The sequence below is a fragment of the Cervus canadensis genome, chromosome 11, assembly GCF_019320065.1.
Source record: "Cervus canadensis isolate Bull #8, Minnesota chromosome 11, ASM1932006v1, whole genome shotgun sequence".
NCBI classification, from domain to species: domain Eukaryota; kingdom Metazoa; phylum Chordata; class Mammalia; order Artiodactyla; family Cervidae; genus Cervus; species Cervus canadensis.
The window spans coordinates 25,716,383-25,787,518 of NC_057396.1; the positions used below are offsets into that span (position 1 = coordinate 25,716,383).

At 45.4% G+C, this 71,136-nt stretch overlaps 1 protein-coding gene and 1 non-coding gene across 2 annotated transcripts; one reads left to right on the forward strand and one right to left on the reverse strand.

Annotated features, from left to right (window-relative positions):
* Window positions 1-13,870: 13,870 nt before the first annotated feature.
* SMIM35 (small integral membrane protein 35) lies at window positions 13,871-40,412 on the reverse strand. The gene is made up of 4 exons (XM_043480786.1): window positions 40,397-40,412; window positions 16,216-16,332; window positions 14,916-14,949; window positions 13,871-14,215 (listed from the first exon to the last, which is right to left on the reverse strand). Exons 1-4 carry the CDS (start codon window positions 40,410-40,412, stop codon window positions 14,116-14,118), a joined length of 267 nt encoding a protein of 88 aa, XP_043336721.1. The 3' UTR covers window positions 13,871-14,115.
* On the forward strand, window positions 32,017-32,141 carry LOC122450686. The gene has a single exon (XR_006272185.1). It is a non-coding gene; the product is annotated as a small nucleolar RNA SNORA40 (small nucleolar RNA).
* Window positions 40,413-71,136: the final 30,724 nt, after the last annotated feature.

Consider the following 71,136-nt stretch of genomic DNA (forward strand, 5'->3'; position numbering starts at 1 on the left):
ACAACTTGAAAGGAGACCCCGATGGCCCCTCCCTTCCAAGAAGAGAGCAAACCCGGTGTCCCTGGAACCCTCCAAGTGCTCCCCCCAGCCTGGAAGTGTGTCCCAGAGGTACTTCTCATAAGTGCGGAAGACATCTGCATTCAATTCTAAAAGCAGCCTCCTCCTTCCCCGAAAAGCCACATGTGGGTTTGAGGCTCTCCCCAAGCTCAGCCCAGCAGGTGGAGCAGACCCAGGGCTCGAGGCCTGAGTCTGGGTATGCTTTGCCCTTTGTCACATCCTGGATCCTCCAGGAGGTGGCCAGGGATACCGCGTCTCTGCTCCACTGTGTCTTCTCCAACCACACCTCTCCCCCTTTAATCTGAGAAACTAACCAGTTCTGGGGAAGCACTGATCCTATCGCCTTCACAGAACTTGACTTATCTCACACTGTTTGGGACCTGCTCAGACTTTTGCCCCAGAGGTCTTCTTGTCAGATTGGTAAGAAGTGTGAGATTGGTCACTTTCTCCTGGAACTGAGTGTTGGAAATGGAAAGGCCCCTGGGGCAGGTTGGATGAGGGCTGGCCGAGATGTTGAATATGAAGATTCAAGAGAGAGGGGGTCCGAGGATGTGGAATGAGTGGGAATTTGGGCTGGATCTCCTCCCCTTTTCAGCTCAGACCACCCAGCACAGCCAGGGCCATGGGAGAATCTGAGAGAGTGCCTCCAAACAGTGGTGAGATGCTGCCAGACTTCTCAGGAATTTGGAATAAAGTCCCCAAGAGACAGCCTGGTCTGTTCTGACACTGAGAAACCTCCTGTGAGGGCTTTTCCAAGCTGAGGAATGGGAGATTCTGCGTGTCTATGAGCTAATGGAACTTCCTCTTAGTAAGGAGAGGGGAAATGGGTCAACTCTACTGAAGAGGAAATTCTATTGAACTGTGCTTTCCTGAGTTTGTAAATAGCTATGGTCAAAGGGTCTCCCTTGTCTTCCCCAAAGATTTCCATTTCTCTCCACCCCATTCCCAATGCACACAGGGTCACAGAGCACACACGACTCCTGAGATAGTCCCACCCATTTCACCGAACGGAGCCCCCAGGGCAGCATGGGTTGCGGGGGAGGGGGGTGTGTCTCTGAGCCCCACCTGCGAACAGCAGAGAAGGGGGCGCTAACATGGTGCCCACCTGGGACAGTACGCTGGTAACCAAGCGAGGTAGTTCTAGCAGTTAGGGCTGATTTTATCAAGCCCCAATCTAGAGGACACTAGATACTTGGAACGCATGACTCATCATTTCCTGTGGTGCTTATGGGCTTGGGGTTTCTTTTAAAGCAAATCCACAATTTAAACATTTGTATTAATCACTTATGATCATTTTTATTACTGATCCACCACACCTTTCCTCACTATCAGCTTGATCTTAACTTTGTTATCACTCCTATAAACATTCAGAAAGGGTGCTGGTAAACACTGACAGGGTCCAGTAAACACTGACAAAAAGAAGGGTTTGGTGCAGTGAAATTTCTGTTTCAGAAAGATAACCCTGTTCAGCCCCCAAGGCGTGAGTCAGAAGGGATGAGGAAGAAAGCTGAGAGAACTGGTTGGAGGCATTCTTTACCAGCATTTCATTTCTTCAAGAAGTATATTAGTAACCTCTTACTATGTGCCCAACGTGGTACTCAGCCCTGGGTCAAAAGCGGTGAACAAAAGATGCACAGCTTCATGGAGGGCACCTTCTGGTTATGAAGGTAATCACCAAGCTACTCAACAACAAGTATATATTACTATAATCACTGAGAAGCGTCATGAAAAACACTACTATCCACACAACAGATGAAGGCAAGAAGCAGAGAAACGGAACGGGAGATGTATTGGCTCAAGCTGCTACAACAAAATACTGTAGGCTGGGTGGCTTCAACAACACAAAATTATTTTCCATTGTGCTGGAGGCTGGGACATCCAAGACCAAGCTGTTGGCAGATTCAGTTCTTAGTGAAGGCTCTCTTCCTGACTTGCAGATGAAGCTAAAGATTCATGATGGGTGCTTCTCCTTCTCCTTACTGAGTGGGATGGGATGGAGGAGGGGTGGCAGAGAGCTCTGGTTTCTCTTCCTCTTCTTACAAGGACCCTTTTTTCCATTGTGAGGGCTCCATTCTCACAACCTCATCTAACCCTAAGCACATCCCAAAGGTTCTGCCTCCTAATACTAGCACTTCAGGGGTTAGGGCATCAACAGATGAATGGCAGGACCACAAACATTCATTCCACACCAGAGGCTTAAATGATAATCCAATCGAATGAGCAGGGACCGTGGGAATGGAAAGGAAGTGACAGATTTTAAAGACATTTTTGAAGGGAGAATTGGCAAGACTTGATGATTGGCTGGAGTGAGAGAAACAGGAACCAGAGGTATTGATACTAATCATACTTCAGCGTGGGCTTCCCTGGTGCCTCAGATGGTAAAGAATCCGCCTGCAATGCCGGAGACCTGGGTTTGATCCCTGGGTTGGGAAGATCCCCTGGAGGAGGGCATGGCAACCCACTCCAGTATTCTTGCCTGGAGGCTCCCCATGGACAGAGGAGCCTGGAGGGCTACAGTCCTTGAGGTCGCAAAGAGTCGGACACGACTGAGTGACTAAGCACAGATACTTCAATGTGGATGGTAAGAAAAGTGAAATGTGGCCATGGACGGGAGATATGTGGGCAGGCAATAGAGGGGAGATGGTGAGTTCTGGAGTCGATATGACAAGTCAGCCAAGGGAAAGTTCCTCCAGCCGTTGGCAAGGCAGACCTGACACTGGATGAGGGCTCGGAGCTCAGGATTCGGATGTGAAAACTTTAGTGCTATGATACGCTTCGCTTGCGTCCACATCCAAAGGTGTGGAGAAGCCCATCAAGCCCCCCTGCAGTTAGAATACTCATCTGATGATCACTCACCTTGAGAAAACTGGGCTGCCATCCCTCCACTCTTAGTGACACCTGCACTGGGCACCTGACTTGCAGATCCCAGTGTCAGTGGTGCCATGTTGTTCCTTGGACCGTGACAGCCCATCACAAGGGTGAAGTCAAGGGCCTTTAGTAAGTCAGCTGCTCTGTAGGGCTGGTTAGTTCTGGGGTAGACAGGAGGAGGGGCCTCGTAAAGACTGGCACATGACTACCAGAGGTCCGGGTGTGAGTGCCGCACTTTATACCTCTACCTGTACAAAGAAGGAGGGGCTGGTGGAGGGTAAGGCTTCATGATGGCCCTGGAGAGAACAGAAACGTTCTTTAGAATCCTGCTACCTAGTCACCCCAATGCTGCTGCTGCTGCTAAGTCGCTTCAGTTGTGTCTGACTCTGTGCGACCCCATAGATGGCAGCCCACCAGGCTCCCCCGTCCCTGGGATTCTCCAGGCAAGAACACTGGAGTGGGTTGCCATTTCCTTCTCCAATGCATGAAAGTGAAAAGTGAAAGTAAAGTCGCTCAGTTGTGTCCGACTCTTAGCGACCTCATGGACTGCAGCCTACCAGGCTCCTCCATCCATGGGATTTTCCAGGCAAGAGTACTGGAGTGGGGTGCCATTGCCTTCTCCACACCCCAATGCTAGCACTATTCTTTGTCCTCCCCTTCCCATCCTCTACCTATCCCTCGGAACAGTTTCTCAAAGTATAACCTACATTTGAACCATCTGGGGCTACTTGTCTTCCTAAGCTTCTCTCCAAGGCTCCAATTTTCTAAGGCTAGTTCCCAGGGACCTGCTTAGTCAGTAAGTTACAATAATCAAGTTTCAGGTGATTCACATACACACCAAAGTCTGAGAGTCACTCCTTTGGAGAACAGCTTGATGACTTGCTGCTTGTTCTATTAAACTCAACCCTTCTCTCCTCACTACTCCTAGAGGATATCTCCCAGTCCATAAATTTAAATGCTATCTGGATGCTGATGACTTCCAAATGTCTGAGCAGGACTTCTTAATTCTACTGCCCCCTGAGCAGCTCCATTTAGATATCTAGCACGCATCTCAAAACTATGCCTAAAACAGGATTCACACACTCATTTCTCCCCAAGTCTTCCCCTCCAAATGGCACCATCATTTACCTAGTTGTTCATAACCAAAAATCAAGAGTCATTCCTTCACAACCTTCATCTGATCCACCAGGTAGGTCCTAATCAGTTCTACCTTCCAAATAGGTGAATCCAACCGCTTATCACCACCCCACAGGATTATCCTGGTCAAATCCATTGTCTTGTCTCACCTGGACCACTGTTCATCCCCTTCCTGCCCCTCTGTTTCCACTCCTGCTCTCTTAGTCTAATCCAGTGTAATTTGTACAGTATACTTAATCTAGTACAGTAACCTACATGATCTTCATAACATATGACTCAGGTCATGTTATTCCTCTGCTGGAAGCCCTCTCCTTTGATCTTGCCCCAAATGAGAGGTAAAGTCCAGATGAGCTGGTTTCTACCCACTCTCCCGACATACCTCCTGCAGTCTCCCCCTGCCCACTCTGCTTCAATCTAATGTCTGTCTCAGGTCATTTGCCTTTGTTCCTCCCAGGTCTTCTCCTGAATGCCCTCCTCATTTTATTCAAGTGTCTCCTCAGGTGGAGCCTCCTTGGAGAAGTCTTCACTGACCACCCTATCCAAGTGTCCTCCCCAACTCTGTTCTATCCCTCCATCTCCAGCTTTTTGCCTTCAGAGCACTTATCATTATCTAAAATGATATGATCTATTTATATGTTTATTTGCTCATAGCCTGTCACTCCCAAGAATATATAAGATATGTGAAAGCAGGGACTTAATCTCTTTCATTTACTCCTACATTCCCAAACCTAGGATGCAGACACTCAGTTTGTATTTGGGGATGGAATGAATGAGCGAGCAAGTACATAAATGAATACAGACAGGTTTACAATATAAGGAGGTCATTGCTGGCAGCCTAGACTTCTCCATCCAGAAGTAGAGCCTGATTCAAGGACTTGTGGGCAGGTAGTTTATTTAGAAGTTGAGCACAGGGAACAAGAGCAAGGGACCAGGAGAAGAAAAAGCCCAAACAAGAATATTTTATCAAGCTGGTCATGCTGGGAGCAATTGGACCTTGATCCATACCAGAATGTTAATTGGAGCATATAGAGAGTCCTCTTCCAACCACCCCCTGAGAAATGACAGAAGTCCTGATCCATCAGCTCCTGAATTCCCCTGCTTGAGGTTCCCGCGGAGATGCTGACTCCTCTGCATTCTCAGGCTCCTGTGCAAGGTGCTGTGTGGGTTTCGCCGGAACAGAAGGAGCCAGTGCAGGAAGCAAGTGATGTGCAGTGGGCGCTGGAGAAGAGACTTACCAGCACAAAGTCAGTTGGAGCCCATTCAGAACTGGCCAGAATTAGGGGTGGAGCCAAGAAGATGTACGGGGTCACAAGAGGCATCAGCTGAACCTGCTGTGATGGAGATACGCATGGGGGTCATGGCAGGGGCATTCGGTCCAGCTAGAGTGTTCAATGCACATTTGTTGGACTGAATTGAAAGGAGTAAAATACACAGTTCATTAGATGATGCTAAGTGAGGTTGGGAGACTCTCCCAAAACTTGAAATATTGTAAGATCTGAGCCGACAATTCAAACGGGGGACAAAGAGACCACACATGTAGCAGAACATGTGCTGCAGCATGATGTAACAGAGTGAAGAAAGCAAGACACTCATATGGCAGAAGTGTCCATCTGTCCCCTCAGGCTGCATGGACAGGCTTCCAAGGCAAGGTGGTTGGTCTAGAGATGCCCCAAGGGTAAAAGGGAAGAGGCAATAACCCAGGGAGTGTAAAGAGTGCTTAGGAGTGGAATGGATTCAGGAGACCTGGGTTCTACCCTCACCTGAACCTGAAAGTGAAGTCATTCAGTCACATTCGACTCTGCGACCACATGAACTGCAGCCTTCCAGGCTTCTCCATCCATGGGATTTTCCAGGCAAGAATACTGGAGTGGGTTTCCTTCTCCAGGGGATCTTCCTGACCCAGGAATCGAAGCTGGGTCTCCCACACTGCAGGCAGACTCTTTACCGTCTGAGCCACCAGGGAAGCCCTAGCTTAATCTTATCTTGTTAACTCTGGGCCCCAGTCTTCTCGTCTGCCAAATGGAGAGAATATTCTTCAATCTGACTCCTCTCATGTATGCACTGGGCACAGTGCTCTCATTGTGCATACAACATTCAGGACTCATTTCAGCATGAGCTCTTGGAGACAGAGACTCCTCTTGGTTTATCTCTGTATCCTTCATGCTAAACCAGTGGCTAATATATAGCCTAGGTGTTCAACACATTTTTGATGAATAACTGAACACCTGAACAAATGATTTCTTCCCAGAGAAATGCATGTGAAAGATGTCAAAGAAATATTATATCCAAACATGAGATAGTAATGGTGGTAAGAGTAGCCTGGGGCTGAATGGATACTTGGCAGATGCTAGACAGCACCAAAAAGAAAGCAGGCAGTACATAAATTTGATTTTATTTTCAGGCTTATCATCTTCTTGTTTTAGTCACATTATACCATGATTATTCCCTTCCCTGCTATTTTCACCCTATAGCTCTTAGGTATTGAAGGTACTCAGGTCTACAGACTAAACAGGAAGCCTAGAGCAAGGGGATGTGGTCAGGAAGCAAGGTAGGGGACTGTGAAAACATTGAGCAGGCAGCCATTCACCCCTTCAGCAAACATTCATTGAGCACTAGTCATGGGTAGGCTTTCTGGGAATACAGCAGGCAACAAGACATGATCCCTCTCTTCCTTGGCTCACCTCTGCAGCACACACACGCAAGCACACATATACAACACATTCAGGTGTCTCTGCCTACCTCCTCCCCTGCCCCCCTCCCCCAGCCCCGTGGAACTAAAGTCACCCACACTCTGAAACAGCCTTGCAGCTGGAGGGGACCTCAGAATCCTCAAGTCCAGCGGCAACCTTATTACAAACAAGGCACCTGGGGCCTACCAGCTACTGGGGCCAGACCCGAAGATGAGGCTTCTTACATTTTCCACTCCTCTCCCTCCCCATGGCCCCCTGCCTGTGTATGAGAAACCTCCTCCTAGGCTTTGGAGAAGGGGAGGCAGCCCCCAAGGCTCTGCAGGGACAACCCAGGAGACAGGGAGTCTGGCGGGGCCTCCAGCCCCACCACACCTGTTGTTTTGTTGACCTGCTGTTGCTCTGGGCAGGCAGAATATTTTCACTTCTGGTCCCTAAGTGTGAGAATTCACCAGGCCACTGGCTTCCTGTTTTGTACTAGAACTGCTTAAATATCACTGCTTCTAGATGGTTTTTTGCTCACTAAGCACTTTTAAAAATACAGTAATGAGAGACCCATCTGCTCCTACTTCGAGGTTCTCAGAACCCTGGGCCAGAGAGAGGAGCACCAGAGACACTGGCATGGAGCAAGTCTTTATAACTGAAAAGGAAGCTACAGGAGTTCACAGCCCCCTCCTCACCTGCCCAGCTTCTTCATGGGTTTGGCCATCCCTTAGTTTAACCCTCAAATAGAAAAACTTAAATAGAAGATCTACGCTTTCTCCAGATCTGTGTCGGTAGATGATCAAAGGGTTGAGGTTGGGAAGACAAAAGCAAAAGTTCTGGTTTTTCAGAGCATCCAGGATTGGACCAGGGATGAAGCAACAACCAAGATTCCCTGAGGAGACTGAAGAGTCCTTCAACATAATTTCCTGAGGAGTCACTGGCTATGGCCAGAGCTGTATAAGACACCATAAAGAACTCAGAAAAGGTATAAGATCTGAATTTTGCTGGCAAGAAATACCCATCAAATAGGGGACAGTGAGGTTAATCTCAAGAGGGAATGTATTCCCTCATGGTGCCTAGCACAGTTCTTGACCTGTTATAGAAGTTGCAAGAATAAATGAATACAAAGGAATGATCAATAATTAGGTTACAGGAGAGTATCTGGAATTAAGAACTAAAAGACAAGGAGATCCATAGGTCTTGAGGGAGTTTCTCTGGAGAAGTAAAAATTGAGCTGACATAAAGAATGGGCAGAATTGGGCTTCGCTGGTGGCTCAGTGGTAAAGATTCCGCCTGCCAATGCAGGAGACATGGGTTCCATTCCTGGTCCAGGAAGATCCCACATGGCATGGAGCAGCTAAGCCCATGAGCCACAACTATTAAGCCTGTGCTCTAGAATTCATGAGCTGCAATTACTGTAGCCCGCACGCCCCAGAGCTTGTGCTCCACAAAAAGAGCAGCCACCACTGAGAAGCCCACAAACCACAACTACGGAGTAGCCTCCTCTCCCTGAAACTAGAGAAAAGCCCACACAGCAGCAAACAGCGAAGAATAAATAAATAAAATAAAATTATATTTTAAAAAAATCTTGCTTTAAGTTAAAAAAAAAAGTGAGCAGAATTTGATGATTTGGAGGTGACAGGGGGTATAAAAAATGAAAGAAAGATTGAGGAATGGGCCGATGAGAAGCTCAGAGCTGAGGACAGGGTCTGGAGAGCCCCGGGTTCTGAGAAGCCCTTCTCAGCACACCAGGGGGCTGGAAAAGAAATGAGAGACCAGAAGGAGGGGCCTGCTTCCTTGGGGGTCAGGGATCTCAGAGAGCTGCTAGCTTGGGCAGAGGCTAAAAGTGAGGAAGAGTTACAGAGAAAATACAGTCTTGCCTGGTCTTAAGCAAATCATTTCACCAGACCCGGAGCCTCTGTTCCCTCACGTGAGCAACGGGGAGGATGAAATGAGACAGTGCATTGAAGTCCCTGTCTTGCCCTGTTCAAGGCACATGTTAGTGTTTCACATTCCTGCTCAAGAAGGGACAGGTTGGAAATGGTCCAGTCTTCAGCGCTCTTCGGTCTTAGCCAGGGTCAAAGGAAAGACAGAGTAATATTTAGGATCCTAAACTACCAGGGTCAAAGGGAACTGCAGCCATCACCTTTCAGCTGCCACCTCCTGAGTTAGAGAGTCATCACTACACTTTGTACGTGCCTCTTTGTGTATGAAATGCACTAAACTGTGATGGTTTAGTTGTTAGGTCGTATTCAACTCTTTATGACCCCATGGACTGTAGCTCGCCAGGCTCCTCTGTCCTTGGGATTCTCCAGGCAAGAATACTGGAGTGTGTGGCCATTTCCTACTCCAGGGGATCTTCCTGACTCACATCTCCTGCATTGCAGGTGGGTTCTTCTACCATTGAGCCACCAGAGAAGGAGGAACATAATTTTCCTTGACTCTGCACATGCTATAAAAGGACACATTCATTTAGTTGGAAGCACAGTTTATGGTAATGCCAATGATTTTCCATCTTTTTCCTTTTTCAAAGTTCACAATGGATCCGGATGCCTGAACACCTGAGTAAGCTCTTGTTGGCGAGAAGCTGCATGTGAAATGAGCCTGCAGGGCATTTTCGGTCAGTGGTCATGAGATATAGTACTGCCCAGGCTCTTCAGATACAGGAAGTCAGAACCTGCTAAGGAGAGTGTAAAAGCTCACCTCTGGAGAATCCAGCCTGGATGGGAGTGGCCAGCCACCAGGGCCACACGCAACTGGCTCTTCCTGGCAGAAGGCTCCAAAAGATAAGCAACGCTCACTGCAGCCCTCAGCCAATCACAGAGGAGCTGGGATTAAACTGGGAAAGCAGTGCTGTCACTCCCAGAGAAGACAATGGAGAGCCCCAGGGAGTTTTCTCTTCTCTTTTCTGCTACAGGCAGCTGCTCAGATTATGGTGTGCCCACTAAGTACCAGCTCCTGTGGCACTAAACACAGAGTCGTCATTCAGTTGCCCAGTCACGTCTGACTCTTCATGACCCTGTTGACTGCAGCACGCCAGGCTTTCCTGTCCCTCACCATCTCCCAGAGCTTGCCCAAGTTCATGTCCATTGCATCAGTGATGCCATCCAGCCCTCTCATCCTCTGTTGCTCCCTTCTCCTCCTGCCCTCAGTCTTTCCAAGCCTCAGGGTCTTTTCCAATGAGTCGCTCTTCGCATCAGGTGGCCAAAGTATTGGAGCTTCACCTTCAGCATCAGTCCTTCCAATGAATATTCAGGGTTTCCTTTAAAGATTGACTGGTATGATCTCCTTGCTGTCCAAGGAACTCTCAAGAGTCTTCTTCAGCACCACAGTTTAAAGGCATCAATTCTTCGGCATTCTGCCTTCTTTATGGCCCAGTTCTCAGAGAGCCCAGAGATTTGAAAAAAAAAAAAAAAGAAAGGACTCTTTTTCTGCTTCAAGTAAAAGAGAGGAGTCTTGAAGTAGTCCCTCAAATGCCAGATGCTGAAATTTAATCCCAGGATGGTGAAGTGACAGCCCATGACCACACAACGTGGCAGGACAGGTTCTACACCAGACTCTGTTCTACAGCGTCCCTCCCCCCAAGCCCTGAGGTTGGACTTTATCCGTGATGCCTTGACTCTGTCAGTTGCTGGCTGTGCAGCCTTAGGCAAAGAATACCAACTCTCTGAGCATCAATCTCTCTGTTTGTAAAATGGGACCAATAATCATCTCCATGTCACAAGATTGCCACCAGGCTCAAGACACAGCAGCGTGTGTGGAAGTGCACTGGACTCTGCAGACTCTGCACTGTATAAGCAGTTTCCTCTCTTCCTCATGTCGCCTGGGCATCTTTATCTAGCACCAGACAGGCTTCTGTGGCCACAGTGGGTGTTTCCTTCCACTCAGCTGGCATTTATAAGCACCTCCTATTGACTCTACTTTTAACGGTTACTAAAAACCTGTGGAACATAACCTTGCCTGCTTGGGTGGCATCAAGTCTAGAGTCCAAGGGAAGCTATAGGAAAGATGAGACTTGAGCCAACCATGGAGACTGGATGTGGCCAGGGGTGGGGGTCTGGGGGAGAAGGCATTCTAGGCAGGAGAACAGCCTTGGCAAAGACTCCAAAGAGGAACAGGGTGGCAGTCAGTGGCCTGGGAATGGCCAGTCCACGGAACTGCAGGCTCTCCATGACTGCCTCCTGGCTCCTGGGGCCAGGGAGGTGAAGAATAGTTACGAGGAAGGGGAGGGCCTGGGTGGCGGGGGTGGTGCTGGCATCGCCATGGGTCAGGTGCCCAGCAAATAACCAGACTTGGAGCCAGATTTCTAGACATCAGCTCCCTCGCCATTTCTGAATGGGCCAGAATCTGCCCCCAATAGAAACATGTAGAGTCCAGGGTAAAGAAAGCTGCACTAGCCAGTCAGACAGCGGAAGTCAGGAAAACGAGGGGGAGGCAGAGAGGACAGGGAACACGTCAGAGGGCCCAAAAAGAGGAAGTGGCCCAATCTCAGTTCCGCTCCCCAGGATAGGAAATACCCTCCATTCTCCCAGCCTTTGGCAGCTGTCGCTGTCTCCCTACCTGAAGCCTTCAAACCTGGAGCCAAGACCACCTGGGCCCTGGACCCTAGCCTTTGAGGTTTCCCCAGGTTGCTGAGTTCTGGGCACTTTCAGGGGTTAGGGAGGCCCTGCTGGGGCTGCAGACCCAGGATCCACACTGAGCAGGGCACAGCTGAGCGTTTGTTGAGACTGGACACCCCCTTGGGTTAAGCAATGCGGCTCAGCCCTCAGAACTGAAATGCAAGGAGGAAGGACACCATGTCAGCCCATAGCCCCTCCCCCACCTCTCCCAATGGGCCTTCAAGGAAGGGAGGGATCCAGAGTCTAGGGGGCCCCTCCCCACCTCCACCTACCCAGGAATAGAGGAGTTGGGGCCCAGCCGAAGACCTCCAGAGGCAGAGACTTGGCTTATTAAGTCACAGTCTGGCTCTGTCGGGAGAATGGCCCCCAGGCCCTGGCAAGTCAATCTGTTAGAATCCAAAGCAAGAAAGAAACCAGGCTTCAGAAAAGAGAGAACAGGAGGACAAATGTGACTTTTCTCCTCACCTATTACGGTCCTGGGCCTCTGTATATTGTTAGCCTTGTTCTGGGACATCGTCAGGGAGACCAGTGGCTGGTAGCTCTAACTGCTGTTTTCAGCAGTGGCAGGGCCCCCATTAGACCCTGCTCCATCCACAGTTGCCCCAGGAATTCAGTCCCTCTGGACTGAACAATGCTGCATAAAGTACCTACTAAATTGACATCCCGGGGCTTCCCAGGTGGTGCCAGTGGTAAAGAACCCATCTGCCAATGCAGAAGACGCAGGTTTGATCCCTGGGTTGGGAAGATCCCCTGGAGAAGGAAACAGCAACCCACTCCAGTATTCTTGCCTGGAAAATCCCATGGACAGGAGCCTGGCAGGCTACAGTCCATGGATCACACAGAGTCAGACACAACTGAAGCAGCTTAGCATGCAAGCTGACATGCTAGTTTGGGCCCCACCTCAGGTCCAGTAGGGTATAGACTGGAGGAAGGAGTAATGATTCATGTACAAACTGTTCTCCTGTCCACTAAGCTATACTTGGTTGTTGATTTCCCATGTGCATTATCTGGTTTATTTCAGGCTAATCTAGGTTCCTCTTCCCCCATTCTCACCATTTCTAGTCCACTTTCCACATTACCAGGCAGGCCTTGCACAGGAAATGGAGTACATGGGAGAGACAGCTATCTACACCAGGCCCTCCCCATCACAGGAACCTAAAAATAAGAACGTGTTTCTAGACTATTCTCAGCACTGCCCTCAAAATTGTCTGGGAGGCACAGAGGCTGGTCAGTAGCAAGGGAAACAGACACAGGTGGTGGACAGATGAGTGGGAGGGCATGAGGGGTTGTGGAGTGAGGTGGGGGGGACTTGCGGAAAGTGCCAGAACAAAGGGCAGAGGGGGGCAGGTCAGAGTCAAGGCCTAAGCTCAGTATACAGCTCTCAGGGGAAGTTGGCTTCTGGTAGGAAGGTTTAAAAGCATCTGGAATGACCCTTCCTCCCACATGACTTCCATGGAGGATATGACAGGTTTTCTGACCCTGGTGTCAGTCCCCCAGGGGAAGTGACCGGGGATGCCCAATGGAGAGCTCCCCTCTGGAATCTCCAAGCCCCACCCACGCTGCCCAGCTGCGAGGGCTCTGCTCTCCAGGGCACCTGGAACCTGTGGGCACAGACTCAGGGGGACCCCAGGAACCAGCCCCTCCTCCTCAGGAAATGGCCATCTCTTGGTTTCTGTGAGAAAGCCGCTGTGACTTCACAGACTCTGTTCCCAGAGGTCTGACTCTCCCGGGGACTCTCATGCTGCAGGCTGGGGTGTCCCAAGAGAAGACTCCTCAGCGTTCACAAGAGGGGCCAGGCCAGGCCTTGAAGATCCAGGGGTTGAAGGCAGGGGAGCCCAAGAGGGGCAGATTCTGAGCCAGGAACCTCCTCCTGCAGAAAAAGATAAGGGAACATGACAAAGAAATGAGTCTTGGAAAGGATTCCTCTAAACCAGGGCTCCCTAACTTCCAGGATCTAAAGGCTGATGATCTGAGGTGGAACTGATGTTCTAATAATAGAGATAAATTACACAATAAATGTAATATGCTTGAATCATCTCGAAACCGTCCCCGATGCCCATCTGTGGAAAAATCGTCTTCCACTAAACTGGTCCCTGATGTCAAATAGATTGGGGACTGCTGTTCTGAACCATCACATCTGGGCAGAGGGAGAAACATATAGAGAAGCTGAGTGTGGGGTCGTATGTGGAGATGAGAGAGAAACCAAACTGAGGGTCCATGAGGGACTGCTGGAAGGAGAAAGTGTTTAGACGGGAGAAAGCAACTGTGATGCAAAGAGGGATGGGCTTGAAGGCAGGCGAGGAAAGGTGTGCTCATGGGGTTCACCAGCCAGGAAGCCGGGACAGCTCCTGGGCTTAGAAAGTTCAGCAAGTTCAGAAGTTCTACAGTGATGCTTCTTGGAGAGGGTGGCCATCTGAAGCCTTCATCTCAGAGCAAAGGGTTGAGATAGAAAGCTCCATTCTAAAAACTTCCATCTGATTAGAAAGGAAAGAAAGGCATGGATCAGGTGGACAAGAGTAAAAGGAGCAAGAGGCAGGGACAGCATGATCCTGCGTCTTTGCTCCCAAGATCATCCCCTACAGCACTCACTCCCCAGAGGATGAACCAAATCATCCGTGGGTTCCAAGCCATCTTTGGTGCTAGGCTTGGGTGCCTGGACCACTGGAGGAACACACTGGGACATCAGACTCACTGGGACATCAGGAGCTCACCAATGTTCCACTCACCTCTCTGGGGGCTCCAGAAAGTTGACACTCCCCTCATCAGACCAGCCTGTCTGAGAACTTCATGTAGCCTCCATCTGAACTGCTAATGTGGCCACTGATGGTGAAGGGAGGACCCATCTCCAGATCCTTCAGGTTCCTAAGAAAGACCATCCAATCAAGTTACTGGGACTGAGAACCTGACCTCTCTCTGGGACCAGAGCATGGGAAGAACTCTGGCAGTGACTCACTGACTCGCTGACTTATTTTCCAGAATGAGAGTTACCCAACCCTCGGGCCAGATGAGAAGCGGGCCTGCTGTGTGGCAGAGACCAGATGAGATGACTTATCACAGGAAGACTTTCTGAAACTTCTTGCAATAACTCAGGACACTCCCTTAATCCCCGATTGTCTTCATTTGCCCCTCTCTTTGGACAGCATGTTATGTCTGAGATTATATCTGTAACCAGACAGGTGTCCACCACGGGCAGCTTAAAGACAAGATACTATGCCCAGTTATCTTTGTACCCTTAGAAACTAATGCCACAATACCTACTGCAATAGAATCTTTACTGAATAAATGGTGGGTGAGTGAATAAATGAATGGATGATGCCCGCCCAGGGGTGAATGCTAAGTAGATCACTGTCATTAGTATCTTCCATGTCCTGTCTGTGTTCAAGTTTTCCATCATGGAAATTTCTACACTGACCCTGCTCCATCATTTTCTCTTGCTTGCTCAGAGACATGGGGAGGAGACAGGGAAGGGAAGTAATAAGTTTGAGCTCCATCTTTGATTCTTTCTCAAGCATACATAGCCCCCAACCCCCATCCCACCCTGATCTGTCCTGAATCTACTCACCGGATTTGGTACAAGTTGAAGACAAAATTAGGCCCTAGAAAGACAATCAGAAAAGAAAGGGTTGGTACCTCCAGGGAGAGTGACCCACCACTCTCCTGGGAGCATGTGTTCCTCCCTCACACCTGTCTGGGAGGTGTGGGGTGGCTAGGCTGGGCCTCAAGATGTCATGGAAGGTTCCCAGGCTCCTTCAGTGTCTTCTTCCTGCTCCAAACTCATGGGTACATTCCCTTATTTCTAGACAGAAACACCAGCTCTTTGAGGATAGATCCTGGCACTGGGGATCTCTCCATCAAGGGCACTAATGACTCTGGGAAGGAGGCTGGAATCCAGACTCCACCACTTCCCAACTCTGTGGCTCTAACCTCATATCTTCTGTTAAAAAAAAAACAAAAAAACAAAAAACACAGAGACTAAGAATTTCGTCTTCACATAGAATTTTTTTTAAAAATCATATTAGGCACAAGTACGTTGGCACATAGTAAGTGCTCAACAAACATGCATGGAAGCTGTTGAATTTAATTGCAGATCCAGGAAATGTTCTCTGCTTCTTGGGACTCTAGTGCATGCTAAGTCACTTCAACCGTGTCCGACTCTTTGCAACCCTATGGACTGTAACCCACCAGACTCCTCTGTCCACAGGATTCTCCAGGCAAGAATACTGGAAATGGTCACTATGCCATCCTCCAGGGATCTTCCTGACCCAGGGATAGAACCCATGTTTCTTATGTCTCCTGCATTGACAGGCAGGTTCTTTATCACCAGCACCACCTGGTAAGCCCCCAGGACTCTAGTATGCCCTCCCAGCTCTCCTGGGTCCTATGGGAAGTGCAGATGTGAATCAGAGTTGGGGGCACCCCCAGCAAATTCCAGATGTCCAGTGGGCTGAAGCATCTGCAAGCTTAGGAGAAGGCCCTGAGACACACAGGCAGGGGAAGAGAGGACAGGGAGCCAGGGGTAGAAAAGACACCTGGAGCTTGGCCGGTCTAGCCCATCGCCCTTGGCCTTGGGGCCCACACAAGGCCTGGGAGATAGACTCCTGTGAGTTCTGAGGGAGGAGGAAGCTGACTGCTTGCTGGGTGTGGGAAGAGCCCCCCATTCAATAAAGGCCCCAGTACCCTACCCCCGCCGTCTCAAGGGCTCAGCCACCCCACCCAAGTCTTCAACCACTGCCACCACCACAGGAAATATTTTTTGCATGACACCATTCTAAAGAGTTTGCTGCCCCATCTGGCCTGGCCAAATGCCACAGAAGAGGAGGGGCTGGGCTGAGCTGGGGCAGCAAGGTCCGGCACTCACTCACCCTCCCAGCAGTACCCGCGCTGGTACCACTTGGCCAGGCTGTAGCCCAGGATGGACACGAGCAGCAGCGACAGCCCCACGCAGAGGATCAGGCCCAAGGTGCTGATGGAGTCGTCACCTGCAGAGACACACAGCCTCACCCAGCTGCCCAGAGCCCTCTCGCAGCCCTGGACTCAACTAATTGCACCCTGTTCCAAGTTTCCTCTTCTCCCACCTCACTGCCATCAAAATGACTATCCCCTAAGAATCTGGATCTTGGGGACTTCCCTGGCAGTCCAGTGGCTAGAACATTGTCTTCCAATGCAGGGGTGCGGGTTCGATTCCTGGTCAGGGAGCTAAGATTCCCACATGCCTCATGGCCAGAAAATAAGAACATAAACAAATGAAGTAATACTCTAACAATTTCAATAAAGATGGTAAAAATGGTCTACATCCAAAAAATCTTCAAAAAAGGGGAAAAAACAGTGCTGCTTTGCACATTGAGGTGCTTGTGTCTTAAAAAAAAAAAAAAAAAAAGACTGGATCTGGGCTAGCTGGTTCAGCTCAGCTATACCAAGATGTCAATGGCTGATATTTCTTTTTGTTTTGTTTTGTTTTGTTTTGTTTTTTTTAGAGTTAGCTTGTGGTTCCAAAGTAGCAGTCCTCTGACAGTAGAGATAATTTGGAGCTGGGACACCTTCCCGAAGCTGCAGCTTTCTACCTGTTGATAAAGACACTGCTCTTTGGGGAGGAGCCCAGGACATCTCTGCAGGAAGCAGGAAAGGCAGCCTGAATGCCCCTGAGAGCAGAGACACACAGATCCTCGGTCCTCTCCCCACAAGACCTTCATGTGTGGTAGCAGGGTGTTAACCTCCTGGGTTCTGTTTGCTGCTTATACTTATCACTTCTTCCCTTTTTGTGGTATGAGCTCTCAGCTAAATTTATATTTTATTTGTAAAGCCACACAGAGAAAAAGACACAAAGAGAAGGAAGAAGAGAGAGAGATTGGAAACCTACTGAAGCAGAAGCAGAGTAGGAAGCCAGATTTGCAGGGAGAGGCTGACCATGGGGGCAAACGGGGATGATTCAGCCCTTCCCAGGGCACGGCAGGAAGAGGAACGACAGCCCACTCTTGCTGGGCAGGGGCCAGGAGTGTGGAAAAATGGACGAATTCCCCATCTACAGGGCCTGGTGTCCTCAGGCTCTATGAAGCCAGGAGGTACAGTCTTTGGTGTACACCAAGCTTGTGTCCGAAGCCCACGCCCGTCATTTGTAAAATGTGGGACCTGAGTCAATCCCTCGCCCTCACTAGACTGCAATGTGCTCTGATGAAAAACTACCATAATCATAAGTCCACATGGAGTTGTGGTGGTGACTAATGGAGATGCTGCATGCAGAGCACTTGGGAGAGGCCCTGACATGCAGGAATTGCTCAGTAAATGTTGCATGTGTGCTCAGTCGTGTCTGACTCCTTGTGACCCCCTGAACTGTAGCCCACCAGACTCCTCTGTCCAAGGAATTTTCCAGGCAAGAATACTGGAGTGGGTTGCCAAATCCTTCTCCAGGGGATCTTCCTGACACAGGGATCGAACTTGTGTCTCTTATGTCTTCTGCATTGACAGGTGGATTCTTTACCACTAGCGCCACCATCATTATTGTTGTTGTCATTACTATCAAGTGATGAGGCTGTTTTTGTTTTTTCTTCTTTTTTAAAATTTTACTTATTTATTTTTTTTAACGCCAAAACATTTTGTATTGGGGTACAGCCGATTAACAATGTCGTGATAGTTTCAGGTGAAGAGTGAAGGGACTCAGTCGTGCATATAATGTGTTCATTCTCCCCCAAACACCCTTCCCATCGAGGCTGGCACACAACATTGAGCAGAGTGCTATACAATAGGTGTCTGTTGGTTATCCATTTTAAATACAGCCGTGTGTACATGATCTTCCCAAAGTCCTTAACTATATCCCTTCCCCCTTGCCTGGCAACCATGAATTCATTTTCTAAGTCTGTGAGTCTCTTTCTGTTTTGTAAGTAAGCTCATTTCTTTTTAGATTCCACATATAAGGGATGTCATATAATATTTCTCCTTCTCTGACTTACTTCACTCAGTATGACATTCTCCATGTCCATCCATGTGGCTGCAAATAGCCTTATTTCATTCTTTTAATGGCTGAGTAATATTCCACTGTGTATATATACCACATCTTCTATAAGTATTTCACAATTTCCCCCACCCAAGCCTTTCCCTCTCTCTTTCCCTCTCCCATGCCCCTGACCCTTCTTCCGTTACAGCATTCAAGTTATCCTCTGAGACAGTTTGGCAGCCAAATGCAGTTAGATAGTGTCTCTCCTCCTATTTTTAGATTCCAAAAGCCCAGGCCCTTAGAAAAATGGGAAGGATTCACCACACAGATGAGAGATGAACAGAAGCAAGATTAGCATTCTTGTTATACTAAGGAAAAATTTCCAGCCTGGGGGAGGGGAAGAGAGAAAGTGAAGTAAGGTGAGAGATGGGGCGGAGGGGTGGGGGCAGAGCATTGAAAAGATGTCGGCGGACTCCACAGAGAAAGTCCTTATTCCCTGATCTGAAGTGGAGCCCCAGGGAGGCAACAGAATTCTTAACAGTTGTGGGATCTAAGAGCTGGGCCGAGTCCCAGAAAGACAGCAAGAGCCCCGTAAGGAGAGTGCCAGCAAGCTCCTGGGCAGACAGAGCCTTGGACAGCCTTGAAGAGTTGCTGTGCCCTCTTATGCTTTTGTTACTGTTGTTCATTCACTCGATCTGCAACCCCCTGGACCACAGCAACCAGGCTTCTCTGTCCTCCGTTATCTCTCAGAGTTTTCTCAACTTCATGTCCGCTGAGTCAGTGATGCTATCTAACCATCTCATCCTCTGCCACCTCCTTCTTTTGCCTTCATGCATGGAAGCAATCAAATGATTTCTTCCCTGGTGACTCAGACGGTAAAGTGTATGCCTGCAATATGGGAGACCCGGGTTCGATCCCTGGGTTGGGAAGATCCTCTGGAGAAGGAAATGGCAACCCACGCCAGTACCCTTGCCTGGAAAACCCCATGGACAGAGGAGACTGGTGGGCTACAGTCCATGGGGTCGCAAAGAGTCAGACATGACTGAGCGACAAGAGGCAGGAAAGTCACAGAGGGGCTCTCCAGACCTGAAGGAGTTAAGCATCTGGGACCTAGGGACACCTTTGTGGCACCCTGCCTAGCTGACGCTCAAAGCCCAGTGCAAGGGACTGCCATCACATGGGTGTCAGGTGAACGGCTGGTACAACGGGCTATACACCTCTCCCTCACTCCTTAAGTCTCTGAGTAAAGGAGGAAACGGAGATCCTCAAAACTACTGATGGCATGTTCTCTGTGCCAGGCACTTGTTCCAGGTGTTTGTATTACAGCAATAAATAAAACAAAAAAATCCCTGTCTTCATGAAGATTATATTCCAGTGGAGGGAGACAGTCAATAAAACAAATTAAGAAATACATTTTATAGTATATTGGAAGACCACATATACTAGGGAGAAAGAGATAAGCAGAGGAAGAAATGGAATGCCTCATGAAAATGAGAGTAGCTTTAAATAAAGGGATTGGAAAGACCTATAAAATGTGACTGTGAGGCGAGCAGAAGTAACGCAACTTAGATTAGGAGTAGGCCTTCCTACTATCAGGTAGCTTTCGCTTAACAAGGACCACTGTTTGCCAATTAGGACCAATTAGCTTTCACTGATGTTTGCCAATTAGGAAATTAGGAACGGGGCGGAAACCCCCAGGAAAGTCCCACGCGCGCGAAAGTATTGACCAATGAAATTGCTTTGCAAACGTGTAACCAATCCGCTTCTCACCCTATAAATTTGTGTAACAGCTTGGGCTCGGGGCTCTCTGACTCGCACCACTGCGTTGGTTGCGGGCGGAGAGTCCTGGCTCGAGTCAGTAATAAACTTCCCTTCCTGCGAGTTGCATTGTCTTAGAGGCCTTCTCTCTTCCCGCTCGAGGATTCGGACATCGGGCATAACAGTGACAATTGAGAAAAACCACACTTTTGGTGAGAGAAAGAGCAAGCCAGGTAGACAATCAGGTAAAAACTTTCTAAGAGGGAGCAGCAGGAGGAATTGAGGCAGAAGCACAACAAACAGGTGCTAGACACATCGGGGAGTCCCAGGTGAGGCGTAGGGACAGGGATGGGGGAGAGCAGCAAGAGATGGGGTGGGAGGAGCCAGATTACTGCAGTGCTGTGAAGGCAACAGGGGACTTTGGTTTTTCCTCTGAGCAAGACAGAGTATTTTGAGCAGAGAAGTGACATGATCCGAGGTTTTCAGAGGACCACTCCATCAGCTACCATGTTTAAGAGTAGATGCAGCAGGGGACAATGATGAAGAGAGACAAGTCAGGAGGCTATTGGAAAGATCCAAGCAAGAGATGACCACTGAAGAGAAGTAGCACCAAGACTGAGCGACTTCACTTTCAGTTTTTACTTTCATGCATTGGAGAAGGAAATGGCAACCCACTCCAGTGTTCTTGCCTGGAGAATCCCAGGGACAGGGGAGCCTGGTGGGCTGCCGTCTATGGGGTCACACAGAGTTGGACATGACTGAAGTGACTTAGCAGCAGCACCACCATCACCACCACCAAGATACTGAGAGGTCAAAGTCAGAGAAAGATCATCTATGTGAAGAAGAGAGAGCACCACAGTGACCCAAGAGCTCAAGTCCAGAGGCAGGTGGACAGATAACAAGGCATGGTGGTAACATTGTGGTGTTTATGGAAGCTGGGGTTTTGAAGGATTCCATCAAAGAGAAATATCAATAACCTCAGATATGCAGATGACACCACCCTTATGGCAGAAAAAGGAGAAGAATTAAAGAGCCTCTTGATGAAAGTGAAAGAGGAGAGTTAAAAAGTTGGCTTAAAACTCAACATTCAGAAAACTAAGATCATGGCATCCGGTCCCATCACTTCATGGCAAATAGATGGGAAAAAATGGAAACAGTGAGAGACTTTATTTTCTTGGTCTCCAAAATCACTGCAGATGGTGATTGCAGCCATGAAATTAAAAGACACTTGCTCCTTGGAAGAAAAGTTATGAGCAACCTAGACAGCATATTAAAAAGCAGAGACATTACTTTGCCAACAAAGTCAAAGCTATGGTTTTTCCAGTAGTCATACATGGATGTGAGAGTTGGACTATGAAAAAAGCTGAGTGCTGAAGAATTGATGCTTTTGAACTGTGGTGTTGGAGAAGACTCTTGAGAGTCTCTAGGACTGCAAGGAGATCCAACCAGTCTATCCTAAAGAAGATCAGTCCTGAATAACCATTGGAAAGACTGATGCTGTAGCCGAAACTCCAATATTCTGGCCACCTGATGCGAAGAACTGACTCATTGGAAGGACCCTGATGCTGGGAAAGATTGAAGGCAGGAGGAGAAGGAGACAACAGAGGATAAGATGGTTGGATTGTATCACCAACACGATGAACGTGAGTTTGAGTAGGCTCTGGGAGTTGGTGATGGACAGCGAAGCCTGGTGTGCTGCAGTCCATGGGGTCGCAAAGAGTTGGATACGACTGAGCAACTGAACTGAACTGATCAGAGAATTCTGCCCAGGAGTAGAAAACACCCATAGGAAAGCACCAGTAGGTAAGTCACAGCCTGCCGAGACCTGGCTGGTGAGAGAAGATGTATTATTTCTGTTTGCTACCATTTGGTCCCCACTCCCAACAGTGCCATCTGGCTTAGAAGTGGCTTACAGACACATTTAATTACTATCCTATTTTACCTCGTTATCTTTCTAGAATACTCCTTTAACTAATACTCTTTACTTCTTCTCCCTTTTGCATACCTTTAAATTTTTATTATAAAATATTTCATGCACCCAAGAAGTATATAGAAAAACATGGTGAATATTCCTGTGCCTACTACTAATCTTCAAAGAATTCTAAAAATTTGCCATTCTTGCTCATTATCTCAATTTCAGGGTAGTTTTCCCCTACCTCTCCGTCTAAGTAACTTTTCTCCCAAATTTGGTGTTCAGCTTCCCTATGCATGGTTTTTATATTATTAATTCATTTTCCCCAAGCTATGTCTATATCAATACATATTTACTTATATAAAGAAAGGGGGGATATATATGTGGCATTGTTTTGCATGTTTTCAAACTTTATAAAAATGACAGATTAATTCTACTTTCAGCTGCCATGGAATAAAGGAGGCCAGATTTACTCTCTGATCTTAAATAACTAGAAACCCAAACAAATATGTAAAATAGCAGAGAAAGGTAGTGTAGTACAAGATAGTGATGTCTGAAAGAAGGAAATGAAATGAGGTGTGATCCATGATTGTTGAGCTTATTGCATGCAGTGGGTTTCCAACTCACAGTACAGAGGGTTGTGACCCAAAGAGAGTCTTGGGTCCTGCCAAGGGAGATAATAAGGACCATAAAGAAGACAGAGCACCAAGAATTGATGCTTTCGGACTGTGCTGCTGGAGAAGACTCTTGATAGTCCCTTGAACTGCAAGGAGATCAAACCCTGAATATTCACTGGAAAGACTGATGCTGAAGCTGAAGCTCCAACTTTGGCCATCTGATGCTCAGAAAGACTGAAGGCAGAAGAAGGAGATGACAGAGGATGAGCTGGTTGGATGGTATTACTAATTCAATGGACATGAGTTTGAGGAAACTCTGGGAGATTGTGAAAGACAGGGAAATTTGGCATGCTACTGTCCATGGGGTCACAAAGAGCTGGACACGACTGAGCGACTGAACAACAACAACATTTAATGCTCTAATTTATTTCTAAATACCACGTTAGCTTCATTCTGTCAGATTTGATATGTAACATTTTTACCTGTGTCTAATTCAGATGTTCTGTCATTTCAACTAGAATTTTTCTCTTTAATCCATGAATTCTTTGGCAGTGCCTTTTTAGTTTCTAAATATATGGAATGAGGTCTTTGTCTTTTCACTGTTTATTTTGATAGATGTTGGTTGTAACATTATGGCTGATATTCTGTAAGAAATTAATTTAATTTAAGTTAATTAAAATTAAATTAATTTCAATAATGGCTCAATATTTCCATCTAATTCATGAAGTCAAAGTAAAGCTTTTAGAAGTTCATTTTGTATAAGGTAAAATGCCTGAGAATATTGTGAATGTTATTGAAAATTTGGTTTAAGAGTTTAATGTTAATGATAAAGTTGTTTTTGCATTTTTCATATTTTTTTCATTCTGTGCTTCAGTCTTGGATATTTTTTCTCACCTATTTCGTACTTGACTAATTCTCTCTTAAGCTGTGTCTAACTGGCTCTTAAACCATCCTTTGTGTTCCTAATTTCAGTTATTTTACTTTTCATCTCCAAAATTTGATTTTTATAATTTTTAATTATTTGTCAATTTTTCCATCAAGTCATTTATTTGCTATACCACTTTCATTTATTTTATATTGGTTGTCCTAAGGCTTATAACTGATCACAGTCACATATAAGGTAAAAGTAAATGATAAAGATATATCATGCAAAAAATAATCAAAAGAAAGCTGAATAAGGATAAAAGAAGACATTTCATAATAATACAAAGACTGACTAATCAAAATGGAATCCCAAATGTGCATGCATCTTTATTATACAGCTTTAAAACAAGAGAAAAAAAAATGGATAACTAAAAGAAAAACTAGACAAATTCTTAATTGTCGTTAAAGAATCCAACTCTCCTCTCTCAGTAATTAATGGAACATGAAATCAGTAAGCATATTGAAGACACAAACAACACTATCAACCAACTTGATCCAGTAGACATTTATAGAACACAACATCCAAAATCTGTTAGAATATATTTTTTTCAAGTATACATGAAACATTCATCAAAATAGATCATGTACTAAACTATACACAATTTTAATAAACTCTAAAAGATTAAAATCATATGGAGTATATTCACTGACCATAGAATTGTGTGGAAATGAAAGTCTAAAAAAACCTGGAAAGTTCATCAATATTTGGAAATTAAACAACACACATCTACATATCTCATGGGTAAAAGAAGATATCAAAAGAGAAAACCGAAAATACTTAGAACTAAATAGGAGTGAAAACACAACATATCAAAAATTGTGGATTGAGGAGACAGTCTAGAAAGATCAAGACAGTGGAGTTCACAGGATGAAGGTAAGCACTACCCAAAGAGGACCCCAGGGATGCGCAGAGGATCCCCCTAAAGTATTCACTAAGGCATGGATCAATCATGTGTGTGAACAAACTACCTGAAGCTGGAGAGACAGTCATCTAAAAAGAATAGCAGGAACAGTATTCAGCATTCAGATGGGGCTGATATCAACAGCTGGGTCTGTTCCCATAACCTAGACTGGCAAAGCTCATAATTCACAGGGCATTGACTAGAGAACTCAGGAAGGTCTTACCTCAGTAATGGGAAATAATTAGCCCCATACTGAGCACTGTTCTGGACTCACCTAACACATCACCACAGCAAGACCAGAAGGGACCAAACTTTTTCCAAGAAACTTAACTACTTCCCAGAATATTTATAGAAAAACAAAACTATCTGCACTCAGCAGGGTAAAATTTACAATGTCTGGAACCCAATCAAGGATTACCAGACTTACAGAGGAGCAGAGAAACCTGACTCATAATGAAGAAGGTAAGTAATCAATTGAAACCCACCCAGAACTGACAAGGATGTTAGAATTGGCAAACAGAGACATTACAATTATATTTCACTTGTTCAAAATATAGGCAGAGTCATTCAAGATATAAAAATACCAAAGATATTTGGTATGTAAATATGAAATCTGATTAACAGCAGATCAGTTATTAGAAAGGAAAAAATAATGCTCTTGAAGACATAGCAACAGAAACTATGCAAAATGAAGCACAGGGGATAAAAAGAATTTAAAAAATGAAAACAGCACCAGTGAGATGTAGGACAACTTTGAGCAACCTCATGCATGTGTAATTAGAGTCCTCAAAGGCAAAAAGGAGAACTGAAAAAATATTTGAAGAGATATGACCAAAAATTTTCCAAGCTTGAAAAGCCCTTCAAATTATTTATTCAAATGATATACTTTCTTCCCTAAAAGGAGTTATAGTACCCATGGTTGATATCATAATCAATTTTCTTTTTCATTATATTAAGGAAAGCCTAAACTATGCTAAAGCCTAAACTATGCTGTGTCTAAGGGTCTTCTGCAGAGGTACAGGTCAGCAGTGAACTGCTTCAGGAGCAGGGGCTCTGGGTGCAGTAGACCTGGGTATGGCGTAAGACCTCCTGGAGGAGTCACATTTAACCCCACCGTAGAGACACCAGAACTTACACAGGACTGAGGAAACAGACTCTTGGAGGGCACAAACAAAAGCTTATGCACACCAGACCCAAGAGAAAGGAGCAGTGACCCCACAAGGAATGACCCAGACTTGCCCGTGAGTGTCCAGGAGTCTCTGGCAGAGGCGTGGGTCAGTGGTGGCCTGCTGCAGGGTTGGGGGCACTGAGTGCAATACATGCATGGGACCCTTTGAAGGAGGTCACCATTGTCTTCATTACCTCCACCATAGTTCGGCCTCAGGTCAAACAACATGGAGGGAACACAGCCCAGCAACAGAAAATTGGATTAAAGATTTACTGAGCATGGCCCTGCCCATCAGAACAAGACTCAGTTTCCCCCTCAGTCTCTCCCATCAGGAAGCTTCCATAAACCTCTTACCCTTCTCCATCAGAGGGCAGACAGAATGAAAACCACAATCACAGAAAACTAACCAATCTGATTACATAGACCACAACCTTGTCTAACTCAATAAAACTATGAGCCATGTCGTGTAGGGCCACTCAAGACAGACGGATCATGGTGGAGAGTTCTGACAAAACATGGCCCACTGGAGAAGGGAAATGCAAACCACTTCAGTGTTCTTGCCTTGAGAACCCCATGAACAGTATGAAAAGGTGAAAAGATAGGACACTGAAAGATGAACTCCCCAGGTCGGTAGGTGCCCAATAGACTACTGGAGATCACTGGAGAAATAACTTCAGAAAGAATGAAGAGACAAAGCTAAAGCAAAAACAACACCCAGTTGTGTATGTGACTGGTGATGGAAATAAAGCCCAATGCTGTAAAGAGCAATATTGCATAGGAACCTGGAATGTTAGGTCCATGAATTCAAAGTAGTCAAACAGGAGATGGCAAGAGTGAACATTGACATTTTAGGAATCAGTGAACTAAAACAGACTGGAATGGGTGAATTTAATTCAATGACCATAATATCTACTACTGTGGGCAAAACTCCCTTAGAAGAAATGGAGTAGCCATCATAGTCAACAAGAGTCCAAAATGCAGTACTTGGATGCAATCTCAAAAATGACAGAATGATCTCTGTTCATTTCTAAGGTGGAACTATTCAATATCACAGTAATCCAAGTCTATGCCCTGAGCAGTAATGCTGAAGAAGCTGAAGTTGAATGGTTCTATGAAGACCTACAAGACCTTCTAGAACTAACACCCCCAAAAGATGTCCTTTTTGTTATAGGGGACTGGAATGCAAAAGTAGGAAGTGAAGAGATACCTGGAGTAATAGGCAAATTTGGCCTTGGAGTACAAAATGAAGCAGGGCAAAGGCTAACAAGTTTTGCCAAGAGAAGGCACTGGTCATAGCAAACACCCTCTTCCAACACAAGAGACGACTCTACACATGGACATCACCAGATGGTCAATACCGAAATCACATTGATTATATTCTTTGCAGCCAAAGATGGAGAAGCTCTATACAGTCAGCAAAAACAAGACCGGGAGCTGACTGTGGCTCAGATCATCAACTCCTTATTGCCAAACTCAGGCTTAAATTGGAGAAAACAGGGAAAATCACTAGACCATTCAGGTATGACCTAAATCAAATCCCTTATGATTACACAGTTCACTTCAGTTCAGTCACTCAGTCATGTCCAACTCTTTTCGACCCCATGGATGGCAGCATGCCAGGCCTCCCTGTCCATCACCATCTCCCAGAGTTTATTCAAACTCATGTCCATTGAGTTGGTGCTGCCATCCTACCATCTCATCCCCTGCCATCCCCTTCTCTTCTTGCCTTCAATCTTTCCCAGAATCAGGGTCTTTTCAATTGAGTCAGTTCTTCACATCAGGTAGCCAAAGTATTGGAGTTTCAGCTTCAGCATCAGTCCTTCTAATGAATATTCAGGACTGATTTCTTTTAGGATGGACTGGCTGGATCTCCTTACTGTCCAAGGGGCTCTCAAGAGTCTTCTCCAACACCACAGTTCAAAAACATCAATTCTTCGGCGCTCAGCTTTCTTTATAGTCCAACTCTCACATCCATACATACTCCTGGAAAAACCATAGCTTTGACTAGACAGACCTTTGTTGGCAAAGTAATGTCTCTGCTTCTTAATATGCTGTCTAGGTTGGTCATAACTTTTCTTCCAAGGAGTAAGCATCTTTTAATTTCAAGGCTGCAGTCACTAAATGCAGTGATTTTGGAGCCCCCCAAAATAAAGTCTGTCACTCTTTTCACTGTTTCCCCATCTATTTGCCATAAAGTAATGGGACCGGATGCCATGATCTTAGTTTTCTGAATGTTGAGTTTTAAGCCAACTTTTTCACTCTCCTCTTTCACTTTCATCAAGAGGCTCTTTAGTTCTTCTTCACTTTCTGCCATAAGGATGGTGTCATCTGCATATCTGAGGTTATTGATATTTCTCCCGGCAATCTTGATTCCAGCTTGTGCTTCATCCAGCCCAGCATTTCTCATGATGTACTCTGCATAGAATTTAAATAAGCAGGGTGACAATATACAGCCTTCACATACTCCTTGCCCTATTTGGAACCAGTCTTGTTGTTCCATGTCCAGTTCTAACTGTTGCTTCCTGACCTGCATACAGATTTCTCAAGAGGCAGGTCAGGTGGTCTGGTATTCCCATCCTTTTAAGAATTTTCCACAGTTTGTGGTGATCCACACAGTCAAGGGCTTTGGCATAGCCAATAAAGCAGAAATAGATGTTTTTCTGGATGATTATACAGTGGAAGTGACAAATAGATTCAAGGGATTAGATCTGATAGACAGAGTGCCTGAAGAACCATGAACAGAGGTTTGTGACATTGTACAGGAGCCAGTGATGAAGACCATTCTTAAGAAAAAGAAATGCAGAAAGGCAAAATTGTTGTCTACGGAGGCCTTACAAATAGCTGAGAAAAGAAGAGAAGCTAAAGGCAAAGGAGAAAAGGAAAGATATTCCCATTTGAATGCAGAGTTCCAAAGAATAGCAAGAAGAGACAAGAAAGCCTCCTTTAGGGATCCATGCAAAGAAATAGAGGAGAACAATAGAATGGGAAAGATTAGAGATCTCGTCCAGAAAATTAGAGATACCACGGGAACATTTCATGCAAAGATGGGCACAATAAAGGACAGAAACAGTATGGACCTAACAGAAGCAGAAGATATTAAGAAGAGGTGGCAAGAATACACAGAAGAACTATACAAAAAAGATCTGCTTCTAAGTTAAAGTTATTAGTTCGAAACTGAATAAATGTAGATGACATCTCCAAAACTATATCACCTTTGAAATAGTTTATATTAAGTTTCTTTATATCAGTAGTTAAACAGAATTAACTGATTATTTAAACTAACCCTAACTCAAAACACCCACTAGCATCAGCTTGCAAGAGGACTCATACCTCCGTTATCTACAGCAGGGAGGTATGCATCCATACCCAAAAGCAGTTTCAGATCACGAGGATGTTTGTTTAAAATGAGATTATTCAAAATGGGAGTCCTGGTTTGTACTCCTCATAGTCGTTATTTGTTCAGGGGTGGAGACGCTTACTCCTTGGAAGGAAAGTTATGACCAACCTAGATAGCATATTAAAAAGCAGAGACATTACTTTGCCAGCAAGGTCCATCTAGTCAAGGCTATGGTTTTTCCAGTGGTCATGTATGGATGTGAGAGTTGGACTGTGAAGAAAGCTGAGCGCCGAAAAATTGATGCTTTTGAACTGTGGTGTTGGAGAAGACTCTTGAGAGTCCCCTGGACTGCAAGGAGATCCAACCAGTCCATCCTAAAGGAGATCAGTCCTGGATGTTCATTAGAAGGACTGATGCTGAAGCTGAAACTCCAATACTTTGGCCACCTCATGCGAAGGGTTGACTCATTGGAAAAGACCCTGATGCTGGAAAGGATTGGGGGCAGGAGGAGAAGGGGACGCCAGAGAATGAGATGGCTGGATGGCATCACTGACTCAATGGACATGAGTTTGGATAAACTCCGGGAGTTGGTGATGGACAGGGAGGCCTGGTGTGCTGCGATTCATGGGGTCGCAAAGAGTCAGACATGACTGAGCAACTGAACTGAACTGAACTGGGGCATATCTCTTAACCTCCACTGTTACTGTTGAGATGCAAATCTAATTAGAAGTCAGTAGCCATGTAGTCAAAGGCTAAAATAAGAGTCAGTACAATTGTGATCCTTTATGAGTTCTGGTCCCACAAAGGACCATCAGGCTCTAGGAGAAAAGACACATTCAAGACAACCCTTCCCTCCCCTTTCCCTTCCTGCTTTAGCAGCATCCCTGAGCCATGCTGATTGGCCCAAGTTCGATAGCCCACTAGTGAGTCATAGTTGTGACACTTTCTATTCCGCTTCCTCCCTCTAGACACTTGGAGCGGTGGGCATCCAGTCTAGCCATCATGCTTTTCTCATTCATGCCCAGGTACTCTCATTATGACAGTTTCCCGCCCTTTCATGCCAGAGCTGGTAAGTTTCAGCATTTGGATTGGGACTAAGAAGGAGGAAAAAATGCCCCAAGGGTCTTCAGCCTTGGTCTTTGGTTCAGTCAAGTTTGCAAGACATGTCTGTGTGAATTTGAGGCACAAGATCTCTGTTATAATGTTACTTCATTTTTAACATTGGACTGTCTCTTGTTTCTGTATGTCTGTATCTAGATGGATGGATAGATAGATAATCTCCCCCAGAGATTTTCTGTAGGATTTCAGCATTCCTGGAGACAACCAAAATATCATCTTAATTCCATCAGTACCCCTTTTTTAAAAAAACCTGTACATACTGATTTTACAAAGAACACTCAGCTTGTCCTTATATAAAATACTAACTGAGGAAACTCAGGTTTGTAGTTTGTAAAGAAGAAATTGGCATAAAGTTTACTTAGTATAATGAAGAAGAAAAGACGATATGATGAAAAAGGAAAAAAAGACTGGGAACAAAGTAGGGCAAAAAGGTAAAACTAGGCGGTGGGGAAAGAGAAGGAAGAGGAGGGAATTGAGAAGAAAAACTAATTAGTGAACATGTAGTTTGGGGTGAAAATAGTAATTTCCCTTTTTGAAAATAGAATCAAAATGCAGAAGAATATAGCCAATCAATATGTCAAATAGAATATAAATGGCATAGCAACCACATAACTAAATGGCATAGCAACCAAAGTGCAGCATGAGTATATAAATAAAACCATATGCAAAAGAGAGGCAAAGATCTCTGCCTAGAACAAAGTAGTACTCAGAGAATACAAGAAAATTCTTCAAATTCACCTCACTCCCTAGAACCACTTGCTTAAAACATGCATTAAAATAAAGGAAGTTTACAGGAAGAGAAAGATTAAGGACACAAATTGAAGAGCACATAATACCATTATGGAGATAATAGATTCAATAGAAATAGAAAGTAATAGAATAGAGATTAAAAACTAAATTAGTAACAGAGGAAAAGCTTGAGAAAAGCACAGAGAATGGGAAGGAAAATACAAAATATTAAAGAAATTAGAGAAAAAGCTAATACCTGTGGAAGACCAAGCTAATTCAACTGAAAAAATGTTGATAATCCTGAGGTAGAAAATCCAACAAATTAAATAGAAAATATTTTCAAAGATATAATGCAAGAGAATTTCCCTGAATAGGGCAGGGTGGGAGAGAGAATGGCATCTGCAGTTTAAGTATAATACACACTGGGTTCTATTAATAGGAAAAATTAATTCAGAATACTCAAGACTACTGTACATTAGAATTAAAGTTTTGCTTGAGTTGTTATTGTTTCTCAACTTCAAGCCCACCCTCTATATCCAGGTTTCTGAAGCTGCAGCTAGGACTCTGTAAACCATATTTCCCCTTTGTCAGCTGGGGGAGGTTCTGCCAATAGCAGATGGTAGCAGGAAACTGAAAGACTCAAGGACAAGAAGGGACTTGCTCTGTTCTGTCTGCTTCCCATTGTCTTCCTACAGGTGTCCTAGTCCTGTCAGTAACACCCTTTGCTTCTTTTTCACCCCGGAAGTTTTTTCTACAAGTAGCTGGGTACAGTTTTCAGTTTTTCCAAGTTCATAAAACCAGTCTCATTATTTCCTACTCTCCACTGCAGAAGTATGAGTGCTCAATTGCTCAGTCATGTCCAACTCTTTGTGACCCCATGGACTGTAGCCTGCCAGATTCTTCTGTCCATGGAATTTTCCAAGCAGGAATACTGAAGCAGGTTGCCATTTCCTACTCAAAGGGATCTTCCCAACCCAGGGATCAAACCCACATCTCTTGTGTCTCCTTCATTGGCAGGTGGATTCTTTACCACTGTACCACCTCGGAAGAAATATGAGCACCAGATGGCCAAAGTCCCCTTCCCCAGAGGCCTGAGGTTCTCCTCCAAGCTCCATATCTTAATACTTCCAGATTCTTTCTTTTGCTTTCCCAGTCCTAGCGGTAGTAGCTCTTCTTGCAATTGCTACTTCCATGATACCCATCTGCCTTTTCAGTTATCTAGTTAGTAATTCTCTATAATAAATTGTCTCTGTTAAAATATCTAGTAATAGCACTTGTGTTTGTTTTTGTTAAGCTGTGAGCAAAGACTTATAGACAGGTACAAAATAAACCCTCTTTTGCAACCCAGAACTCATTGTTTAGTATGAGTTTTGATACAGGTAAGAAGGAACATGATAGCTAAAACAGATTCAAATGATAGGGGTGTATTGATGAACCTAAAGATTGCTTCCAGGACTATAGTTGTTGTTATTCAGTCGCTAAGTGGTGTGTGTCTCCTTTTGACCCCATGGACTGCAGCACGCCAGGCTTCCCTGTCCTTCACCATCTCCCAGAGTTTGCTCCAACTCATTTCCATTGAGTCAGTGATGCCATCCAATCATTTTGTCCTCTGTCATCCCCTTCTCTTCTTGCCTTCAATCTTTCCCAGTATCGAGCTCTTTTCCAGTGAATCAGCTCTTTGCATCATGTGGTCAAAGTATCAGTGCTTCAGCTTCAGCATCAGTCCTTCCAATGAATATTCAGTACTGATTTCCTTTAGGATTGACTGGTTTGATCTTGCAGTCCAAGGGACTCTCAAGAGTCTTCTCCAGCACCCCAGTTTGAAAGCATCACTGGGAGGAGAAGGCTGCAGCACTCAGCCTTCTTTATGGCCCAACTCTCACAACCATACATGACTACTGGAAAAACCATGCAGTTTAGTGCTCAGTTGTGTTTGACTCTTTGTGACCCCATGATCTGTCCATGGAATTCTCTAGGCAAGAATCCTGGAGTGGGTTGCCATTCCCTTCTCCAGGGTATCTTCCCAACCTAGGGATCAAATCCTGGTCTCCTGCATTGCAGGCAGATTCTTTACCATCTACACTAATAGGGAAGCCATAGGAAGCACTATGAAAAACCATAGCTTTGACTATATGGACCTTTGTTGGCAAAGTGATGTCTCTGCTTTTTAATACGCTCTCTAGATTTGTCATAGCTTTTCTTCCAAAAGCAAGCATCTTTTAATTTGGGGGCTGCAATCATCATCTGCAGTGATTTTGGAGCTGAAGACAGTAAAATTTCCCACTGTTTCCACTCTTTCCCCATCTATTTGCCGTGAAGTGATGGGACCGGATGCCATGATCTTCATTTTTTGAAAGTTTGTTGAGTTTTAAGACAGCTTTTTCACTCTCTTCTTTTATCCTCAACATGACGCTCTTTAGTTTCTCTTCACTCTCGGCCATTAGAGTGGTATCATCTGCATATCTGAGGTTGTTGATAATTCTCCCAGCAATCTTGATTCCAGCTTGTGATTCATCCAGCCCAGCATTTTGTATGATGTACTCTGCGTATAAGTAAGCAGGGTGACAATATATAGCCTTGATGTACTCCTTTCCCAATTTTGAAACAGTCCATTGTTCCATTTCTGGTTCTAACTGTTGCTTCTTGACCTGCATACAGGTTTCTCAGGAGACAGGTAAGGTGGTCTGGTATTCATTTCTTTAAGAATTTTCCACAGTTTGTGTGATCCACACAGTTAAAGTCTTTAGCATCAAGACAAACACAAATGGTGTGCCTCTTGCCAGGATGCCATATGAAGAACACAGCGTCACTTCCATGACGAGATTGCCAAAGATACAAGACCCGAGTCCAAGCATGAAGAGACATTATGCAAACCCAAACTGAGTCCATCTTAGGAAAGAGCTGACCTGAAGTCTTCCAGTGTAAAGGTCAAAAAAAAAAAAAAAATCGAAAGAAGATTGAGGAAATGTTCTATACAGAAGCAGGCTAGAAAGACCAGAGAAATAAATGCAACCTGTGATTCTGAACTGGATTCTTTTGCTATAAAAGCCATTATTGGGGCAATTAACAAAACTTGAATAATAAAATGATTAGATAGAAGTAATATATTTGACTTAATTTTCTGATTTTGATCATCACATCGTGGCTATGCAGGGAATGTCTTTGTAGGGAACAGACTCTAGAGTATTCAGATGTAATGGGGTATTAGGTCAAAAACTTACAATTAAATCATTCAGGGAGAGAAAGTTTTGGTTTACTTTTTTAAAATATAGTTCCAACTTTTCTGCAAATTTTTAATCATTTCAAAATAAAATTTGATAATTTTTATATGCAATTGGTCTCTATTTACTGATTTACAAATCTCTAAGACATTTTATAAATGAGAAAGCAAAGTTTAAGTGGATATAGTATAATGTCTTTTGGTATACTTTTCAAATATATATATTTGTATTTCATTATATGTATATATATAATTTTTTTGAAAAATGCAGAGGAAAGATTTTGTGATGATCTGGGAGGGGGTGGTAGTGGGAAGGAGCTTTTATTTTTCATTTTATATCTTCCTGCATGATTTAGATTTTTACTACAGGTACCAGGTACATTACCAGATACCAGAACTGACTCATTGAAAAAGTCCCTGATGCTAGGAAAGATTGAAAGCATGAGGAGAAAGGGGAGACAGAGCATGAGATGGTTGGATGCCATCACCAGCTCAATGGACATGAGTTTGAGCAAACTCCAGGAGATAGTGAAGGACAGGGAAGCCTGATGTGCTGCAGCCCATGGGGTCACAAAGAGTCAGACACAGCTAAGCAACTGAACAACAACAACCAGGTACATGTATTAGTCTACTTTTTTTTTTTAAAAAAAAACAACAACAGGAGTTTGCTGGAAGGTGAGATTATATTCCATTTTTGTTTTTCTTTATATTCTTACAAAATCAAAACTTAATAAATATTATATAAACATTTGGATGTACACACATTATAAATTCTTTTTTGTTTGTAATTAGGGTAAAAGGTTAACAAGGATTGGATAGCATCATCAATTAAGCCATTTTGAATAATTTTGGTGGAAGAAAGTCTTTATCTGGAGTTTTATTTAATTAAGCTTTTTAACTTAAAGATCTGTATGAAGAATTGTCCTTGGCTACTGAATAGCAAGGATTGTATCTATTTTTTATTGAAGTATAGTTGATTTACAATGTTGTGTTAGTTTTTGGTGTATAGTAAAGTGATTCAGTTATACAAATATACATATTCTTTTATATTTTTTCCATTGTGGTTTATTATAGAATATTGAATATAGTTTTCTGTGCTATAAGTAGGACCTTGCTTTAACTATTTTTTATATAGTAGTTCCTACCTGCTAACCCCAAACTCCTAATTTGTCTCTCCACCAACCTCTTTCTCCTCTGGTAAACATGAGTTTGTTTTCTATATCTGCGAGTCTATCTCTGTTTCACAAATAAGTTCATTTTTGTTTTATTTTAGAGTTCATGCATGTAATGTCATACAGTATTTGTCTTTCTAGTTCTGACTTACTTCAATCAGTATGATGATTGCTAAGTCCATCCATGTTGCTAAAAATGGCATAATTTCATTCCTTTTTGTGACTGAATGGTATTCCCTTGTATATATCCCACCATATCTTCTTTATCTGCTCACCTGTCAATGGACATTTAGGTTATTTCCATATCTTAGCTATCCAGTTAGCAAGGATTCTAGAACACATAGACTTCAAGGCAGTTATCTCAGAACTATAAGAAAAGCATTTTCTCATTTATTAATTTAGATCCATACCTCCAATCACTTCACTCACCAAAACCTCACTCTGTGGGATATGTTTTAAAATCTACTCTCTTGCTTGACAAGCATACTCCAGTGATTTGGGTGGTAATAAGTTTAAATAGGATTTAGACTTTATAAACTCCTGTGTGTTTTCGTCCATATCCCTCCATGTGCTGCCTTGTTAACACAGTCAAGGGGCTTTTCCCATTATTGTTATTGTCACTGCTGTTTTGATTTCCTGATAATGTCCATGTAAAATCAAGAAACTCTGGAGCAAGACTCACATTTACTCAAACATGGAATGGTTAAAACAGACTTTAGTTTTTGGTGATCTCTTGATAAGAGATGAAGTGAGAAGCCTGCCTCTCTCAAGGCACTTAAAGATGAAAGTTTTCAAAAGGCACCTCAGAGGAAAGTTTACATGAAGTTTCAGAAGACTGTCAGCTAGAAATCACTTGCAGAATTCTAGAATCACTTTGTAATATCGAGCAGAGATTAAGAAGAGAAAGACAAATGCCGTATGAAAGCACTTATATGTAGACTCTAAAACATGCACAAATGAACCTATCTACAAAACAGAACCAGACTCACAGATGTAGAGAACAGACTTGTGGTTGACAAGGGGGTCGGGGGAGGGACGGCCTGGGAGTTTGGGGTTAACAGATGCAAACTATTACATTTAGGATGGGTAGACAACAAGATCCTACTGCATAACAGGGAATTATATTCAATATCCTGCAATAAACCATAAGGGAAAAGAATATGAAAAAGAACGTATATATATATATAGCCATTCCCTTCTCCAGGGGATCTCCCCAACCCAGGAATCAAATCCGGGTCTCCTCTATTGCAGACAGATGCTTTACCATCTGAGCCACCAGTATATATATATATATATACTGGAATGGGGTAGCCCACTCCACTAGTCTTACTTAGAGAATCCTATGGACAGAGAAGCCTGGCAGGCTACATACTGTCCATGGGGTTGCAAAGAGTCAGACACGACTGAGCAAGTAGCACCTTCCCTGGGTTGGGGAGATCCCCTGGAGAAGAGAATGACTACCCATTCCAGTATTCTTGCTTGGAGAATTCCATGAAGAGAGAAACCTGGCAGGATACTGTCCATGGGGTCACAGAGAGTCAGATACAACTGAGCAACTAACACTTTCACTACTTTTTTCAGTATATATGAATATATATATCCATTCTTTTTCATACTCTTTTCCCTTATTGTTTATCAGAGAATATTGGATATAGTTCTGTGTGCTATACCGTAGAAACTTGTTGTTTAATCTGTTCTAAATGTAATAGTTAACATCTGTTAACACCAAACTCCCAGGCCGTCCCTCCCCCGCCCGACCTCGGCAACCACAAGTCTGTTCTCTACACCTGTGAGTCCGTACTTCAATTTAAAAAACAGAGATCAAGAGTTTGGGCGCTGGTGCCAAAAACACATGAGTTTGAGCCTCAGCTTAACATTTACTTACAATGTGTCCTTGAGCAAGGAACTTAATCTTTCCAAAACTCAGTTTATTTATCTAGAAAATGGAAATAGAATTATCTACTCTATGAAATTATTATAGAACTTTTTGGAAATAATATAATCTACCACAAAGAAAACACTTAATCAGTACTAACAGTAGTAAGTATTGTTGTTGCTGTTGATTACTTTTAAAAAATAACTGCTTTCTCAGTCTATATTCTCAATATCATGAGCTCGTATATGGTTAAAACAGACTCTGACCACAGTGTCAAGAGTAAAAGGCCATTTTTCACATGTGCCATGATACTCATCACAAAAATCTTAAGAAGAAAGAGGGGCCAGCCACATTATCACAACACTAGCCCAAGGATAGAGATGTTAGTGAAACTTCCTTTGGAATAAGTGTCCACCAGTCTGCTCGTTCCTAAGATCAGGTTTTATAAATATAAATATAAGTGGTGAGTTTTCTTTTTAAATTTACAACTTTTCCTCTGTTTCCATATCAGCTCTATGTAGAACCCCCAGGGACCACCCTCACAACTCTGGCATTCAACTCTCTAAAGAACATTGTTCCCACACTCAACAAGTGTTTGTGGAGTCCCTACTCTGTGTCAGGTCCTATGCTAAACACTGGGTCAAGGCAGATAGAAACCCTGCCTTCATAAGCTAATATGCTATGGGGAAATTGAAGGTCTGACTCTTTGCAACCCCATGGACTGTAGCTACAAGGCTCCTCTGTCCACAGAATTCTCCAGGCAAGAATACTGGAGTGGGTAGCCATTCCCTTCTCCAGGGGACCTACCCAACCCAGGGATTGAACCAGTTCTTCTGCATTGCAGACAGATTCTTTACCATCTAAGCCACCAAGGAATCCCGAGGGGTTTTCTAAACAGATAATCATCCTATTAATCAGTTGATCAAAAACACATATTCTGGGGACTTCCCTGGCAGTCCAGTGATTAAGAGCCCACACTTGCACTGCAGGGGGTCTAAGAACTAGATCTCACATGCCACAAATAAGATCCATTGCAGTCAAACAAGTAAATAAACATTAAAAAAAAAAAACATTCTGTGAAGAAGTAGAAGGTGTCGGGGTGTCATTAGAACAGGAATATCTGAACTATTCTGGGAGATTAGGAAAAGTTTCCTAGAGGAGGTGACATTTAGGTAAGATCTGAATCAGGAAAGAACAGCACGTAAGGCAGAGAACATGTGCAATGGGCCTGAAATAGGAAAGAGTATGTTAAATGCACAATAAAAATTCACAAGACTAGTGTGAGACTAGAGAATATGCTGGTGAAAGGCAGAGGGGTGAGGTGGAACAGGAAGTGGGGCTCAGATTGAATGAGACATGAGAAGAAGTGAAAGAGAAAAATGGGGTCTTGGAGACCATGTTAAGGACTTTTGTACTTTATTGTAAGAACAATGGAAAATCACTCAAGCAGTTAAGTGGTATTATATTATGACAAAATGAGCTCTTTCTAAAAACCACTCGCCCTGACTGCCATGTGCAGAATAAATTAGAGGAGAGCAAAAACAGAAGCCAAGTTGACCGGTTGGGTGGCAAGAGAACTTAGGTAATTATTATCTCAGCCTAGCAACACATAGAATAAGTAATCTAAACATCCAGACATCTGAACAGGTAGCTTTGGTGGAAATAGTATTAGGCTCACAATCAGTTAGTTAAGAAACTAGGTTGGATCAAAGCATGATTTTATTGCCTTAGTCCAAGAGCTACAGGGCAACCTCTTTAGGTTTGCTCAAGAATAACAGAGCCAGAGAGGTAAAATTCTAGCACAAGATCTACTGACCCACACCCATTGAAACTAGTGAAAAATATCTTGAATAAACAATCATTTAAAACTCTCTAAGGTCTTCCCTGATTGTCCAGTGGTTAAGAATCCGCCTGCCAATGTAGGGGACACAGGTTTGATCCCTGGTCCAGGAAGATCCCACATGCCGAGGGACAACTAAGCCCGTGACCACAGCTACTGAAGCCCAAGCTCTAAAGCCTGTGATCTGCAAAAAGGAAACCCACCACAATGAGAAGTGTGTGCACTTCTTGCAGAGAAAGCCAATGCACAGCAACGAAGACCCATCACAGCCAAAAATAAAAAGAAGAATAATTTTTAAAAAGAACTCTGTAAGCAGTTCTAAGGGTTCAATGACTGTTTAACATGTGAAGAAACATCCATTCAAGGAAATCTATGAAAATTTGGTAAGAAAAGCAAGAAGTTGTGGTATCTGAACCAAGGCCTTGGCCTCTCTCCTTTCACTCAGTTCAGCAAGACAGAAACTCCACTCCAGGCTGCTGCTTTCATGAACACAGGACTTCCTCTCCCCATGATAACCAATTAGAGGACTTTCTTCCTAGGAGGAACAGGAGTTTGGCATTTCTCGTCCCTTCCCCAGCTACTATTGCTAAGGCTAAGTTGCAGGCAAGTCCAGTTGAGAAGAGGTGGGTCTCCCTCTTCCACCGACTCCCGTCTCATGAGATGGAGGCTCTAGCTTGGGTATGGCATGCTGAGACAATTGGAGCCTTAACTGCCCTTGATTTAATTCATGAAATAGTGGCTTCACATAAGGAGAGGCAAGCCAAGAGGATCTCAGACTGCTTGCCCCCATCTACTGATTATTCAGTTCCTAGAGTATTATTACTCAGAGAGAAATTTGCCGTTGTTTCCATCCCCAGCTGCACAGCTCCAGAGATTTTTCTGAGGGGAAAGCAAATCATAAAACAGATAGCTCATCAGGTCTTCCCAAAAGAACTGATTCTCTTTGCAAAAGAGCATGGAAAAGTTCAAACCTAATGTTTGCTCTCAAGACAGTGGAGGTTATAGAGGAAAGAAAATAGAGAGATTTAATGGATTTAATGAGGATATAACCCAGAATACAGGCTGGATAGTTTGTAGGAGAGAATCAGGAAATAAAACAGCTAAGAGGAACCCACTGAGGTCAGAACAAATCTCAAACACATACTTCAAAAACTATTCCTTCAAAAGAGTCACAGTTTGATTGGATTCATTTATATAGCAGTTTGCGCTGCAGAGCACTATTGAAAACATTAGAGCTATTAACCAGCAGTTTGTGGAATTTAACAGCTGGGTATAGTCAAGATAAGCAAGAAAGTTCTACAAATACCATCATCCATGGAATTGTGGGCACACTCAAAGCTACATCTCCCCAAGGAACAGCATCAAAGGCCGAATACTGATATAGAAAAATAGACTTCACTAAAATCATCACTTCACTAAAACCAGGTAATTAAAAATCCACCTTCCAATGCAGGGGATATGGGTTCAATCCCTGGTCAGAGAACTAAGATCCCACATGCTGTAGGGCAACTAAGCCCACATGCCACAACTACAGAGCCCACTTGCTCTGGGGCCCATGCTCCGCAACAGGAAAGGCCCAAGTACCACAATAAATGATCCTGCATGTGCCGAAACTAAGATTGATGCAGCCAAAAATAAATAAATAAATAAATTTTTTAAAAGAAGGAATGTTCAGATAACTAAAGAAAAGCATGTTAAAGAAGTAAAGAAAGATATGATAACAATGTCTCGGCAAATGAAGGATATCAATAAACCAATGAAAATTGTTTTTTAAAAAAAACAAATTGAAATTCTGGAGTTGAAAAATACAGTAAGTGAAATAAAAAATTCTTTAGAAGGGTTCAACATATTTTAACTGGTAAAAAAATTAAAGGACTTGAATCACTAGAGCAATAGAGATTGTTATTGTTCAGCTGCCAACCCCATGGACTGCAGCATGCCAGGCTTCCCTGTCCTTCCCTATTTCCTGGAGTTTGCTCAAATTCATGTCCATTGAGTCAGTGATGCCATCCAACCATTTCATCCTCTGTCATCCCCTTTTCCTCCTGTCCTCAACCTTTCCCAGCATCAGGGTCTATCCCAGTGAGTAGGCTCTTCACATCGGGTGCCCAAAGTATTGGAACTTCAACTTCAGCATCAGTCCTTCCAGTGAATATTCAGGATTGATCCTTTAGAACTGACTGGTTTGATCTCCTTGCTGTCCAAGGGACTTTCAAGAGTCTTCTCCAGCACCACAGTTTGAGAGCATCAATTCTTCCATGCTCAGCCTTCTTTATGATCCAACTCTCACATCTGCACATGACTACTGGAAAAACCAAAGCTTTGACTAGATGAACCTTTGTAGGCAACGTGATATCTCTGCTTTTCAATACGTTGTCTAGGTTGGTCATAGCTTTTCTTCCAAGGAGAAACTGTCCTTTAATTTCATGGCTGCAGTCACCATCTGCAGTGATTTTGGAGACCAAGAAAATAGTCTCTCACTGTTTCCATTTTTCCCCATCTGTTTGCCATGAAGTGATGGGACTAGATACCATGACCTTAGTTTTTTGAATGTTGAGTTTTAAGAAAGCTTTTTCACTCTCCTCTTTCACTTTCATCAAGAAACTCTTTAGTTCCTCTTTATTTTCTGCCATTAGAGTGGTGTGACCTGCATAGCTGAGGTTATCAATATTTCTCCTGGAAATCTTGATTCCAGCTTGCACTTCATCCAGCCGGCATTTGGTATACTGTACTCTGCATTTAAGTTAAATGATCAAGGTGACAATATACGTCTCAATAGATGCAGAAAAAGCATCTGACAAAATCTAACACCCTTTCATGATAAAAACACTCAACAAACTAGGAAGAAACTTCCCCAAACTTGATAAAAAGGCCTTTATGAGAAACCCACAGTTAATACTAGATGTAATGGTAAAAACACTGGATGATTTCCTCCTGAGATTAAGAATAAAACAAAGATGCCCATTCTTGCCACTTCTATTCAACTTTGTACTGGAGGTTCTAGCCAGGGCAATTAAGGTAGTAAAAATAAATTAGTGGCATTCACATTGGAAGGGAAGAAATGAAGCTCTTTCTAGCCACAGATTATATCTTATACATAAAAAAACTAAGAAATCCACTAAAAAGCCCACTAGAACTAATAAGCAAGTTCAACAAGATTGCAGGATAGAAGATCAATATACAAGACTGCTGTCATCTCATACACTTGCAATGAAAAATTCAAAAATGAAATTAAGAAAATACTAATTCACAATAACATCAAAAAATAAAATGCTTAGAAATAAATGTAATGAAATAAGTGTAAAACTTATACTCTGAATATTACAAGTCATTGTTGGGAAAAAGATAAAAGATCTAAATAAAAGGGAAACCATCTCTTGTTCATGAATCAGAACACTTAACATTAAGTTGGCAGTATCCCTCAAAGTGACCTACAGACTCAGTGCATCCAAACAGAATCCCAAAGACCTCCTTAAAGAAATCCACAAGTTGACTCTAAAATTTACACAGAATTGCAAGGGACTTGGAATGGTTGAAGCAGACCTGAAAAATAAGAGAAAAGTAGAGGGACTCAACCCTCCCAATTTCAAAACTTACTACAAACCAATGGTAATCAAGACAGTGTAGTCCTACACAGGGATAAACACATAGATCTGTGGAATAGAATTGAGAATCCAGGAATAAACTCATGCATATATAATCAATTGATTCTTTTTTTTTTTTTTTTACAAAAATGCCAAAGCTATTCAATGGAGAAAGAATGGTCTTTTCAACAATGATTCCGAGACAACTGGATGGCCACATGAGAAAGAATGAAGCTTAACTCACACCATATACCAAAATTAACTCAAATGGGTCAAAGACCTAAATGTAACAACTAAAACTATAAAACTCTTAGAACAAAATATAGAGGAAAATTTTTATTACCTTGAATTTGGCAAATAATTCTTAGATAAGACACCCAAAGCATAAGCAGTGAAAGAAAAATAGATAAATTGAACTTCATTAAAATTCAAAACTTTGATACTTCAAAAGACAGCATGAATAAAGTGAAAAATGCCCCACATAGAATGGGAAAAAATATTTGCAAACTATGTATCTGATAATAACTCTTATGACTTCATAATAAAAAAAAACAACTTTAAAAGGAGCAAAGGATCTGAATAGATGTTTCTATGAGCTTACCAGATGGTATTAGTGGTAAAGAATCTGCCTGCCAATGCAAGAGATGCACAAGACACAGTTTCGATCCCTAGGTAGGGAAGATTCCCTAGAGGAGGAAAATGGCAACCCACTCTAGTATTCTTGCCTGAAAATTTCCATGGACAGAGGAGCCTTGCAGGCTACTGTCCATGGGGTCATAAATAGTCGGACACAACTGAGCAAATGACCACGTGTACATGCATAAGGAAGATATAGTCGTGGCCAATGAGCACACGAAAAGACACTGTCAACATTATTAATCATTAGGGAAATGCAAACAAAAACCACAATGAAATACCATGTCACATCCACTAGGATGGCTAGATTCCGAAAGTCAGATAGTAAGTGTTGATGAGACTGTAGAGAAATCAGAACCCTCATAGAGAGCTGTTGGGAATGTAAGATGGTGCAGCCGATTTGGAAAATATCTGGCCATTTCTCAAACATTGTGTCATCACATGTTCCAGCAATTCCACTCCTGGATATACACCACAAAGAAATGAAAACTGCACCCACACAAAAACTCAGATATGAACGTTTTTAGGAGCATCATTCATCCTAACTGAAAAGTAGGAAAACCCCAATATCAGTCAATAGACAAATGGATAAATGAAATGTTGTATATCCATACAAGAAAATGTTATTTGGTCAAAAAAAAAGAATGAAGTACTAATACATGCTACAGCTTGGATGAACCTTGAAAACCTTATGCTAAATGAAAGAAGCCAGTCACATATTATATGATTCCATTCATTTGAAAGTCTTAAGTAGGAAAATCTATAGAAACAGAAAGTAGATTGTTGCCTGCTTTAGGGTGGGAGGTGGAAGGGAAGGGGGTTTATAGCTAAAGCATTTTGGGGGGAGAGGTTCTAAAATCAACTTTATGTTCCAAATTGTGTGATAGTGAGGCAGTTCAGTTCAGTTCAGTTCAGTCACTCAGTCATGTCTGACTCTTTGCGACCCCATGGACTGCAGCACACCAGGCCTACCAGTCCATCACCAACTCCTGGAGCTTACTCAAACTCATGTCCATTGAGTCAGTGATGCCATCCAACCATCTCATTCTCTGTCATCCCCTTCTCCTGCCTTCAATGTTTCTCAGCAACAGGGTCTTTTCCGATGAGTCAGTTCTTCACAACAGGTGGCCAAAGTATTGGAGTTTCAGCTTCAGCATCAGTCCTTCCGATGAATATTCAGGACTGATTTCCTTTAGGATGGACTGGTTGGATCTCCTTGCAGTCCAAGGGCCTCTCAAGAGTCTTCTCCAACACCACAGTTTAAAAGCATCAATTCTTCAGTGCTCAGCTTCCTTTATAGTCCAACTATCACATCCATACATGACCACTGGAAAAACCAGAGCATTTTGGGGGCAGTGAAAATATGCTGTATGACCCTATAATATTGAACCCATGCCATTGATATATCTGTCAAAACCACAAAATGTAAAACACCCAAAGTGAGCCCTAATGTAGACTGCAGACCTTGGATGATGCTGATGTGTGGACATAAGTTCATCAGTTACAGGAAGCGTCCCCTTCTGGTGGGTGATGTTGACAGTGAGGGAGGCTATGCATTATGGAGTCAGGGGGAACATAGGAAATTTCTGTACGTTCCCTTCAATTTTGCTGTAAACCTAAACTTCTCTAAAAGTAAATTCTCAATTTAAAATAAACTAGACTGGTTTGCTTACTGCCCTCCCCTCACAAATTTTAACCTCATTTCCCCCTGTCTTTCAATCCAATTTCATGAATGACCAGATAGAGAATTTCAGGTAGATCTTCCTAACTCTTCTTGGCCACAAGACTGCTGGCTTTAGTGGTATGGCATCATGGAATGAGACTTGGAGTCGAGCCATCTAGAGGGTGAATTTTTTTTACTTTGGACAAGATCAAGTTTCAATCCTCATCTTTGTCAACATGGAGATAAAAATTTTACCTTTGCATGGTTACTGTGAAGAAAAAGTGAGATGTGTGTGCAAAGAGGGGAATAGTACAGTTTCTGACACAGTATACACTCAATGTTACTTTCATTCTCTGAAGATGGATATTTCTAGGACAGCATTAGAGTGTTGGCAGCTTTGCATCTGTTTAACAACTGCCCCCTATCCCCAGGACAGAAATCAGCTGACACCAAGCCACATGATCCACACAGATCATCACCTACTGAAGTTGCTCAAAAGTCTACTTTTGAACCCTAACACAAGAATGAAGGTGGGCAGAAACAGTCTCCTGAGAGATCAACATCTCCGTCAATACCAAATGGAGCTGAGTGCTGGGCCCCTTTCTCTTTAAGTGATGTGACATGACCAGATATTACTTTTAGATTAGATGGCTGTGTGGTATCTGTTGAGGCACACAGGAAGATAAGCATCACCTTCTGCACCGACGGTAGAGCGTATGAAGAACCAGGAGGTGACCTCGAGAAATTCTAAGTGCTGGTTCCCGCCCATGCAGAAGAGCAGTCTAAAGTCAGGTGGTTCTCTGCCTACGCAGCCCTGAGCCTCAACATGCTCCTGTGTATCTTGGACCTCAGCTGGAGATGGAGCCAAGCTTCCCCCATGATTTAGACAAGTCGAGGCAGGTGCAGAGCAGGTGTTCCCAAATGCTTAAGGATCCACCAAGGATCTTTCAAAGAGTGGAGCTACTCCAGATCTGTCCAGTCCACCTCTGCAAAGACAAAGCCTAGGAATCTGTCATTTTCAGTAAGTTCCCCCAGGGGATTCTCTTGAAGCCAGGCTGCCACCATTTGGGTCTGAAGATCAGGGGACTGGATCTGTCAATGTCTATCATAGGAGACTCAGTATAGGGAGTTTCCCAAAGAAAATAGTTCTGGTTATCTCACATTGAAGAGGAAGCAGGTGAGAGTCATATTGAATATACTTAAGGTTAAACACAAAGGGTTTGGAAATGTATTGTTTTGAGTAAGAGTTTAAGATAAATAAACACTTCAGATTTCTTGGTAGATGCCAGTCCCAAGAACACTTAGTTTTAGTACTTCCTGAGCAAGATAAAGTCAATGAGGGACTTCCCTGGTGGTCCAGTGGCAAAGAGTCCATGCTCCTAATGCGGGAGGCCCAGGTTCGACCCCGCTTATTGAACTAGATCCCACATACCATAACTAAGAGGTCCCATACCACAACTAAAGATCCTGCCTGCCTCAATAAGACCAGGCCACAGCTTAACTAATTAATAATTTTTTCAAAGATACAGTCAATAAGAAAAGTAGAAGTCAGCCTCGTTTCTAACAACTGAGCCTTGGGAGTAAATGGACTGCTGAGGTTCAGCCCCCACTCCTAACATGGTGATCAGAGAAAAATGATCCAACAGGTGTCTGACAACAGAGAGAAAAAGACATAATGCATCACTTTGGTAACCAACAATACATTTATTAACTCCAAAAAGCGTTATTTCACTGAACTTCCCATGCGACATTGCAAGCGTGAGCTGTAGCAGCAACAGGAAATGGCCCTTCCATGCCGAGCACAGGCCCTGGATATCAGACAGCTGCGGGCAGGAGGGCCCTTCACCCGTCTCAGCAGAGCAGCCATGGCCATGACTCTGGCAGCAACAGGGGCAATGGCATGATGAGCCAGCGGAGGGGAATAGCTCTGCCAAGAGGTGGCCAAGGGTGCCGGGGTCCAAACAGTGAATCTGCAATGCCGTCAATCTTGTATTTATTTTTCATTAGAGTATAATTGCTTTATAATGTTGAGTTAGTTTCTGATGTGCAACAAAGTGAGCAAGCTATAAGTATGCATGTATCCCCTCCCGCCAACCTCCCTCCCACCGCCCACATCCCACCCCTCTGGGTCATCACAGAACACTGAGCTGAGCCCTCTGGGCTCTGCAGCAGCTTCCCACTAGCTGTCTGTTTCTCACAGGGGAGTGTATATATGTCAGTGCAACTCCCCCAATCTGTCTCACCCTCCCTTTCCCCCAACTTCATGTCTACAAGTCCATTCTCTACGTCTGGAAGCTATAATTCTCACATGTGTTTTCCCTTTTTTCTTATTTTTAATTTACATGTTATAACATTCATATATACTAGAGTGGGCTTCCCTGGTGGCTCAGTTGGCAAACAATCTACCTGCAATGCAGGAGACCCGGTTTCGATCCCTGGGTCCAGAATATCCCCTAGAGAAGAAAACTGCAGCCCACTCCAGTATTTTTCCCTGGGAAATCCCTTGGGCAGAGGAGCCTGGCAGGCTGCAGTTCATGGGGACACAAGACACAACTTAGTGACTAAACCACCACCATATACCAGAGTATGAGTACAAATACAATTTGCAAAGACATAAATACCCTCGTAAACACTGACAATTGTTTATGGCTAGGAGGCAGGAGTTATGACCAACCTAGACAGCATATTAAAAAGCAGAGACATTACTTTGCCAACAAAGGTCTGTCTAGTCAAGGCTATGGTTTTTCCAGTAGTCATGTTTGGATGTGAGAGTTGGATCATAAAGAAAGCTGAGCGCCGAAGAACTGATGCTTTTGAACTGTGGTGTCAGAGAAGACCCTTGAGAGTCCCTTGGACTGCAAGGAGATCCAACCAGTCCATCCTAAAGGAGATCAGTCCGGGTGTTCATTGGAAGGACTGATGATGAAGCTGAAACTCTGATACTTTGGCCACCTGATGCGAAGAACTGACTCATTGGAAAAGACCCTAATGCTGGGAAAGATTGAAGGTGGGAGGAAAAGGGGATGACAGAGGATGAGATGGTTGGATGGCATTACTGACTCAATGAACATGAATTTGAGTAAACTCTGGGAGTTGGTGATGGACAGGGAGGCCTGGCCTGCTGCAGTCTATGGGGTCACAAAGAGTCAGACACGACTGAGCGACTGAACTGAAATGAACTGAGGAGGCAGGATCCAAAAGTTTGGCTACTTTATACTCTACTTTACTCACTAAGTGTTAATTGCTGTCAACACTTCCTCTATGTAAACTGTACCTCCTCCACTAGGTGCGGAGGGAGGAGGTTTGGGGAGTTTTGGGTGTGGGAACCGGTACCACTGAGTTCAAACCAGTTTATGCTGTAGAGGCATCTCTGGGGCCTGGAGGGTTCCCAGGGGCCCAGGCTCCTTGGGAGGAGCAGGAATGGGAAAGGCTTTGTAAAACTGAGAGTCCTGGAAAGACCGCAGGGTTTGCCTTCAGAGAGACCCTCCAGGGAGCAGCCTCAAACCCTAGTACACATCAGTTGTGCCATCTTGGGTGACCACGCTCAACTTTAAGCTTGTCTTCTATGAAATGAAGAACTCATGAGTGGTATGCACCTCACACCATCTATGCAAGGCTCACATGAGGCTTTGGGGAATCACAGAGCATATTCCTTCTCCCGAGGAGTATCCCAGAGGTTCCCAAGCTCCAAAGCCTGTCAGGAAGGGGTGCTACCAGGTCAGCCAGGGGAATTTGTGCCAAGGCCCCTGCCCAAACAAAACCAGGTCTCTGCAGATGAGCCAGAAGTCACACACAGCCCAGGTGACCCAGCACCCAGCCGCCCACACCAACCATCAGCCACCCCTGTTGTCTCCGGGCTCCTGCAGCTGCTGGGAAATTTCAAGGTCAAGTTGGCTGTTACATTTTGAGTCTTCGTGTTGATCTCTGCCAGACCTCTGCAGGGAGGAGAGGAGACAGCTAACATGCACACAGTGGCAGGAACTCGTTCTGAGCACCCAGGTGTCCTTCTGCCTCAGAGCCCCCTCAAACCCTCTCCCCCTCTGCTTCCTGGTCACAACCACAAGCGGATTCATGCAGGTTGCAGAAAATAGGATAAACCAGAGCTGCTGTGTGTGGTTACAAATACAGAGGCTTTGGGAGTTCTCTGGATCTGGCCTGGAAGCATCTAGAAACATCTGAATACTTGGATGACTCCCACCTCTCTTTTCCTCTTGTCACCCTGATGGGTACTGAACTGAACGCCAGACAAGAGCCTCCCAATCCTTCCTGCACCATTCGGAGGAAATTGTTTCACTGACTCATCCAGTTCATTCCCATTTCCTCTAAATCCCTGCAAAAGCACTTTCCTGGGAGCAGGAACATGCCTTTGACTCATTCCATTCTCCCATTTCTGACTCTTGTCATTTTGGAAAGCAGAAGCTTGGGTTCTGCTATGCACTTTGAAGGAGATGCTTGAAGGAGGTGGAAGTTGGCTTATCGATGCCACATCCAGGGCCAAGGGAAAAAAACAGTTGAGGTCTAGGCACTGCCTCTCACTCCAGCTTGGGGTACAAAAGCAGAGAAAGTATCCTTCCCAGTTTTGAACAGACTGTGTTCTGCCTTTTACCATTCTCTGCTGAGACCCTGAATTGGACTGTGAGCTTTCCATGCCCAGGTTCACAGCTGCTCATCCATCCCCTTGTTTCCCCGCCCAGCTCAGTACCTGGCACAGGTAGATGCTGAAGGGAGCCATGGGGACCAGGGCATGGCTGATTTGGCTCTATCCTTCTGGGGCTAGCACTGTGTCTAACACAGCGGATGCTCAGCACAGCTTGATTAAAGCTACTGGAATTAGCAGGCATCTCTCTCCCCTACCTGCCCCAGCTGGGACTTAAACATGGGCTTCGGACCCCTCGGCAAATCAGTGTTCAGTCTCAGAGATCCACGGCCTGGGTGGAGCCTTGAGATCGAGGTTTTACCCAGGTGTGAGCTCTCCCACCAGCCCAGGAAGGGGGTGAAGTGAGAACCCTCTCTCACCACAGTACAGAGAGACAGGGTGAAGGAAAAAAGCTATCAGCTCCACCCCACCTGTGCCTGCCCTTACCACCCAAACCCATGCAGGAAGGGGCGGGGGACTACCAAAGCCAGCCGAGTCATCTGTGGTTTCACTACGATGGTGAATCAGTTCTTTGTACAGGGGGCCAAGAGGGCAAGCTTGGGTTTAAATATCGTTGAACCAGTAGTGAACAAGAAGCACCGAGGGCAAGTAGGGTGTGAGGTCCCAACTTGCCGGGGGTTCAGCCAGGTGTCCTCAGGCCCAGTCGTGAGCCTTGGTGGAGGGAACCGTTTACCTGCCTCACCAGGATGGGGTGAGAACAACACAAAGATGAAAGCGTTTGGCCAATGTGAAAAGCTTCCATACCTGTGCAATGTTGTTGTTATTGTTTAGTCGCTCAGTCGTGTCCGACTCTTTTGTGACCCCAGGGACCCACCAGGCTCACCCACCAGGCTCTTCTGTCCATGGGATTCTCCAGGCAAGAATACTGAAGCAGGTTGCCATTTCCTTCCCCAAGGGATCTTCCCAACCCAGGGCTCAAATCCGAGTCTCCTGCGTTGCCAGGCAGATTCTTTACCACTGAGCCACCAAGGAAGCCCCACCTGTGCATTATTTAAAGCATTAACAGGCATCGTGGTCAGATTCAAGGCCACCCCTTGGAACAATTTCAGGGCACTACTTGCATGAAGTCACCCCCACTGACCTCCTCTTACCCTGACAGAGCAGCTCGGTCTCCAGAGGAGACCAAAGACTCAGGTTTCCTGAATCCAGTCTTGACTAGCTGCTCAGGGGTCCAGGGCTCCCCAGAGGAAGAGAGAAAGGAAAGAGAGCAAAAGCAATTTACTGGAAGGTTTTTACACAAAGCTAATAAGCTTAAATGTCAGGTCCCTCACCTGCAAGGACCTCTCCAAGCCACTCTATCTAATTTTGGATTTATTTCTGTATTCTTGTTTTAAGAAAGGCTGCAAAATCATTGAAACTTCAGGCCCCCAGAAAACATGGGTCTTCTCTGGCTCCCAAATAGGACTCTTCTCTCCTCAGAGACAAGTATCCATCATTCCCCAGCCTGGTAGCCTCCACCAGCCGGCCTCCTCCCCTGGATGTCCACCTGTCTAGCCAACTCCAACAGGCCTCCATGATTTGGCATTCTCCAGCCAGGACTACGTTTTCCCCAACATTTCAGCCTGTTGGACTGTTGCTTAGTCCCACAGCAAACACTACCAACAGTAGGAAGCTTTCTCCCAAGTCTCAGCCAAATTCATGCCCCGCCCAGTGTCCCCACTGTCCTCAGCAGGTCCCTCTGTCACAGCACAAATCCATCCCAGGGAGACTTCAGTTTTGAGGGTCCACCTCTCTGCCAGGGTCCAAGCAAGTCTATCTGATTTGGGTCTCCAGAGCCCACCAGCTCAGAAATGGTCCCTCCCAAGTGCTGGGCAAATGTTTCTTGAATAAGTGAATCGATGAGTAATGCTAGTGCCGGGGACAATAACAGAGTGATTTTAAAAGGTCAAGTTCAGTGCTGGGACCCAGCTGCAGTCTTTGCTCTCATGCTCCGTCCACCCTCTCCTGATACCTTCTCTCTCTCCTCCAGGCAAGCTGAACCAGGAAAAAATCATTCCTGGAGCCTGTTTGCCCCCTGGTGGCTGAATAGAGGCAGCAAGTGAAAGTAGTGAAAGTTAAAAGTTGCTCAGCCATGACTCTTTGCAAATCCAGGGACAATACAGTCCAAGGAATTCTCCAGGCCAGAATACTGGATTGGGTAGCCGTCCTTTCTCCAGGAGATCTTCCCAGCCCTGGGATTGAAGCCAGGTCTCCCACATTGCAGGTGGATTCTTTTCCATCTGAGACATCTGAGCCACCGGGAAGCCCAGGTGGAGCCCAATCCTTGGACGACCTGCACAGATGCTTTACACACCCCACCTCCACCCTCAAGAGCAATACGTTCACCACGGCCTTACTCACATGGAGGCTCACGTCCTACAATTTCTGTAATTGCTTGGTCTATAAGGGGCTGTAAGGACTCCTCTCACCTGCAGTCCCCCAAGCCCCACCCTGGACCCAGTTCCCTTGAGTCATGGTGGCCTCCATACCTGTCCAGGAGATCTCAGGCAAGGAAGGCCATCCTGCTCCCTGTGTATCTGGTCTTACATTCTTGCCTGTCCCTTCCAAGGCCCTCCAAGATACCTGGAATGTGTGCTAGAGCCAGGCTGAGCTGTGGGACCCCATCCCACAGAGTCAGCATAGCAAAGTCATGCCCTACTTCCTGGCTTCCAAAGACACTGGCCAGCTACTTTATTCCAACAGGCTTCCTCACTCTGGACCACACAGTCTTGCCACCACTGCAGTGCTGCCACCTGGAAGCAGGGACAGTGGACCACTGTGCCTCGCGCAGCCTGTGCACTGGTGTATTCATATTGGAATGTGATGCCTTTCAATGGGACATGCCTTCTGCTGGTGTCTCCTGCCCTCTGTTAAATACACGTACAGATCTTCCTCAACAGTGAGCTTATGTCCTGATAAGCCCATCTTAAGTTGAAAATATCATAAGTCAAAAGTGCCTTTACTTAAAAATGCAGTTAATACACCTAGCCTACTGTTGAACATTTCTTTGGACAACATGAGAGATGCAAGTTAAGTTTTATTTGGGGCCAACAAGGAATGCAGCCCAGGAGACAGCATTTCAGATAGTTCTGAGAAACTGCTCTGAGGAGGTAAGGGGAGGAGCTAGAACATTTGTTTTGCAACAAAGGGCAGGTAGTTGGGAACATCAAAAGATTTTTGTTAATTAAAGAAACCAGATATCTCCCGTTAAGGACTTTAGTGCTTTTCTATGCATAGAAAGATGCAAGAGTCTGTGCTTACTAAAATCATTCCTTTGATACGTATCTCAGCTGTGTGGGGCCAATATCCTGTGTTTTCACATCCTAAGTTCCTCAGGGCTCACTATAGGGAGTGGCTGCAGTCTGATGGCTGCTAAATGGCAGGTATTCTTTTCTTCCTGAGTTCCCTCAGGGCTCACCAGCTCACCATCCATGGTGGCTGCAATTGTTGGTGACTATAGCATCCTTATTTACTGGTATGGCAGGAAATATTCCATTTCTCACTACCAAACGTCACAGCTTAGCCTAACCTATCTAAAACATGCTCACAATGCTTAAATTAGCCTATAGCCAGGCAGAATCATCTAACACAAAGCTTAGCATATGATGAAATGTTGAATATATCATGTAACCTACTAAATACTATAATGAAAGGGAAAAATACACTGGTTACCTGGGTACAGAGTGGTTGTAAGTGTACTAGTTGTTTACTTCCAGATCACGTGGCTGACTGGGAGCTGTGGTTGCCACCGCTGTCCAACATCATAAGAGAGTATTGTGGTACAGCTCATCACTAGCCAGGAAAAGATCAAAATTCGAAGCTTCTACTGAATAAGCATTGTTTCTGCACCATCATAAAGTTGAAACATCTTAAGTTGAACCATTGTAAGTTAGGGACCATCTGCCATCATTCCTCCCAGTTTCTCTTAGGTCCTGAAGGATCTAAGTTAGAGACTCCTGCTCTATACAGTTAATTCACAGCCTCCTTTTCACACCATTTCCTGTCTACCTACAAAATGTACTTAAAAATTGCCTCTTCTAGGAAGTCCTCTTTGTCTTATCTGTTCAATAATCATGTATCATAGTTTTGACAAACAGTCCAAGCATATGGAAATAAGATTTATAGCCCAAGACCAGGAGGGTAGAGGAGTTGTATTACTAGGAAGTACTTTGGGAGGATATGCCACATGTAATTGCACATGCACAAACACACACACACGATACTAAATCTGCTTGACACCAACTTCTCCCCACCTCCTTCCCTCCCAGCAGTCTGAGGGGGTTCTATCATTAAGACGATTAATAATAATAGGAAAAGGTAATGAGCATTCACTGTAGTCAAGCACAGGACAAAGGCTCACACCTGACTTGTACTTGCCCCCCCAGCACAGAGACCTGCGGTATCCACATCCTAAAGGCAAGGCCTACGAGAGTAGGAAAATGTCAGTGTGGAAACCATAAGCATGGAAACCAGTGACCCATTGGACAGGTCCACCTGTGGAACATGAGTCAAATAAAAGCAGACCCACGTCATGCCTCTTTTCCTCTTCACAAGTAATCCCCCATAATGTCTGCTGCATGGTGCGATTTTTGTGGGATTAAACGTGAACAGCTTAAAAATAAATCATTACATTTCCATCTTCAGTTGATCTAAGCCTATCATTTGACACCTGGCCACAAAAGCAGAGTAACAACAGGCAGGGGATTAAACTCTATTGACCTTGTGACCTAGCTGGGAGTTGATCTTCCCTAATTAGAACAATTTTGTAATTGTTTTACAAAAATATCTCAGGCACCCACACCATTGACAGGTCACCCCATTACAGGGGGCTGTTATGCTAGAGGCCAGGAGAGCAGTGTCTCTGAAGCAGAGGGGTACCTCTCCTGGGCTTACTTGCTTTGGCGGCTAAGTCCCCCTCAGGACTTTCCTGCAGCCGCCAGGTGATCCACTGTCCCTGATTCCTCAGTCCACCCCTGCTTCTTTTGAGTTTTCTCTCCTCCAAGCCCAGTCTCAGGTTAAGGATTCACGCCAGGGCCAGGCTAGTGGAGAAGGGACTGGAGCTGGAAATGGACCCAAGGAGAGGTGGGGAGCAGGCGTGGGCCGCTGGGACAGCTGTGGGCAGGGGTCCGACGGGCAGCCATGGCCTGGGTACCAAGAGAAATGATGGACATCGGGAAGGAGGCCCAAAAAATAGGTGAGAAGCAAGTGCCAGGGGTCAGGGCAGCCTGAGTGCAGAATTCTGGAACAAGAGCTTAGTTAGGGACCAAGCCAGGCACTCACTTGTAAAAACACAAGAAAATTCAGAACATGAGGAAACTCTGGGCTGGGTACCTCTGCATTAAAACAAGTTGGGGAGCCAAGAGTCAGTGGAGCCCTTGACTGGGGCTACCCATCACTCAAAGCCTGGAGTACTGAGTGTGTCCTGCCTCCAGATTATCCAGAATTTGACCATGACCTCAACTTCAGGGACCTGGGGAAGAAATAGGGGAAGGCAGAGGAGGCAGCAGCAGGTTCCGAGCACCCCCCCCCACACACACTTTTCCTGGCCCTAAAATAGAGCACTGTGCTTCTGAGGTTTTGCTGGAAACTAAAGGGAACCAGGAGAGAGGTCAAGTTAGGACAAATCACAAGTTAGGGCAAGTCACAAGTTGAGCAGAAATGTCACCAGAGCCCCAGCATAGCTGGGGTGAGGCCTCACTCCTGGCCCGCGGCCTCTACCCACTTCTCTCATGGGGTGGGGTTCTCATCTGGAGAGGCGGGGTCCTTGGGGCTCCACCACACTGGTGTCCATCCCGAGCCGGTGTTTCTGGGCACCGGCTGGGGCAGTGAAACCTCTGGGAGATCCTGGCCATCCGGTAAAGTTGTGAGAAACCAAAAGGGCCCCGGGACTCTTTCAACATCAGTCTCCCATTACACGGAGACCGTGTGAGGAGTGAAGAGGACATGAACATGAAGCCCTGTCACCTGTGAAGCCCAGGACAGGAGCACGGTGGGCCTCGGTCTGGGGAGGGGAGGGATGTTTTCTATCAAATGTGCTGGAGGGGGCTTCCTTGGGGGTCCAGGGTTAAAAATTCACCTGCCTATGCAGGGACATATGTTCAATTCCTGGTCAGGGAAGATCCCACATACCACAGGGCAACCAAGCCTGTGCGCCCTAACTACTGAGGCTTCATGCTCTAGAGCCTGCGTCCCTCAACATGAGAAGCCACCCCAATGAGAAGCCCATGTACTGCAACTAGAGAGCAGCTTCTGCTTGACACAACTAGAGAAAGCCCACAGGCAGCAATGAAGGTCCAGTGCAGCCCAAAATAAATAATTTTTTTAAAAAAATGTGTTGGAGGAAGGGAAACATCCCCAGAGTGGTACCCTCAGACCCATTCGGGTCCCAGATCAGCCACTTACTAAGGGGTCACCTCCCTGTTTTGAAACAATGAGCAGCCTTGTAGGACCTATCTCCTGGATTGCCTTAAGATGTAAACGAGAAAATGTGTGAAAGAATGTTTGCCACCTCTGTTGAAAATACAAAAATACATCATGCGAGCTCCATTACCAAGAAGAGCAAACTGACGCCAAGTTTTGGGGTGCACCGGGGCCCTCTGGCCCCCCTGGCCCTCTGGATGCATCTCCATTCCTTTGCTGCTCCCCCTGCGACAGCATTCAGGGCTCCCCCCACACTCAGTCTCACTCTGGGCCCAGAAGAAGCCTTGGAGGATCATTAGGAGTGCGCAGATCCGGGGTACAGGCCTCAGCTTCTGCTGGGTAAGCTGGAATAGAACTGTGGTTCCACCCAGAGCAGCGAGGCCCTGCTGGGGTTTGCGGCCCCCTACTCCTTCTGTGACAGGGACAATGGAAGGAGAATTCTCACTGAACCAAGACAAGCTAAGAACCTGCGGGCACAGAGTCGCTTTACAATTGGTTGTTATTGCTGTTTAGTCGCTCAGTCATGTCCAACTCTTTACAACCCCATGGACTGTAGCCGGCTGGGCTCTTCTGTCCATGGGATTATTCCGGGCAAGGTTACTGGAGTATGATAGCCAAAGCAAACTTGAGGGTCGAGAAGAGTTCCATTAACATTTTATCTCTTCACCCTGAGCTTGGGAGCCTGTCAGGAGAGGCGGAGGCGGCCCTGCCCTGGCAGACAAACCTGCAGACCCACCTTGATTGGGAGGCAGCCAGGGCCCCGAGCCACCGACCCAATTCCCACGCTCCGGGGCTCTCCCAATTTACCTTCCCTCTCACGCCTCGCCCCCGGGAAGCCTGCCTGGAGCCTCCACCCAGAGCCCAGCCAACCCATCTCACACCCTCCCTGGGCATCAGGGATGTGGAGAAAGGCTGAGGGCTTCCTCCACCAACGGGAGTTCCAGGCTTCTCCATCTCTGAGTGTTAACATCCTCTCACCACCCTCCACCCCCAGCAGCCCTCTTGCGATGAACTCACTGCTGATGAAAGAGCTGGCAGATCCTAAAATAAGATCTTCTGGCTTTGGAAAACATGAGTCAGACTTTTGTTACAGCTCTGTTTTGCTGCAGCAAATGTTATAACCAATCTGCTGTCCCCAGCTGGCAGAGGAGGGTGGACAGGGGCGCAGGCAGCCCTGGGAAGCTTCCGTGGTGGAAAGCCAGAGGTGGCTGACCTGCTTCCCTAAGGGATTATCCTTGACCTCCTTTTCCTTCCAAGCATCGGGTCCTGTGAGCCTTTGGGTCACAGGTGGGGAGACAACAGCTGCCATTGCTTGGCTTGAGTCCCCTGAATAGAGTTGGAACTTAGAGGGGTTCCTCTTTTCTTTGCCCCTAGTGATCGCCTTCTCCCTTCTCTTCCTCTAGTTCCCTGCCAGCTCCAAGTGGGCTGGAATGTGACTCCATTCTGGCTTGCAAATCTCTTTTTGGCCCTGAGGACAGACACATAGCCTCCCAGGCAGACATCCACACTGGCCTACATTTATTTTCCCTTTATTGATCCAAGAGGGAGCAACAGAGAAAGTGCCTCCACGCTGCTCTTCCAGCTCTGTGACCACCCATCAGAATAGTCCTGGTTACAGGTTTGGGGGGCTCCAATGCAGAGACCCCAGGGCCAGCAGAGCCTCCCAGAGCCACCACTTCTGCTGAATCACTCGTTCTCATACTCGCTTGTCCAGAGATGGGACTGCCTGCATCACCAGCTCAATGACAGACTTGCCTGCCCACCGCACCCAGCCCCCAGCTCAGTGCGGATGACAAAGGGGCTGGAGAGGGCCAGGGCTCTGAGCCAGCATCACCCGCATCCCCAGCTCCTCCAAGGAAGGAGAGGTCAAGAGACTAGACTTTGGTCGCTGGGAGGCAGCTGCAAACCTCAGATCTAGGCCCATTTTCCCATCTATATGATGGAAGCAATGATGCCCACTTCTCACCATTAATGGCAGCATAGGGTGAAAGAGTCAGGTAAAGCATTCAGCAGAGCCTGGTAAGTGCTTGCTCAATAAGAGGCATTTCCTGCTACTATGATGCCAATGAATGATATATTTTTTTCAACTAGCAAATGATTTCAGGGACTTGTGTGGTGAGACTCCACCCCTCAGGTTATCTTCTTCCTGGCATCAACATCCCAGGGAAGCAGAAACAGTAACTATCAGATGAACACAATCAAATCAAAGAAAGTGGAAGAGTGGGGGAGGGGTGGGGGGGGACTTTCACCTGTGCCCTGGGAAGGCCCCACAAGCACCAGTAGCCTCCACAGAGGATTCCCCTCTGTAAGTAGAACCTGCTAGTGCCCGCTCACTCCCAGGCCCCGTCCCCCGACCTGGGCTGGCTGGGACCCTCCATACCCCAGGAGTCACCTCTGTACCCTGGGCCACCAAGATGGTGTTTCTCTTCTCCTTATGAGTTGACTTCACAAAAGCGGCCCCCACCACTCAGGGACTTCCCTCCTTCACAGCCCACAGCCTGGCTGATGGCGCACAAGTAGCAATGCCAGTCCCCACGCATAGGGCACGACTGTCACCAAGTGCTTCTGCCCTACGCACTAGCTGAGCCAAGCTTCCTGCAACTCAGCTCTGCTCTGAACAGTTTCATCACATGGATGTATAAATCTGTTCCATCACAAAGAAAAAGCAAGTCTGGGGAAGCACCCAGAGCTGAAACATCAAATCGGACATCTCCTTCCCCAGGTCAGCCCCGGGTCAGACCCTGCTGGAGGGCCCCAGCCCAGCAGAAGCAAAGGTGAAGGCTGCCTCTCACCTCTCCCTGCAGCGCAGCTGGGTGTCAGGAGTAGAAACAGCCATTCACAGGCGCTCTGGCTCTTTTGACTTTGTGATTGAGAAGCAGACAGATGGGTAGGGAAGAAAGGAAGGTGGAGGGCAAGGGCTTCATCCAAGCAGGACTCTCTGTCTCTCTCTCCATCTCTCCTTCCACATGCCTGACCCCTGCCTTCCATGTCTCTTGACCCCTGTCTCCTCCATGTCTTTGAGTTTTCTGCCACACAACCTCCATTTGTGTCCTTGTTTGTCTCCTTCACTTTCTTGTCTTCCCTCTGTCTTTTTTTCTTTTTTTATTATTTTTTATTTATATTTATTTATTTAGCTGCATTGGGTCTTAGTTGTGGCATTCAGGATCTTTGACCTTTGTTGTGGCATGTGAGATCTTTACTTGTGGCATGTGGGGTCTTTAGTTGCAGCATGCAGACCCTTAGTTGCAGCATGTGAGGTCTAGCTCCCTGAGCTAGACTGAACCCTGGCGCCCGGAGAGCACTGGGAGCACTGGGAGCATGGGTGCCTTCCGAGCACTGGACGCGCGGAGTCTTACCTTATGGATCATCAGGGACGTTCCCTCCCTCTATCTTAATCCTACTCTTCTTTCTCTTCTTCCAGCTGGTAATCTTCTATATACCTTTCTGCTCTCCTTCCTGTTTTGTCTCTCCTGTCTCTCTCATCTCTCATCTTCACTGTTAATTACTCAGTCTTTTTGTTATCTACATCTCCCTACTTTTCCCTTCCACAGAAAAATACTGATGTGGGAGATACTCACCTACCTTCCATTGATGACACACCCACCACCCACCCCACCCCCACACATCCAGACCCCAAGATTCTGCCAGCAGTTCAGGCTGGTAGTTCCGGGGCCCCATCCTCAGAGTCATCACTGATAAAACTGCTAACCTCCACACTGAGCCCCAGGAGGACTGTTAAGCAAGCCCATTAAACTGGGGCAGCCCTGATATACCAATTCAGGAATGGTCAGACCAGGACAGAATGAAATGCATCTATTCTAAAATGTGACCCCCCCCCCCACAACCCAGTGGGTCTCTTCTCAGTGGTCCCACACCAGTCCTGCCTTGGCAACTGCAGGACATCCACACCCTACCCTGCCTTACCCAACTCCATCCCTGCCCTCTATTTTGCTTATCTTAGCACCTGAAAATGATAGCAAGGACACACCCAACCTAATCAGCCTTTCTCAATAATTGACCTGAAGTTCGATGGGTAGTAGCCATGGTCACTATCTAAGATGGGTCAGAGGAGGAGGAAAACCAGGGTACCTACAATTTGGGTGGTTCCCAGAAGTGAAATATGAGGAGTGGTCTAGGTGTGGTCCCTGGGACATGGAGCCCAGTGGCCAGACTAAAATCTGGGAGAGTGGACAGCAGTCACCATTACTGCCCAACTGATCCTTTTCGTGTCCTTTGAGCGCTATCGTCACCATCACTCACTTGGGCCATGCCCGGGGAAGGGGTGTCTGTGGCCCCGAGACCTCCAGAAGCCTGACCAAGTGGGACAGCTCCAGCCAGGCTTCTCTCTGGCAGGTATGATTTAACCTGTTCATATTCTTTATCTTCCTCCCTAAATCCACTCCTCCCTTGTGTTTGCCCCCTTGGTATATGGTACCTCCATTTGCCCAATCGCTCGGAGAATTTAGACTCTCCTTACACCCTCCACCTGCCTTGTTTTCCAAATCTAATTAGTCATCAACTCCGATCACATGTAAAATTGCTCTTCTGGTTCCATCCTCCCACTTGGACTTCGGCCAACAGTTCCCTACAAGTGTCTCTACCCTTATGTGTCACTCCATGCTGCTGCTGGGTGGGGAGTCTTCCAAAATTAATAAAACAAAGAGAAAAATTTATCCCTAATTGAATAACTTCTACTGGCTCCTTACTGTCTAGAGCTGGTCTCCAAGCCTCTTTGATGCTTGTTAACACCAAAATAATTTTGGCACCCACCTCTAACATAGGTATATTTCTTTACATAAAAATTCTATTTCCATGTTCTACCATCATTAGTCAATATCTAAAGGACAACCAACCTTTAGAAAAAGAGTATTACCAACACCAAGAGATTTAAGTCTATATTTCAAATAATCCTGATAATTTTTAACAGTTCTAATCAACTTCCATTAATAATGATTAGATTGTTACAGTTTTTAACTCAAGACAAAAAAGTAACAAGGAGCCTATTTGAAGAGTGGGTTGCCATCTGCTTGGACCACTGGCTTTCCCTTCAACCCCCACCGTCTTTTCAGGAAACTTGCTATTGTCCATTGCATGTGGGTCAATTTCATTAAAACTAGACGAAATTGTTAGTCACTCAGTCATGTCTGACTCTTTGCGACCCCATGGACTGTAGCCCACAGGACTCCTCTGTCCATGGGATACCCCAGGCAAGAATACTGGAGTGGGTTGCCATTTCCTTCTTCAGGGGAACTTCCTGACCCAGGGATCGAACCTGAGTCTCCTACATTGCAGGCAGATTCTTTAATATCTGAACCATCAGGGAAACTTTTTTTTTTTTAAACTAAATGAAAGTGAAAGTGAAGTCGTATCCGACTCTTTGCAACCCCATGGACTGTAGCCTACCGGGTTCCTCCGTCCAAGGGATTTTCCAGGCAAGAATACTGGAGGGGGTTGCCATTTCCTTCTCCAGGAGATCTTCCTGACCCAGGGATGGAACCCGGGTCTCCTGCATTGTAGGCAGACGCCTTACCATCTGAGCCACCAGAGAAGTCAACTCACCCGTAAATCTACTTTGTGAGCATGTGTAAGTGTGTTGCAAGATGCTAAAAGGGAATGAAGGTGGAAGGGCCCTTCTGCCCATTGTCATGGAACTCCCATCCCCTGTTTCCCTCAGACCCCCTCAGACACACACAACATTCATGACACAGGGGCTAAGTGCAGGCACCAGGGTCAACTCACACAGAAAATATGACAAAAACTCAAATTCTTTCTTTGATTTTCATTTTAAAACACACATAACAATTTCATTATTTTTCAATATTAAAGCTTCAATATTTTTTTCCTCCTATCCCAGTGGATCCTCTTGCATAATCCCCAGGTTTAAGAACCCTTGTTTGGGAACTTCTAAGACTAGTACATGGGCCTGTGTCCAAATTCCTCATTTCGTGCACAGGTTCTGCAAAAGAAGATATCTTGTGAGTTTCACTGGGGCAATATATTATGCAGCTTCCCAGCCCCAGTTGAAGGCTGGAGTGGACAAGGTGCTCGGTAAATATCTGTGGAATTAAGAGCTCCTTCCCCAGACACACAGCCTCCCCTCTGTGCTGTGAATGCTCTCCTCCCCTCTGGCTCCCACTCTTCTACCTGACCGCATCCTGCTCATCCTCATAAGCTCAGCACAAATGTTACCTCTTCTGGGGAGGCTGGGAAGTTGCCTGATTCACCATGTCCCCAGACTGCAGTTGCTCAGTAAATGGCTGATGAGTGCGAGAATCCCACAGAGCCTGGGGTGAGGTCAAGGGATAGTCTGGGCCAGAGACTTTCAGGTTCTCTGGGTAACAGACAGGGAGAGGATGAGGGCCAAGGGAGATTGTGTGAGGGGCGTCCAGGACCGTGTCTGCACGTTGAACCTCAGGAGGACCCCTCACTGATGGCCTTTCAGGTGGGAGATGAATCTACTTAAAAACAAAACAGGGACCCTGGGGTGAGGGAGCAAGCTTCCACCACCTGGCAGCGCTGTCAGCATTGGGCAATCCTAGGGAGGCAGAGCGGCTTCCAGGAGCCAGGCAGCCTCTCCCCAAGCACCACTCTGAGGCCAGAAGCACTCCGTCAAGCCAAAGGCACCAGCATTGTCAATAAGTGCTCATCTGCGGGATTTGGGAAGGCCTGGACATAGACCATCTAAAAGCATTTCCTCTTCCAACAGGGTCAACCCATTGAACCCAATTGTTAATGGCCCACCATAACTCCATCACCCACAGAGAAACCTCAGAGTCATCCCCAATTCCTCCCACAGCCAGTCCTTTAGTCTGCGTCAGCAATGTTTCTAAATCCTGGCAACCCAGCATCTGTGCCGATCTTGTGCTCTCGTTCCCCTGCCAAGTATGAGCTGAGAGTGCTGGGTCAGTGACTTCAGTCCCCTCAGCCAGAAAATGGGAACATTTTATGAGGGTGAGTCTGCAAGGCTATTAGGACAAAATAACTTAGATATAGCACATAGGATAGGGCACGACATGGAGTAGAAAAGTATTAAAGAGAGCCTTTCCTTTTCTTCATCATCTCTAGACCTTCTCCATTTTTGCCTGAAATATTGCAACTGCCTCTCACCTGGTCTCCCCACTGCTGTCCTACAGGGCTGCCTGAAGTACCTTGCTCTGTGGCAAGAGTTACATTTTAAACTAAATTTACTCAAGCAACACTTAAGCATGGTTTGTGTGCCAGGCATTGCACTGGTGCTGCAGATATAAAAATAAACGAGCTCTCTCACAGGGAGCCCAGCACAGGGGTCCATAAATACTTATGACTTTTTCAGGTAGGAGGTCATTAAGCAGGGACTCGAACCCATGGACACTAAACCCATGTTCTTTCTGATTTACCCCTGATCTCCATCACCCTCACCTGCCTTCCTTCCTCCCTTTCCCCCAGCCATTTTCATCACAAAGATGTGTATGTGTGCATGCACGTGGGCCCAGTCGTTTCAGTCACGTCTGACTCTTTGCGACCCTATACACCATAGTCCACCAGGCTCCTCTGTCCATGGGATTCTCCAGGCAAGAATACTGGAGTGTGTTGCCATGCCCTTCTTCAGGGGATCTTCCCAATGCAGGGATCAAACCTCCATCTCCTGTATTTCCTGCACTGCAGGCAGGAGCCACTGAGCCACGGGGAAAGCACTCATCACAAAGACAAGTAGCAGAAAGTCCCAGCATAAAGATACTGTCTAGTCATGGTAACAGAAACAGTAAACAGGCAAAGATTATGACTCAAATATCTGCAAGAACCTGGCTCAACAGCTCTAGTGGGGGAAATGCCTCTCTTGGTGGGGGTTGGGTGGTCAACTCCTTTCTCGATATTTTCCTTTACGTGGCAGCCTAAACAAGATAAGATCCTCGGGCAGCACTGGTCCAGCCCTCAGTCGAAGGCCAAGAACAAGATCCAGCATGAGCCCTCAGCCCCAGCCTGAGACCTCCAGCCCCAGATGGATGGACTCTCAGGGTCTGCCAGACAAAAGCCTGTTCCCCAGGGCATGATGGCCACATCGCCTCCTACCTCCCCTCCCAGACACCATCACGCCTACAAACATAGACAGGCACAGTCTCAGAGTAGCTGAGACAGTAGAAGTTATGCTGAATAAAAGCCAGAGCCAAATAGGATTAGACAGGTGAATTTGCTGTACTAAATATAATCCAGGTCAAGGAATCTAAACTCTATGTCTATGGAGGGCATGAGTTGCCAGGACTTAGCTGCTGTTTGTGCATAACCATCCAGTAGGGAAAAGGACACAGCAAGACTAGAGGAAACAGAAGCACAAGGAAGAATAGGACATAATCCCTGCCCTTATCACTGAACAGTAACATGCCATAAACTAGGCAGCAAAAACAAGAAACTACTGTCTCACCATTCAACCAGAAGTCTGAAATCAGGGTGTTGGCAGGGCCGTGCTCCCTCTGAAACCTCTAGGGGAGGATTACGCATGGCCTCTTCTGGCTTCTGGTGGCCCCAAGTGACCCTTGGCCTATAGCAGCATCACTCTAATCTCTGCCTCCATCTTCAATTAGCCATCATCCCTTCTCAAGCACCACCCAGTCTTAACCGATTACATCTACAATGACCCTCTTTCCAAATAAGGTCACATGCTGAGGATCTGGGTGAACATGAAGTCTTGGGGTGTTACCAACTCAGGTCCTCAAATTCTTTAAGCAGTTTAAATTGATAAGAGGCCAGAAAAGGAATTCTGGAAGGCATTATTGGTATTTCTGCTGCACCTCAAGGGAGCCAAAACAAGGTGGTTTCTTAAATGGAGGAGGGTAGGGGCAGATCAGCCCACTGAGTTAGGCTAGAGGGGTAGCTTAGGTCTGCCCACCCCCTTGGTGGTGCTGTGTGCAGGGATGATTCATAGTACCCTGCTTTTACTCCTGGTAACTTAGAAATGGCTGTTGGTTTGTGGCCTTTTTGTATCTTATTGTTTCTGCTTTGTCCCATCTGCACATGTGTGCAGTTATTTTTAGTCCCTTATAGTTTCTTTGTATTCTTTTGCACTAGCAGATAGATGTTCCTCCAGATGCAAGCACTGCAGGAAGGGTCCCAGGCCCCAGTCTGTCTCAGGGAGATACTATTCAACCCAGTACAGCATCTACAGTCCAGCAGGAGGATATACTGCCAAGTTGCCAATAAAAGCTAGAAGAAAGGACCACATTAAAGGATTTGGGACAGGTCTGTTCCAGGTGGACATCTTAGCAGGTGTAGTCCTGGAAAAGCTGCTCAAATTCTCTGAGCCTCGGTTCTCTGGTTGACAGCACAGGATTGTTTTGAAGGTCAAATAAGAAAAGATGCTTTGTTGCTCTGTAAAGCCCACACAGACACATGTGACGTTTATTCACCAATTCATGCACCTTTTCTCTCAACAATGCCTGAGAAGACATTGACATTCTCACTCCCTCTTTTCTGGATTCAGTGCTTCTGCCAGAATACTCCACTGTGCCTGTGAGCACAAGTTGGTTTCTTGAATGAACTGCAAGCTATCCTGATCTCATCAGCAAGTATTTGCTAAGGTGTCTCTGAAAAAAGTCAAAGCTAGATCATTTTATGATTTGGGACTTCTGGAGGGCATCCTTTAGTAACTGTGTTAGTGAGTCCAAGCTCACTATGCCAGGCCAGTTAGTCAAGTGTACAGGCAAGGAATCATGACTTTATTTGAAAATCCTGCAGACTTTTCTGCACATGGCAGACTAATGTCTCAAAACAACTATCTTATCAGGGCCTGGATGTCAGTTTCTTTTATAGAACACAGAGGCGGAGGAGATGAGGAAGTAAAGCAAAAGGCCATTAATCTCGTCACTTGCTGGAGCGACTGTGAGGAGATACCCCACATCCAAGGGCAAAGGAGAAGCCCCAGAAGGACGATAGGAGGGGTGAATTCACATTTAGAATCAAGCCCCATACCTGCCAGAGATGCTCAGAGGGCTCGAACAAACCTTGGCCCCGCAGAGACTGAGATAAAACTGTGTTTGAGTGTCTCTTGTGGAGGTACAGGTCAGCAGTGGACTGCCACAGGGGCAGGGGCTCTGGGTGCAGCAGACTTGGGTATGGCAAAAGCTCTCTTGGAGGAGGTTGTCATTAACCCCACCATAGAGCCACCAGAACTTACACAGGACTGGGAAACAGACTCTGGGAGGGCACAAACAGAACCCTAGGACCCTGTGTGCACCAGGACCCAGAAGAGAGGAGCAGTGACACTCAGACTTGCCCATGAGTGTCCAGGAGACTCCAGCAGAGGCGTGGGTTGGCGGTGGCCTGCTGCAGGGTTGGTGGCACTGAGTGCACCAGTAGGTGCATGGGACCTTTTGAAGGAGGTCACCATTGTCTTCATTGCCTCCACCATAGTTTGGCCCCAGGTAAATAACAGAGAGGGAACACAGCCCCACCCATCAACAGAAAATTGGATTAAAGATTTACTGAGCATGGCCCTGCCCATCAGAACAAGACTCAGTTTCCCCCTCAGTCTCTCCCATCAGGAAGCTTCCATAAGCCTCTTATCCTTCTCCATCAGAGGGCAGACAGAATGAAAACCACAATCACAGAAAACTAACCATTCTGATCCCATGGACCACAGCCTTGTCTAACTCAATGAAACTATGAGCCATGCTTTGTAGGGCCTCCCAAGACAGACAGGTCATGGTGGAGAGTTCTGACAAAACGTGGTCCACTGGAGAAGGGAATGGCAAACCACTTCAGTATTCTTGCCTTGAGAACCCCATGAACAATATGAAAAGGTGAAAAGATAGGACACTGAAAGATGAACTCCCCAGGTCAGTAGATGCCCAATATGCTACCAGAGATCACTGGAGAAATAACTCCAGAAAGAATGAAGAGATGGAGCTAAAGCAAAAACAACACCCAGCAGTGGATGTGACTGGTAATGGAAGTAAAGTCCAATGCTGAAAAAAGCAATGTTGCGTAGGAACCTGGAATGTTAGGTCCATGAATCAGGGCAAATTCAAAGTGGTCAAACAGGAGATGGCAAGAGTGATCATCTACATTTTTAGGAATCAGCAAACTAAAATGGACTGGAATGGGTGAATTTAACTCATATGACAATTATATCTACCACTGTGGGAAAGAATCCCTTAGAAGAAATGGAGAAGCCATCATAGTCAACAAAAGACTCCAAAATGCAATCTCTTGGATTGGATTGGATGCAATCTCAAAAATGAGAGAATGATCTCTGTTCTTTTCCAAGGCAAACCATTCAATATTAAAGTAATCCAAGTCCATGCCCTGACCAGTAATGCTGAAGAAGCTGAAGTTGAACAGTTCTATGAAGATCTACAAGACCTCCTAGAATTAACACCCAAAAAAGATTTCCTTTTCATTATAGGAGACTGGAATACAAAAGTAGGAAGTCAAGAGATACCTGGAATAACAGGCAAATTTGGCCTTGGAGTACAGAAAGAAGCAGGGCAAAGGCTAATAGAGTTTTGCCAAGAGAATGTAAACAACCTCTTCCAACAACACAAAAGACTCTACACATGGACATCACCAGATGGTCAATACTGAAATTAAATTGATTATATTCTTCACAGGCAAAGATGGAGAAGCTCTATACAGTCAGCAAAAACAAGACCGGGAGCTGACTATGGCTCAGATCATGAACTCCTTATTGCCAAATTCAGACTTAAATTGAAGAAAGTAGGGGAAACCACTAGAGCATTCAGATATGACCTAAATCAAATCCCTTATGATTGGAGGTGACAAATAGATTCAAGAGATTAGAGCAGACAGACAGAGTGCCTGAAGAACTATGGACTGAGGTTCATGACACTGTACAGGAGGCAGGGATCAAGACCATCTGCAAGAAAAAGAATTGCCAAAAGGTCAAAATGGTTGTCTGAAGAGGTCTTACAAACAGCTGTGAAAAGAAGAGAAGTCAAAGGCAAAGGAGAAAAGGAAAGATATACCCATCTGAATGCAGAGTTCCAAAGAATAGCAAAGAGAGATAAGAAAGCCTTCCTCAGTGATCAATGCAAAGAAATAGAAGAAAACAATAGAATGGGAAAGACTAGAGATCTTTTCAAGAAAATTAGAGATACCAAGGGAACATTTCATGCAAAGATTGGCTCAATAAAAGACAGAAATGCTATGGACCTAACAGAAGCAGAAGATATTAAGAAGAGGTGGCAAGAATACACAGAAGAACTGTACAAAAAAAGATCTTCACAACCCAGATAATCACGATGGTATGATCACTCACCAAGAGCCAGACATCCTGGAATATGAAGTCAAGTGGGCCTTAGGAAGCATCACTAGGAACAAAGCTAGTAGAGGTGATGGAATTCCAGTTGAGCTATTTCAAATCCTAAACAATGATGCTGTGAAAGTGCTGCACTCAATATGCCAGCAATTTGGAAAACTCAGCAGTGGCCACAGGACTGGAAAAGGTCAGTTTTCATTACAATTCCAAAGAAAGGCAATGCCAAAGAATGCTCAAACTATCGCACAATTGTACTCATCTCACACGCTAGTAAAGTAATGCTCAAAATTCTCCAAGCCAGGCTTCAACAGTATATGAACCGTGAATTTCCAGATGTTCAAGCTGGATTTAGAAAAGGCAGAGGAACCAGAGATCAAATTGCCAACATCTGTTTGATCATCAAAAAAGCAAAAGAATTCCAGAAAACATCTATTTCTGCTTTATTGACTACACCAAAGCCTTTGACTGTGTGGATCACAACAAACTATGGAAAATTCTTAAAGAGACGGGAATACCAGACTACCTGACCTACCTCTTGAGAAATCTGTATGCAGGTTAGGAGGCAAGGGTTAGAACTGAACATGGAACAACAAGACTGTTTCCAAATAGGAAAGAAGTATGTCAAGGCTGTATATTGTCACCCTGCTTATTTAAGTTCTATGCTGAGTACATCATGAGAAACACTGGGTTGGATGAAGCACAAGCTGGAATCAAGATTTCTGGGAGAAATATCAATAACCTCAGATATGCAGATGACACCACCCTTATGGCAGAAGGCAAAGAACTAAAGAGCCTCTTGATGAAAGTGAAAGAGGAGAGTGAAAAAGTTGGCTTAAAACTCAACATTCAGAAAACCAAGATCATGGCATCTGGACCCATAACTTCATGGCAAATAGATGGGGAAACAGTGACAGACTTTATGTTTTTGGGCTCCAAAATCACTGCAGATGGTGACTGCAGCCATGAAATTAAAAGACGCTTGCTCTTTGGAAGAAAAGTTATGACAAACCTAGAGAGCATATTAAAAAGCCGAGACATTACTTTGCCAACAAAGGTCCATCTAGTCAAAGCTATGGTTTTTCCAGTAGTCATGTACGGATGTGAGAGTTGGATCATAAAGAAAGCTGAGCACCAAGAATTGATGCTTTTGAAGTGTGGTGTTGGAGAAGACTCTTGAGAGTCTCGAGGGCTGCAAGGAGATCCAACAAGTCTATCCTAAAGGAAATCAGTCCTGAATATTCATTAGAAGGACTGATGCTGAAGCTGAAACTCCAATACTTTGGCCACCTGATGTGAAGAACTGACTCGTTGGAAAAAACCATGATGCTGGGAAAGATTGAAGGTGGGAGGAGAAGGGGACGACAGAGGATGAGATGGTTGGATGGTATCACCTACTCGATGGACATGAGTTTGAGTAAATTTCAGGAGTTGGTGATGGACAGGGAAGCCTGGCGTGCTGCAGTCCATGAGGTCGCAAACTGAACTGAACTGATTAATCTTGCAAGTATTTCCTAGAATGGTCAGCCTCGAGGGAGGGATGTATTAACATTCTAGCAGAGGTGTAGGGTTCCCCCAGGCAGGCAATTAGACAATATCCTTTTAGTGAACAAAAGCAATAGGAAGCAAGGGGTTAAAGTAAAAGAAACAGTATTGTCCTATTAAGCCCTTAACCAACTAGCTGCCTCCTCTGGTCCAGGCTCTTCATTGCACCCAGCACTGGGCTTTCCTAACTCTTCAGCGATCTGTTTACAATTCCATCCCTGTAGGGGTGTGAAACTCAGAGTTGGGAAAGGAGACAAGGCAAGGAGATGCAGGATGAGCCAAGCACACGGCAATCTGCGGAACAGTCCAGCCCTTCCTGGAGCAGGTACGTGGACCTCACCAGGGCCTTCAGAGTTCTCGCAAGTCCCACATCTGTAGTAAATGGGTCCCTCACACTGACAGGTCCTGCACAGCGGGTGAAGACCTTACACCAATGTCACCCTCCCACTGTCACAACCACATCATGTACCAGACTGTGCAGCTATTTTAACCCCACAGGTAACTGAGGCCGAGAAGTAAGTGTCCTGCCCTCACCCCCACAAGTGGCAAAAGATGGGGCTGGAATCTGAATAAAAAACATGCATTGTTGATGAAGCAGTAAAAAAAAAAACTAATGGGGTGTAGACTACTCAACACACAGTAATCAAAACACACATTCTGGGACTTTCCCCGTGGTCCAGTGGTTAAGACTCCATGTACTTCCCCTACAGAGGACACGGGTTTGATCCCTGGTTGCGGTCTCGAAGAGGCAACCATGAGTACGAAGCAAGATCTTAATTCCCTGCCCAGGAATTGAACTTGCATAGCCTGGATGAAAACCAGGAATCCTAACTACCAGACCAGCAAGGGCTAGCGGCTAGAAGCAAATTTTCCCTGGATCTTGCCCCCACTGAAAAATGCATTCCTCAAGGTGGTAAAAACTGTAAAAACACGTATGAAGTTATTATCAGAGACACAGCACAGCAAGAAGTGGGAAAGCAAGGCAGAGATGCACACCCAGAAAGAAAGGGTGGGGGCATCTCCCCTTGTGAGGAAGAAAGCAGCAGAGAAGCAGTTAAATCATTTATATAGGACAGTTCGTTCAGGTCTTTGTTTACCTTTGGCTAATTATCTAGTTTTTTCTTCACCTGACCTACCCTGGGACCCTCCCCAACTTGTGTGCACAACTTTTTCCAAGATGGATTCCAGCCCAGAGGCCTATGGGGTCACATATTAGCATCATATATTATTGGGTGGTGTCTCCTCTTTTTTGACCGCAGAGGAACCTTTCTGCACACGTGAAATGTCTCCCTTGCCCCAAGGATGGGAAATACATGACTTCCTGATCCTTTGCTCAAACAAGGTTTAGCCTCTCTCTGTTCCTGCTGTGACTGTCATCCTGTGGTGTCCACGGGAAACAAATCCCGGCTATTTACCCTGTTTCCGTTGTTCCTGCCATTTTGGAGAGCAAACACAAGGAGGCTGGTTGTAAACATCTAACCTGGAACCCACCTAGCCCCGGTGTCAGGAAATGCAAACAGGCTAGTTCTGACATGAAGCCCATCTTTTTC

What these genes read in the sequence shown, in the direction of transcription:
- SMIM35 (XM_043480786.1), bottom strand. An exon ending in GCGCGGGTACTGCTGGGAGG is followed by an intron (nt 14,950 to 16,215) that starts GTGAGTGAGTGC and finishes TTGTCTTTCTAG; the next exon opens with GGCCTAATTTTGTCTTCAAC. An exon ending in TTCAACTTGTACCAAATCCG is followed by an intron (nt 14,216 to 14,915) that starts GTGAGTAGATTC and finishes GGTCTTTCTTAG; the next exon opens with GAACCTGAAGGATCTGGAGA.